Raw genomic sequence first — 72089 nt, 5'->3', positions numbered from 1 at the left:
AATTAGTTTCTGACTCTCACAACAGGTTAAAGAACTTGCAGCTTCTGTTTGAACTCAGCAGAGCCATTTGCATTTAGACCTGAGTTTGGGTTTCCCTCCAGGTGTCAATTACAGCCTTTCTCTCACCAATACAATAGATCTGTTGGAAATGGGGCCAGGTCTTCTACATCTGGGTCCTGCCAGGTATTTTAAAAAGGTCTGTTGTATTCCAACTCTGTGAAAATCAAGCACAAAGTCTTTGCTTTGGCTACTGTAAACATGTTACAGAATAAGAAGGCATAGATTTCAGAGACAAATTTAATTCAGACATTGCTTGCCAGTGACTCATACCATACCTCCACCAAACTGATAGATCGCTAATATTTTCCAACAAGCAAAAAAAAACCATTCTTCACAAGATGGTGATTAAGAATATATGGAAATAAATATTAGGATAAGACTTCTAAATATCCATGGCAGTGGCAAAATGACTGGCTTCATAGGTCAGGGATCCAGGCTAATGCTCCGTGGAAACAAAATCTCACCAGAGCAAAAGGTGATATTTAGATTAATTTGATAAAAATCTAGAATTGAAAACTCACAGTTTTGGTGATCGTGACAGTATCACTGAATATTGTACAAGACCATCTAGTTCACCAATGCCCTGCAGGGAGTGAAATCTAGCAGCCTGATCTGGTCTGACCTAAACAGGATTCCAGACCAAAGTAAAAACAGAAATTGCTGGAAAAGCTTGGCAGGTCTGGCAGCATCAGGAGGGATCATTCAACCGGAAACCTTAACTCGGATTTCTCTCATTTCTCTTCACAAATAATTTGACCATACAATTGTCCCTCCTGTCCTCTGATGAACACAGTAATCTATCCTGTACAAAGTGCCGTTTCTTCATGTGAGCAAGGCAGACAATTCAATCATTGGTGAACTGTCAGTCAGGTAAGGACAGAACACGAGATCAGAGAGAGTCACAGATGGAGTAGGACTAAGTGTGTGCTGTTGGAGGCGAGTGCTGAGGGAGCGTCGCACCGTTAAGGCAGGTGTTGTGTTAAAAGTTCAAGAGTACTGTTCAACTAGAATGCCATTTCTTAGGTCCTGGCAGTCATATCAACAACCAATTCACCCATTCATGATAGCACGGATCATGGGATCTTGCTTTGTTGATCAGCGCATTAAGAAATTCTCAATAAAGATGGCGTTCAAGTCTCTACATCATTTGGAAGTTGCAATTTTTTTCACTTGTACAATAAATCATTCACAATAATCTGTGGCTCGCTTTATGGAGATGCATTTAATCAAAAACTTGGCAGGTGCATGAACTCATACAGTGACTGCTTTCAGTAGAAAATCAGACAAAACAGAATGGTAGTGGGAGGTGAAGAGCCATAGGCATTGAGTAAATCACTCACACAATGGAAAAACAAAATAAGCAAAGTATTTGGGCTCCTTTGGTTCAACTTACTAATGGCTCCCTTTTTTGGATGAGACCATTTTTTGGTTTAAAACTTCAAGCACATCCCCAAAGTCTAGATCCAGGTCCTGCTGCTTTTCTGGCTTTTCAATGTATTGCATCAATAATGAAAGCAAGGCCAAATTGGAAGGTCGGTGGCTAAACAAAATGGCCCCAGCTACAATCCTCCCTGCAAAGCATTTACACCTCACCTGATGGCACCAGACCTGCCATAAACCCACATGTTTGAGATGATCACATAAAACATGTCACAAGCTATGACCTTCAGAACATAACTGGACTGTCTAAGGCTACTCCCATATCTTGTGAAGCATCAGGGCAGCATTCACACAGAGTCCTAGAAACCACAACAGACTCCATCTCACGTGCTCTAACTGGTTAGAGAGAGAATGCCAATCAAAACGAGGACGGATTGTCACTATATTTTGAAATGGAACAGCAATGGTGGTGTCCAAACACATGGGAAAAAGATTCCATCTTTTTGAATCCAGTGCAGGCAGGTCATTCATCGCCCCATCTATGCATAAATAGGTCATGGACTGAGGTGGATAGACAAGGAAGAGACAGAACCTTCAGAGAACAAATGCTCAGTAAAAATTTCCCTTGAGATCATACTTCAGAAACACACTGCAATTTCATGGTGATCCTAAATGTGGCCAGTCCAAGCAAGTGCCCAGTGTTTAACCTTCGCCCGTTCAGAAACTTTGGCTGATTCTAATTCCCATGACTAACGCATTGAGAAACAACTAATGCATCTCCAGGAACACACAATAACAGAGAGGGCAAGGCATAAGTTCTCCTTTCTGTCGAAGTTTCAGCTTCACTGTCATCTCTGCGTTCTTCAAACCCCAACAGGGACATCACGGTCCTAGGATTTCTGCATTATAATGTGAAATTTACCTGAAATACAAAGGAAATAAAGTAATAGAAACTGCGTACTAAGCAGAGCAGGGAATGAAAACGAGGTCGGTGGGAGTAAGGATTTGAAGTCGCAGTTTTAGGAAGCATGATATCAATCAATGGCAGAACACACTCAAGTGGCCTGCTCATGCTCCCTTTCTCATGTTTATGTAAATCAGGGCAGGGCAGAGAGTGAGAGCACTAGACACAGACAGAAAGCACACAAGATAGACACTGGATGCAGAAAATGAGTGGGAAGCAACATGGGGCCATACTGGTTTGGTGGATAGTGACATGGTTCGCCTACTCTGCATGAGGCCTCACGGTCAAACACAAATGATGGCTGGTACTAGCTCACACCTGAATGTGTCTGGGATGGATAGTGTGAAAAAGTTAATCTGAAGGAGCTGGCTGGGCATGAGGTGAACAAAATGGATGATGAGTATTAGCTAAATATTCACTGCAATCCTCAGGAGCAAAGAACAGGCGGCTGAAGGAAATAAGAAAATGTCTGATTATAGTAGGTAAGAGCACCACCTAGTGTTGCTGGAGGTTCCTGCCACAGTCTCCAGCTCCTGCAGGTTTTACACACCACTTCCCAAAATTACTTCAGAACCAGTGGCCCACAGGTGCTCAGTTTGTGCTAGCCTGTAACCTGGAATTACCCTGTTTAAACAACTCTCTATTTTCTTTTTTAAATGCTATGTTATTCCTATTGTGAAGGACTCTCTGCCTTTCTGACTGCAGTCTGTGAGAGGAGTGGGCTTCCTGCTGATTTTACAGTCACTGTTGCCATAGCTTCCTACGTGGACAAGGTCAAACCACTTACTGACAATGTGACTTATCTACCAACTATGAAAAGGCACTTTTACCATAGCACCATCAACCCTGGCTTACTTTGTCAGCAAGGAGTCTTCAGTCTACGGCTGTGGCAACACAGAGGGGTTCAACTGAAATATGGAGTTCACAATGTAGGCAGAATCACAGACACAGCCCCTTGTCCTGTCATCGTGTGGGGGAAATCACAGACACACACCCCTCCCATCCTCGTGTAGGGGAATCACAGACACACCCTTATCCCGTCATAACGTAGGGGAAATTAGACGCAGCCTAATGCCCTATCACCGTTTATGGAAATCACAGGCCCTGCCTCTATGTGGGGGAAATGACAGACTAAAGTTGTGTCAGTGTGGGTAAACTGCAGACACAGACCAATGCCCCAATACAGCAGTGTTCTGAGAACAGGTTTTCAGTGAGGTTGTATGGAAGGAAATGGTGGGATAGGAACATTAATCAGTGCAACCTCTCCCCTCCACTCGTATCCCACTTACATGCTGGCATTACTGAAACCTCTGCAGTAACTGTGCTGTCGATGCCCAGGTTGGATAAAGCTCCTCTTACGAGTCCACAGGTGAATGCTAGGAACTTAAAAAAGAAACACAGGCATTCTGAATATAATTAAACAGATGCACAGTTGTCTAATTACATTCCACCCTCCCTACAATAATTTTCTCTGTTGTTTTTGAAATCATTATTGTTTTGCATATTAATGTTGCACCACAAAGTACACATTCATTTAATCTTTTTTCACAATGGAGGAAGTATTGGCTAGTTCACTGCGACAAATCCAAAACCTTCGTTAAAGTTATATTACAATAAAGTGTGTTTTTTAATGTTACTGATGAAACCTGGTGTGAATTGCTTTTGTTGTAGACAGCAGTCAATCAGCAGTGGTTTAATTGGGATTTTATAATTTTGTGACAATTTGTGGAGCAGTGAGACACAATTATTGGCATAGTCTTGCTGGGGAAGTCATAAGTTTTATGGTCACATTTACATAAGTGGAAGGGTAATCAACAACTACAAACCATATTTTCTCCTTCACACTTTTAATAACCAGAAGGAACACCTATCACAGGGGCCGATACCTTTGGTGCTTCCTCCAAGTACTGCTTCCCACTGGAGACTGGAGTGAGAAGGCGAAAACGATTGTCCTGAAGTACATAGGTTCCCTGAAAGAAACAAAGCACAATTGAATCATGAGATAACAACCTAGTGGTGTTATCATTGGACTGTTAATCTAAAGATCCAGGTAATATCCTGGGAACACTGATTCACATCACTCCATGGTAGATAGTGGAATTTGAATTCAACAATAATTTGGAATTCAAAGTCAAATGATGACCTTGAGTTGACTGTCAGGAAAAAAACATCAAGTTCACTAATGTCCTTTAGGGAAGGAAACTTCCATCCTTATCTGGTCTGGCTTACATGCGACTCCAGACCCACAACAATGTGGTTGACTCTTAACTGCCCTCTGGGCAATTAGGGATGGCCAATAAATGCTGGCCTGGCCAACTATGGCCACATCTGTGAAAGAACAGATCATCATTCCTGATGAAGGGCTTTTGCCTGAAACATCGATTTTCCTGCTCCTTGGATGTTGCTTGACCTGCTCTGCTTTTATACACCACTCTAATCTAGATACTTAAAAAAAAATCACCACCCAGTTCATTTCACCCAATGCCTTGGTAAAAAGGCCAAAATTCCTCCTCACCCCTTTCATTTAGAAATTGCCTCACTCCCAAAAGAACTAAACCCTCCCTTTATAAAATGCTTATTCCTCAATAGGAGTGTGACACACCCCCATATAAACACTTTTCTACGACAACCCAATTCCATCTTGATAACCTTCCTTCTCCAGCTAATGTCAAAATAAAAACTTTGTATGAGGCTCCACTCACCTGATGGTTTGTTCGTAGGTTGTCAATCTGTTTCCTGAAGAGGTTGGTCCAAAACTCCTTACAGATAAATTTCATAATGTCCAGCTCATCTTTGAAGGATGGTGTCTCTTTGGTGAACCTACAACAACAATGTGCATGCAGGTAACAGTGCACATTGGAATCCTCTTTACCATAGCGACAATACTGAAGCAACACCAGGTTATAGTCCATCAGGTTTAGTTGGAGGCACGAGCTTTCGAAGCGCTGCTTCAACCTGTTGGACTATAACCTGATGTTGTATGATTTTTAACTTTGTCCACACCAGTCCAACACTGGCTCCTCTAAATCATGGATACTGAAGCAGCTCATGTAAATTTGCAGCAAGACCTAGATCACACCCAAGCTTGGGCTGAGAAGTGCCTATCACGCTTTGAAGTTCAATGGCATTACCTCCACTGAACTGTGCACTATAAATATCCAGGGGGTTACCACAGACTAGAACAATTATACATAAATACAGTAGCTAAATGAGCAGGTCAAAGGCTGGCAGTTCTATTGCAAGTAACTCACTTTGCTAACTCCTTAATGCTATCTGTTATATACAGTGCACAAATCAAGAGTGCGATGGAATAGTCCCCACTTGCCTGGATTACTGCAGCTCCATCAACACTCAAGAACCACCATCCAGGAGAAAGCATCTCACTTGTTTGGCAACTCATCCACTATCTTCCACATCACTGCCAATACACAACGATAACACCAGGTACCATCTAGAAGATGCACTACAGTAACCTCACAAACAGCAGTGTGGGTGCTCCTACACCTCAAGGACTGCAGTGGTTCAAGAAAGTAGTCACCACCATCTACTCCATGTCTTGGGAAATAAATGCTGACTTAACCAGTGACATTCACATCCCATGAGAGAATAACTGAAATGGCAGCCAAGTCACATAAGGATATAGGAGCTAAACTTGGTCAACTAAGTTGGTTCTAAGGCATGTCTTCAGTGAGATCAGGTAGAAATAGTTAAGTTTTAAGAGGTAATCCCCCAAGTTTAGAGTTCACACAACTGATGGCGTGATTGTCACTGATGATGGGATAAAGATGGGGGCTAAAGAAGTCACCATTACACGGAGTACAGAGAACCCAGGCAACTGTTGGACTGATTGAGCCACATGTGAATTATGTCCCAGGGATCCGACAACACCCATCTGAAGTAACAGCTGTTCTGATTGGCTTCATGGAAATTACTGAATGTTCAACTGTAACTCTGCTGCAGAATATCAGCAGACTCAGCATTAAACCTGGAAATCATCCTGTTCTGGTGACTCAATCGCTGACACTGGGTGATCAGTCGTGTTTTCGGGTTCATGCTGAAAATTTTTTATCTGGAGGAGTTTGGATACAAGTTTTGTCTACATAGTTATTTTGTAGATCAGAAGTGCTCATTGCTGGAAAGATTTGCTGCTATGACAGAAAGAGATACCCCATAAAACAGAGTCAAGGTTTGAAGGTAGCAAAATGGGAAAGACAAGATGGAGCTGGTAACACAAATCTGCAGAGAATCATCATATACAACAGCAACAGGAATTGTGCCATGCTTGCTGACTGCCAACAAGATATAAAATGGCTTGGTTAAGGCCATAAACTTTGAGTCATATTTATCAGAAAACAAAATGACTGGAAACAAATGTCACAACAAAAAAAAAATCACATTAAAATCATGTTCAATTCAAGACACCGGCCTTTCGGCCCACCAAATCTGTGCCAAATCCGATTCTTCTTCAGACCTGCTACTTACTGCCCATGTGCAGCTTGTAGTGCACGGTGTGCCTCCCATTCACGTGTCTATCAAGGTATGCCTTAAACATTGCTAACGTGTCTCTGCTTCCACCACCGCCACTGGCAGGGCACCCACCCTGTTCTGTTCATTCTTTGCATCAAAACACCTTACTAAGGTCAATGCCAGAGTTTGTTGTGAGGTCGAACCTCCTAAAACCATGGTTAGGTAGCAAAGGCGAATCGTACCAGCAACGACGAACAAGAGGAACATTCTCTGCATCAGTGAATCTGAGGCAGGTCTGATCAAAATACACTGCATAGCAGGGAGACAGGATGGTCTTACCAGGTCATTTCAGAATAACTAATCATTGTCTCTGCTGCACTGTAATGTAACATCAGCAAATACTTGAGGCACGTGGTCACTAACCTCTCGATTAAACCTTGTCCTGCCCGAAAACCCATCCCTTCCAATGTGGAAATGGATTTCCCATGTTCCTGTTGGCAGAAACAATGGAGTTTAACAAATGCAGCACAACCTCAGCTCTACTTTAGTCACATACAGTGTCATATGTTTCAGAAAAAAAATGATTAAAATCTTCTATATAAATCCATATCAGCCTTGAACTTATTAAAAAGATCTCATTCAGATGAACTAACCTTTTCAACTCAAGCAACTACAGACCAGATCTATACAACTGGTCTTCATAGCTGAACTATTTTAGCAGAGATACTATGCGGGTGAAAGCATACTACACGCCCTCCAAGAGGACTATCTCCTTGATGAGGTGTGGTGCCCAAGCAGCTGAGATGCTCAAAACTGAAAACTCTGGGAATACCTACTTCCACAGTAAAAGATCTGTAAGAATCAATCAGAATAAAAGCATTTTTACAGGTCACCATAGGGTCAGAAACCTTGTTATGGAGAAGAGTTTGCAATATATGCTTAGTTTATCATAATTTTATATATAGGGCTTATTTTAGTATATGTATAGGTAAATGTAAGGGTTTATTTATGATACATTTGAAGTACATCAAGAATAGATTAATTTTAAGATAACTTTTAATACATTTAGGTTTTAGTTAAGTGTATTATCAAGTTTATTTATGGCTATATGGAGTTATTTGTAGTTTGTGTTAGTATATCTGGATTGCATTTATAGTACATTTGGATTTTTTTAAAAATGCATCAATCTTAACGTATTTAGGCTACATTCAGGGTTGAATTAGGTCTTATTCATTTTTAAGTAAATTAAGAGTGTGTCTATGGTCTATTTTATGGTGTAGAGTTTATTGAGGTGATATACAGGGTCATGAGTGTGGTGCTGGAAAACCACAGCCGGTCAGGCATATCTGAGGATACTCAGGAGGCACTTTGTCAGATGTGGTACGGTAGCTCAGTGGTTAGCACTGCTACCTCACAGCGCCAGAAATCTGGGTTTGATTCCAGCCTCAGGCAACTGTGTGAAGTTTGCACGGGCTCCCCTTGTCTATGTGGGTTTCCTCCAGGTGCTCCGGTTTCCTCCCACTATCCAAAGATGTGCAGGTTAGGTGAACTGGCCATGCTAAATTGCCCAAAGCGTTCAGTGATACGGAGGTTAGGTGCATTCTTCAGTGGGAAATGTAGAGCGATGGGGGGAATGGGTCTGGGTGGGTTACACTTCAGAGGGTTGGTGCAGACTTGCTGGGTCGAAGGGCCTGTTTCCACACTGTAGAGATTCTGGTATATTTGTATAATATTTAGGACCTAATTGTGCCTAATTCAGGGGGTACATCCCCATATCAGGGTTTATTTAGTGGACATTATATTTGGGTGATATCCAGTCTCCCCTCTCCCCAGTGCAGGGTATATTTGAGTGATATGCAGTCTCTACCCCCACCCCCCGGGTATATTTGGGGGGACACACCCCCCCCGGACCCGGGTATATTTGGGGGGGACACACCCCCCCCGGACCCGGGTATATTTGGGGGGGGACACACCCCCCCCGGACCCGGGTATATTTGGGGGGGGACACCCCCCGGACCCGGGTATATTTGGGGGGGGACACCCCCCGGACCCGGGTATATTTGGGGGGGGGGACACCCCCCCCCGGGGCCCGGGTATATTTGGGGGGGGGACACCCCCCCCGGACCCGGGTATATTTGGGGGACACCCCCCCCGGACCCGGGTATATTTGGGGGGGGACACCCCCCGGACCCGGGTATATTTGGGGGGGACACACCCCGGGGCCCGGGTATATTTGGGGGGGGACACCCCCCCCGGACCCGGGTATATTTGGGGGGGACACACCCCCCCCGGACCCGGGTATATTTGGGGGGGGACACACCCCCCCCGGACCCGGGTATATTTGGGGGGGGACACACCCCCCCCGGACCCGGGTATATTTGGGGGGGGACACCCCCCGGACCCGGGTATATTTGGGGGGGGACACCCCCCGGACCCGGGTATATTTGGGGGGGGACACACCCCCCCCCGGGGCCCGGGTATATTTGGGGGGGGGGACACCCCCCCCGGACCCGGGTATATTTGGGGGGGGACACCCCCCGGACCCGGGTATATTTGGGGGGGGACACCCCCCGGACCCGGGTATATTTGGGGGACACACCCCCCCCTCTCTCTGCCCCCCCCCGGGCCCGGGGTTACCGTGTCTCCGCTCTCGGGCTCTGAGTAAACCTGCGCCACCATCTCCAGGTGCAGCAACTCGAACAGAACCGCGTCTCCCATCATCACCTCCACCTCCACACCGAGGCTCGGGGCCTAGTGCGGGATCGGGCCCGGGATCGGCCTCGGCTGATCAACTGAGGGGCGGGGCTGACCCGCGGGGGCGGGGGCGGGGCTGACCCGCGGGGATGGGGCGGGGCTGACCCGCGGGGGGGCGGGGGCGGGGCTGACCCGCGGTGGGGAGGGGGCGGGGCTGACCCGCGGTGGGGAGGGGGCGGGGCTGACCCGCGGTGGGGAGTGGGCGGGGCTGACCCGCGGTGGGGAGGGGGCGGGGCTGACCCGCGGTGGGGAGGGGGCGGGGCTGACCCGCGGTGGGGAGGGGGCGGGGCTGACCCGCAGTGGGGAGGGGGCGGGGCTGACCCGCGGTGGGGAGGGGGCGGGGCTGACCCGCGGGGGGTGTCTCGAGGTGGGGGTCGGTCTCTTGGTGGCCGCGGCTTCCTTTCCCGGAGTGAGCGCAGCGCCCCGTCCATCTCTTTCCCCCCCCACCGGGGACATACACATCCCGGGAGGGGGGCGGAGGTCAGCCCCTAACCCCGTGGGGAGGGGGAGGTGGGTGTGGGGTGAATCAGGGCCCTCCCGGGGGGTGGGGGGGGATTACTGTCCGGGATCACATTCAGGCAGCGGCTCATGGTCGGCCACCCGCCCATAAATCCACAAAATATATCAATAATATAAATTATTCAAATATCTCTCCCCCCCCTGAATAAACCCAAATAAATCACTAAATAACCCCCAATAACACCGTGTCAAATGGTGGGATTTGAATGTTTGTAAGTATTCAGGAATTAGAGAGTGTCAGGATGGCCATGACCTTCATGGTCACTGCCTGGAGACATCTCAGAGCCAGGGCCTTCAGGGAAGGAAAGGGCTGTCTCCATGTGACTCCAGTCCCACAGCAATGGGGTGGGACTCTCACCTGTCCTCTGGGCAATTAGGGAGGGGCAACAAATGCTGCCCCCATCCAGTGGACAGATAAAGACAAAAAAAATCAAAAATTAACCCACTCCAAGTGAACCTCAAAATTAAAAATGAACTTCTCATAAATATTTCCCTAAATTACACGGTATCAGGGAGAGTTGGCAAGGTGGATACAGAACTGGCTTAGTCACGGGAAAAAGGGTGGCAGTGGAAGGATGCTTTTTGGAATGGAGGGTCGTGACTCATGGTGTTCCACTGGGATCAATGCTGGAACCTCTGCTGTTTGTGGTCTACATAACTGATTTGGAGGAAAATGTAGCAGGTCTAATTAGTAAGTTTGCGGATGATACAACGATTGGTGGAGTTACAGAAAGTGAGGGAGGTTGTCAGAGAATACAGCAGGATATAGATTAGTTGGACGCATGGGCAGAAAATGGCAGATGGGGGTTAATCTAGACAAATGTGAGGTGATGCATTTTGGAAGCTCAAGTACAGTTGGAAATTATACAGTGAATGGCAGAGACCTTAGGAGTATTGATATGCAGAGGGACCTGGGTGTAAGGTAGTTTTTAAAAAATGCTTATGGCATGTTTCCATTCATTGGAAGGGCCATTGAATATATTGATGGACAAGTTATGTTGCAGCTTTATAGAATGTTAGTTGTGCCACAGTTAGAATATTGCATACAATTCTGGTCACCACACTACGAAAAGGATGTGGATGCTTTGGAGAAGGTACAAAAAAAGGTTTACCAGGATGTTGCCAGGTATGGGAGACTTTAGCTATGAAGAAACGTTGGGTAGACTGGGTTTATTTTCACTGAGATGCAAGAGATGGAAGGGGATCCAATAGAAGTTTATAAGATTATGCAGTCCTCACTTTCTCCTAGTTTATAAGATTACGAATGGCATAGATAGAGTGGAAAGTATGAGGCTTTTTCCCAGAGTGGAGGGGTCAATTACGAAGAGACACAGGTTAAAGTGTGAGGAGGGGGAGTAAGTTTAAAAGAGATGTGCAAGGCAAGTTTTCCACACAAAAGGTGGTGAGTGCCTGGAATGCGCTGCCAGAGCAGGTGGTGGAAGTAGACACAATAGCAGCATTCAAGAAGCATCTGGCCGAATACATGAATAGGAAGGGAATAGAGGCATGTGGGTCCTGTAAGTGCAGACAGTTTCAGTATAAAGGGCAAAATATGATGGTACAGGCTTGGAGGGCAGATGGGCCTGTTCCTATGCTGTCGCGTTCTTTGTTCTTTGTATAACCCTCCATCAAAGCTTCTTCGAAATAAATAAATCACTTAAATAATAAATTTATAATAAAAATGCACCCTTATCATATCCTCCCCAAAATAAACCCTTAAGCTTCAAATTCAAAATAAACTTCTTAAATAATTCTCACATGAAATAACTGCACTCATAAAACCCAATTTAAATAGCACATCTAATTCATTCTTTGTTTCTCTTCATACGTTCCCTATTTTCTGTTCCTCTAGAACGTGATCTGCTTTCAGATATTTCTTCCAGTGTGATAAAAAAAATGTGAATTTTTACAGCATCTTTTACCATTTTCGAACCTATCATTTTACAGCCAGCGGATTACTTTTGAAATGCAAGCACTGTTATAGGAAATGCAATGGGCAATTTATGTGTAGCAAGGTCCCACAAATAAAAATGTAATAAACTATCAGATGATTTATGTGTTTGTTAAGGGATAAATATTTCCCACACATTTGCAAAACCTGATAGTACTCGTTTGAGTGTTGCTGTGGGATCAAGTGAGAACAGGGCTCTATTTAATGCCTCATTCCAGGATCCAATCCTCTGAGAGAGCAATACTGTCTAAGTCCCAATCAAAGGAAAATACTGCGCATGCTGTAAATTTGAACTAAAATTTTACAATGAAAGTGCTGGAGAATCTCAGCAGACTGGATAAGTCTATGGAGAGAAGTAAAGGTAAGTTTTCAATTTAATGTAACTTATTTTTAGAACCGAAAGGAGTTGGAATTTCTTTTGTGTTGCAGCAAGAGGGGGAGGAGGAGTGATTTGAACAAATGATGAGTGTGACCAGAACAAAATATCAAGGTAGAGCTCATGGTGGTAAAGGAGTGATCGAGATTTAAAATTAGTGTAAATGAGAGGTGTGATAGGACAAGATGAGTCCATTCTGCTAAGAGCAAAGCCAAAAAGACTCAAACAAACAAGATGGGTGTGTGTGGATGAGAGTGGGGTGGGTGAATATAATAAAAATTGTGGACTGAGATGAAATGATCTCATGGACTGAAATCAAAAAAATGCTAGAAATCACAGTGGGTCAGGCAGCATCCATGGAGAGAAAAAGAGAGCAAGATAACGTTTTGAGTCGAGATTACTCTTCTTCACAGCTGTAGCGGTACATCCAGTAATGGTCTCATATTTTGGAATTCAACGTTGAGTCCTAGAGGCTGTAAAGTTCTGGATGTAGGTTTTGCTCGCTGAGCTGCAAGGTTCAGTTTCAAACATTTTGTCATCATAATAGTCAACATCATTAATGATCCTTTGGATGAAACACTGGTGATATGGTACCTAGTATGAAGATGTTACCAGTATGGTGGTGAAATGTCTGAAACCAAACCTTCCAGCTCAGTGAGCAAACCTACATCCCAAACCTCAACCTGAGCTACAAATCTTCTCAAAACTCGCTAAGGCTATAAAGTTCCTAAATGTAAAGCAGGCTGTTATCGGTTGATCTTGCATTGTGTTTCTTTGAAGCACTGCAGCAGTCCCAGGTTAGAAATGTTAGCATGAATTCAAGCTGGTTTATTTAACTGGTAAGCAACTGGAAGGTTTGAGTTGGAGCCATTCTTACAAACAGAACAGAGGTGTTCTGCAAAGTGGTCTCCAGTCTACAATGTAGAGGAGACTGCACTGAGGGCAGCAAATACAGTGGATTAGATTGAATGAAGTACGTGTAAAATGCTAGGTCTAGATTAGAGTGGTGCTGGAAAAGCACAGCAGGTCAAGCAGCATCCGAGGAGCAGGAAAATCGACATTTTGGGCAAAAGCCCTTCATCAGGAATGAAGACAGGGTCTCCACCTTCCTGATGAAGGGCTTTTGCCTGAAATGTCGATTTTTCTGCTCCTCGGATGCTGCCTGACCTGCTGTTCTTTTCCAGCACCACTCTAATCCAGACTCTGATTTCCAGCATCTGCAGTCCTCATTTCTGCCCACATGTAAAATGCAGTTTTGCCTGGTTAGTGTGTTTGGGCCCTTGGGAGAGCATGAAGAGACTGGTAAATAGGCAAGTGTTACACTTTCTGTGGCTGCATAGGAAAATGCCATGAAGGAGTGAGCAAGAGTTAGGTGTGATGAGGGAGTAGACCAGGGTGTTGTGGAGCTCCTGTGGAATGGACGGTTAAAGGAAGATTTATTTGATGGTGACATCCCACAGAAATGGTTATAGAAATAGCAGAGGACAATCCTTTGAATGTGGAGTGGAAAGTGAGGATAAGAGGAGGTCAGTTTTTGTTCTGAGAGGGAGGGGAATGGGTAAGGGCAGAGGTGCTGAAGGTGAGTCAGACATGATTGGGGGTCGTGTCAAACACAGTGATGGGGAGTATCCTTGGTTGAGGAAGGATGCCCACTGCAAGGTGATAGCATCAGACCAGATGCAACAGAGATTCCCTCAATACTGCCAACTGGTACTTCAGCTTCAATATTGTGTATGATATCAAAGATCCATTGGGCAGAATAATCATAAAATAAGATTCGTACATTAAGTTTGAGAGATGCATATTTCAATCCAAGATAAGGACCTTGAAGTTAAATAAAACCAACTATGTAATGTGTGAGGAGAGAATCATGGATCCCTTGAGTGTGGAAGCAGGCCATCTAGCCCATTGAGTCCACACTGACCCTCCAAAGTGTATACCACCCTCTATTGTTTCACTGTAATCCACCTAGCCTATGCATCCCTGGACATTATGGGCAACTTCCCATTACCAATCTATCTAACCTGCATATCTTTAACGTTTGGGAGGAAAGCAGAACACCCAGAGGAAACCCATGCAGACATGGGGAGAATGTACAAATTCCACACAGTCACCCAAGGGTGGGATTGAACCTGGGTCACTGGTGCAGTGAGGCAGCAGTGATAAGTACAGCACTACCCAAGGTTGTTCAGGAGAGGAGAATAAATGGTGTGGAGCAAGTGACAGCAAGTGAAAGAAAGATTTTAAAATAAATAATGCAGAGATAAAATTCTGAAGGAAAAGTGACCATTTGTGGCTGGCTAAAATTAAAGCTAGTATCAGATTAAATTAGCAGGTGTGTAAGAATAATAAAGTTTGGTGTCTGCAGCACAGGAATAAACCTTAATACAATTGGACAGGGAAAGCAGAGTTCCTTCAGTGTGAGTCTGTGGTCTCCAAATGTTAACGGTGGGAGATTCAATGGACCGAAGGGCCTGCTGGATGCTGTAGGACACCGAGATAGTTTGTTCAGGATGGAGGAAGGGCCTCGTTAGGGCAGCCCCTGTCTGCAGCTGCACAGGGAAAGGGGGTGGAGCTACTCCATCCATGGCCATCGGCGCTCGACTCCTCTCCCTGACCAGCAGGGCGGCGTTCGATTGGTGAGGGCTGGAGTGGGCGGATGGGCAGGCAGAGCCGCCAATAGGAAGCGGAGACTGGGAAAGGGGAAACGTGATTGGTGGTCACCGGAGAGGGCGGGGCCTGGAAGTGAAGCGGCGAAAATGAGGTGAAGGGGGAGAGTGGGGGAAGGGGGCAAAGGGGGGAGGAGGGGTTGAGGGGGGGAGGTGGGTGGGGAGTGCATTGGAGGGGGAGGGGAAATGGGGGCCCTTGTGGATAAACTACAAAATGCTAATTTGCAAGTCAGTAGGTTAGGGTGTTCCTGCTGGAGGGCTCCTGCCCCCTGGATGGAGGGGGAGGGGGGGGTAGGGAGATGGGGGATGGGGGGGTAGGGAGATGGGGGATGGGGGGTAGGGGATGAGGGGGTGGGGGGGAATGGGGGGATGAGGGGGTGGGGGGATGAGGGGGTAGGGGAGGAGATGTCGACTCTCCTGCTCCTCAGATGCTGCCTGACCTGCTGTGCTTTTCCAGCACTGCTCTGATCCAGAATCTGGTTTCCAGCATCTGCAGTCCTTGCTTTTACCCAGGGAAGGCAAATGGTTTGTTGGTCTTTATTTCGGAGGGAATGGAGTATGTCAATATGGAGGGCTTGCTAAAGCTGTACAAGGACACAGCTGAGATATTGAAGTTTTTGTGCCTCTTTATCTGAGGAATGGTATCCTAACACTGGAGGCAGTGCAGAGAAGGTTCACTCTGTTGATTCCAGGTGTGGAGGGACTTTCTTATGAGGAGGGGTTGTGTAAGTTTGACCTGTTTTCATTGGCATTTAGAAGAATAAGAGGTGGCCTTATTGATTGATAGACAATTCTTCGGGTGCTCGACGGGATAGGTGCTCGGTGTGATTGCAGTTGTTAGACTGCATGTATCAGATTGGAACAGCACTAAGAGGAGATTGAAAAATGGGGACAATGAGCTTGACTTTAGTGAATTGGTGGATAGGAATCTCCAATTCAAAGGGCAAAATAAAATGTAACAATTCTAAAATAGTATTTATAAATTGAAACATACTGTAACCAGCATCTAACTCCCAGTGCTGGCAATGCGTTTCTCTGTTTCCTCAGATTGAATATTGATGGATTGTTGGTGTATTTCCCTTATGATTTCATCTATCCTGAGCAGTATTCCTACATGTTGGAGCTGAAAAGGATTCTTGATGCTAAGGTACTTTGTTACAAAATGGTCAGATCTTAATCCTCAGCTGTAATGAAATGACAGATTGGAGGCTGTGAGGACACAATGGGAAGGGGGACAAGGTCAGAGATTGTCAAATAGAGCTAACGCACCCATCTATGTCCCTTGGGATCTCTAGATGTGCTCCATATAACTTTCTAATCAACCTGTTGAGAGATGTTATTACATACTCTGGAGCAGATGGGACCTAAACCCAGGCCTCCTAGTTCAGAGGTAAGGACTGTACACCACAGCCCAAATACTCCAAATGTGCTTCATGATCTTATAACTAATTTAAACACAGCACAACCCGATATTAATCAATTGTTACGACACAAGGTAAATCATCCCGCTAATTTAAACCTGTAACATAAAAATGATTTAACCTGTGCTGTAATCTGTTAAAATTCGAGAGGCTAAGAACTGTCCGAAAAGTCACTACTTAAAGTACACAAAGTTTAAGAATGTTATTTTTTAAGTCTAACATAGAATATTAATGAACTACTATTTACAACTCCTTTCTCTAACAAATCTTTTACTTTCCCTTCTACAATACTGGTCCGATAAAACTACCAATTAAGATTTACCAAAACATTCAAATCTCAAAACCTGCCAGCTGTCGAATCTTGTCTTTGTATCTTCCTCTGTCTTATTTTCTTCTTCTTAGAGATTTCTGTTTCACAGGTCATTAATAGATCAAGGTACCTTTAAGAGAGCACATTAAAATGTTGTAAGGTCAGTACCAAACTCAATAGTTCTTTTTTGATCGTGGAGTATTTCCTCTGGTGGATGTTGAGCTTCTTCAAAAAGTAACCAACTGACAGTTCAATCCCATCCTCATCTTCCTGTAGCAGTACAGCTCCAACTCACTAGCATCAATGGCGACTTTAAAAGGTTTTGAAAAGTTTGGTGCACCTAAAACTGGTGTAGTGGTTAATATTGATTTAAAATGGTCAATTGCCTCCTGGCATTGTTCTGTCCACCAAAACTTTGTTCTTCAACAAATTGGTGAATGGTGCTACTTCATTACTGAAGTTTGGAACAAACCTTTGATAGAATCTGCCAAGTCCTAGGAATTGAAGCACCTCTTCCTTTGAGGTTCGTTGTGGAAATTCCTCAATGGCCTTCGTCTTTGTGTTCTGTGGGGGTCAATCTCCCATGACCAAAGTTATGTCCCAAGAACGTCACCACTGCTTTCACAAATTCACTTTTGTTGAAGTTTATTGCCAGTTTTGCTTGTCGTAGTCATTCAAAGAGCTTAGCCAACTATAGCACGTCATCTTTCCAGGACTTACTAAAGATCATTACATTGTCCAATAGACTGCACAATTTTATTAACCCAGCCACAACTCTGTTCATGAGTCTTTGGAATGTGGTGGCTGTGTTCTAAATTGATATAGCCCATTTGGGGTTACAAATGCAGAAATTTCTTTCACTGTCTCTGATAAAGTTACCTGCCATAACCACACAGTAAGTTCAACTTGGTGATGTAACTGGCTTGTCCGACTTTCTTGATACAGTCCCCCAATCTAGGAATTGGATATGAGTCCGATTTTGTAATGGTGTTGACTTTCTGATAATTCACGCAGAATTGAGAGTCCCCTCTGGTTTGGGAACTAGGACAATTGGGGAACTCCACTCACTCTGACTTGGTTCACTTATGTCCTCTAGGAGAAAGTGAGGACTGCAGATGCTGGAGATCAGAGCTGAAAAATGTGTCACTGGAAATGCGCAGCATCAAAGGAGCAGGAGAATCGACGTTTCGGGCATAAGCCCTTCTTCTTCTTTTCAGCAACACATTTTTCAGCTCCTCAATGATATCCTCGTCAAGCATGGCCTCCACCTCCATCTGGACCTGACTTTGAAAGGATTAAGCCAATAGGGGTGTTGTTTTATCAGAGCAGAAACATCCGATAACATTGATTCTCCGGCTCCTCAGATGCTGCCTGACCTGCTCTGCTCTCTACTCATTCTATACTGTGCCCTCTTTAGGTGCTGTTTAGCTAACTCACTTATCTGATTTACTCTCCCTCACCCCCAATACATAACCCAAGTGTGAGACCTCCAAATTTGGTCTTATCAATTTCTCTTTAATTAATTTCAAAGGGCCTCTCACTTCGTGTCCAAATATTAACTCAGAGAGAGTAAACGGAGTAGATTTGTTTGGGGCATCTCTAATGACACACAATATGAATGGGATACCTTTATCCCAAGCATTCTGATAATCCTAGGAGAAAGTGAGGACTGCAGATGCTGGAGTATCAGAGCTTAAAAATGTGTTGCTGGAAAAGCCCAGCAGGCCAGGCAGCATCAAAGGAACAGGAGAATCGACATTTCGGGCATAAACTCTGTTTTCCTGAAAGAAGGGCTTATGCCCGAAACGTCGATTCTCCTGTTCCTTTGATGCTGTCTGGCCTGCTGTGCTTTTCCAGCAACACATTTTTAAATTCGGGTAATCCTGACAGTACGCTCTTAACATGGTCTTCATGGTCTGATACCATCTTTCTAAAGCTCCCTGGGATTCAGGATGATACACACTGGATATAAAGTGCTGTATATCTAAGCGATCCATAACCTCCTTAAACAGCCTAGTAGTAAAACTTGACTCTTGGTCTGACTGAATCTCTCTGGGTAGCCCATACCATGTGAAAAAAGCAACTTACTCCTCTACCATTCTTTTTGCCTTAATACTCTGGTAGACACATCCATTATGGTGAACAAGTCGTGGTTCCCACTTTTAGTTCTTGGGAGGGGACCTACACAATTAATCATAACCTGCATGAAAGGTTCTTCAAATGCAGGAATTGGAAATAAAAGTGCTGGTTTTATTACCGCCTATAGCTTATCTGCTATTTGGCATGTATGACACTTACAGCAAAAGTTAACCATATCCTTGTGCATTCCAGGCCAATAAAAATGTTTTTGTACCTTAGCCTGAGTCTTTTGTACCCCTAGGTGACCTCCTATAGGTAGATCATGTGCTACCTGTAACAACACCTGTCTGTATGCTACCGGCAACATAACCTGGTGCACTTCGGCCCATTTCTCCTCAGCACTAACCTTCCATGGTCTCCATTTCAGTCATGGATCCTGCCAAATCATTCCCAAGAATAAACTGAATTCCTGGAACTGACATTCTATCAATCACTACCACTTCCCCAGACTTGAGTTGGCACTCCAACCTGATCTTACATAGGGGAATGCTAAATTTTGCTCTGTCTATCCCACAAGTTATCACACTGTCGGGTAATAGATCAGAAAGAGCACATATTCATTTGTCTCTTACTAGCAGCGACTGGTTAGATCCTGTATCTCTCAAAAGTATAATGTCTTGTCCTTCTCCCCCCTGTTCTTTCTGAGTAAACTTGACCCACAGAGACGAATGCTTTGTCGAGATCAGGCACTAACTCCATACCCAGCCCCTGCCACTCTTCGACTTTTCCTGGGGTCTCCTTAGCTACCTTCACTAATGCCACTGGCTTAGCTTCTTTTCCCACAGTGCCTTTCTTTAACGATCAGCACTGTAACTTTGTGTCCCACCTTCTGGCAGTGAAAACACCTTTTCCCAGTGCCCTTCTGAAACCACCAGCACTGTAATTTTCTATGACCCACTCCACCAGCACTGAAAATACATAAGGCCTTTCACCCTCCTGGGCTCCTTTAACATATGGTAAATTCTTACCAGTGTTCTCTACTCATTCTTTCATAGTGTAGGATCTCTCTTTATCCCAACTTCTCTCCCTCACAGGACGAAAGTCTGGTTGGAAGCTTGTCTTATGCACCAACATGTATTCGTCTGCCAATTCCGCTGCTCTTACTTCCTGAACTTTCTGTTCCATGTGAATGCTTACCAACTCTGGAAGTGAGTTTTTAAAATTCCTCCAGCAGAATAATCTCTCGTGGAGCCTCAAAGGACTTATCTATTTTTAAAGCATGCACCCACCAATGACTATGGATGTAGGTTTGCTCGCTAAGCTGGAAGGTTTGATTTCAGATGTTTCGTCACCATACTCTGCAACATCATCAGTGAGCCTCCATATGAAGAACTGGTGGTATGGCCGGCTTTTTATTTATGTGTTTAGTTTTCCTTGGGTCGGTGATGTCAGTTCCTGTGGTGATGTCATTTCCTGTTCCTTTTCTCAGTGGGTGGTAGATGGGATCCAAGTCAATGTATTTGTTGATATCAAACTTACATCAAGGACCTCAACCTGAGCTACAAATCTTCTCAAAAGTCACAAAAATGGCTATGTTTAATTCTTCGAACTCAATGTAAGTCTGCCCTTGTTCTTTCTTTATATTTCTGAACCGCTGTCTAAATGCTTCTGGTACCACTTCGTAAGCAATTAAAACAGCCTGTTTGACCTCTCCATAACCTCTTGACCCCTCATCTGACAGCACGGCAAATACCTCACTAGCTCTGCCTACCAGTTTAGTCTGAGCTAGCATCACCCAAAAATCCTCAGCCAATTTTCAAATGAAATAAAGAAGGCTTCAACATCTTTCTCATCACAAGGTGGCAGAGTTTTGTCATATTTGTATATATCGCTACCTTCTCTTTTAAACTCCATCCTGTGAACCACAAGTTACTGAAATTAAACAAATTGCCTTACTTACATTTTATTTAAAAAAATCTAGGACACTGAGCGAGTTTTGACAAGATTTGTAGCTCAGGTTGAGGTTTTGGATGTAGGTTTGCTCGCTGAGCTGGAAGGTTCATTTCAAGACATTTTGTTATCTTGCTAGGACATGGACTAAACCATTCTTTCCCCCCCCCCCCCCTCTAATTTAAACCTGTATGATGTGACTTAATCTGTTAAAATTTGAGAGGCCAAGAACTATCCCAAAAGTCACTATTTAAAGCAGAAAAACTTTACGAATATTATTCTTTAAGTCTAACAGTCAATAATTAATTTACACCTCCTTTTTGTAACTTACCTTTTACTTTCTCTTTTATAAAATTGGTCCGATAAACACCCCCCCCCCCCCACCCCAATTAAGATTTACCAAAAATTTCAAATTTTAAAACCAGCCAGTCGAATTTTCTCGTATCTTCCTCTGTCTTATTTTCTTCTTCTTGGAGATTTCCGTTTCATGGGTCATTGATAGGTAAAGGTACCTTTTAAGAGAGCTATTCTCTGGGCAGTCTGCAGATGTCAGTGGCTTGGCAATTCTTCCCCAACTGTTCAATTTGTTTAATATTTATAAGCCAAAGCATTGGATTGTTTCATTGGTGTTAATATTGTCTAAATATTAAATTCAAACTTGATTGGAGTTTAGTATCTTGGGACGTAATTTAAACTGATTGGCCTAATTTGAATTTGTTTTTGTCTCAGCAATCCAAGTACTGCTAGTTGCTGGACCAAATGTGACGTTGTAAATTTTCCAGTACTCTATATGCCTCTATAAGTCCTTGATAGCTTTCAACTCTCTTAAAGGTACGGTACCCCTTATACCTTTATAACACAGTCACTATTGTTTTGGCAAAAATAGTTGAGGGAAAATATTGGCTGACTGGATCGATACTTTTATCATTTTGAACCTGCCATGAGACCTATAACAATTGGGAAGCCACTTCATATCTGATCAAAAGGTTTTGCCATTCATTTGAATCATGCTTCTTCTGTACCTTAACTCTATAAACCAGCTTTTTTTTTTCTTTTGATACCCATCCTTAACTATCAATCTCAACTCTCAACATATTATTTGATCATTATCAGCTTTTGTGGGAGGGGCTGCCAAATATCCAGCAGTCTTTGGGTGAAAGTTGCTGTCTCCTATTTCCAACTAACCTGCAGGATCCTCTAGTCACTTTTAAAGCCACAATCAGACAACTCCTCAATCTCCTAAACCCAAGAGAATTCAAGTAAAGTCTGACCTCATAATTCAACCCTCTAAACTCAGCAACACTCACTGGAATATTATCCTTCGACTGGACATGAACTGCATACCTTTCGTAAAACTAAAAGTGGAATGTAGAAATATAGAAAATAGGAGCACGAGTATGCTGTTTGGCCACTAACGCCGTGCCATTCAGTAATCATGATTATATGTCATCTATCTTGAAGGTAATACCCCCCCATATCCCTTGTCACCCCTAACTTCTTCAAATCTATTTCTTTGTTTCTTAAAGTATTCAGTGGCCTAGCCTTCATAAGCTTTGGTGGTAGAAAATCTCCCAGGTTCACTATTGTTTGAGTGGAGACCGTCTCTTCTCATACTCCATCCAAAGCAGCCTACCTTGGATTCTGAGACCATGTGTCCTTGTTCTGGAACTCCACCTCTCTAGCCAGTGAAAAACATTACCCCTGCGCCCTGTCTGTCCTGCCCTCTCAGAGTTTGGTACAATTCAATGAGACCTCCTTTCATTGTCCTCAGCCTAAGTGAATACAGGCTCAGTCGACCCACTCTCTCCTTGTATGAGAAACTAACCATCTTCAAGGAATCAGTCTGGTGAGCGTTCATTGCTCTCCTGTGGCAGTTATATATTTTGTTGAGTAATGAGACCAGAACTGCACACACTTCTCCAGGTATGGTCTCACCAAGGCCTTGTACATCTGCAGTCAGATTTCTCTGCTCCTGTCATCAACTTTTTGTGGAGTAACCGCCAGCATACTGCCTGCCTTCCTAAATTCCTGCAACACCTGCATGCCAGCTTTCAATGACCAGTTTACAAGAATACTCAGGTCCTTTTGAACATCAGTCTTTCCCAGCCTATTCCATTTAAATAATACTCTGCCATTCTGTTTTTCCTCAATGAGCATCATCACATTCAATCACGTGATTAGATTCCCTACAGTGTGGAAACAGGCCCTTCAGTCCAACAAGTCCTCACCTACCCTCTGAAGAGTAACCCATCCAGACCTATTTCCCTCTAACTAATGCACATAACACCAAGGGCAATTTCCCATGGCCAATTCACCTGACCTGCACATCTTTGGACTGCAGAAGGAAACCGGCGCATCTGGAGCAAACCCACACAGACACGGGGAGAATGTGCAGACTCCACACAGACAGTTACCCGAGGCTGGAATCAAACCTGAGTCCCTGGTGCTGTGAGGCAGCAGTACTAACCACTGAGTCACTGTGCTGCTACATCTGCCATTCACACTTTGCACACTCCTCACCACTCTCAGTCTCACCTAGTTTGATAATGTCAGCAAACTGTGAAATATTACATTTGATTTCTGTATCCAGATGGATATTGGGAATAACGAGCAGAGCATTGATCCCTGCGATACCCCACTCGTCGCTGTCTTATTCCTACTCTCTATGAACAAATTTCAATCCACGCCCAGATAATTATCACCAATCGCACATGCCTTAATTTTGATTTGATTATTACTGTCCTATGTAACAAGATACAGTGAAAAGTGTTGTCTTGTGTGCTTTACAGCCACATTGCATCATACAAGTGCATCAGGGGAACAAAACAAGGTCCAGGACACAATGTTGCACGTGGCAAAAAGGCAGCGAGAGAAATTAACATTAAAGGGATCCGTTCAAAACTCCGATAACAGTGGGGAAGAACCTGTTTGTGACTGTTTGTTTTTATTGTTTATGCAATAACCTGTTATGTTGAACTTTATTAAAAGCTTTCTGGAAATCAGTATACCATATCTAATGGTTCTCCCTCATCTATTCTAAGTAACCTCTTAAGTAAGACCAGTAGGTTTGTCAAATTCGACTTTCTCTCAATAGGTATAATATGCTGCGGGGGGGATTGTTAACGCATTCTTTATTATAAAGACATTTCCTATGGTATGTTCAAAAGCACAAGGCTGTACAGAATGGTGAAAGGAATTGAACACAAGGATGAGGCTTTTTGAGTCAGGATTTGTTTTTTATGTTTGGCTGCTTATATTTGCTGATCATGTCTTGTTGTTTCAAACTTGGTGTCACTTCCTGTATCTTAGGGACATGGGGTTTTGGAAATGCCGTCAGGCACAGGGAAGACTGTGTCACTGCTTTCACTGCTTGTGGCCTATCAGATGGTGAGAATGCTGCTTACTTCTCTGGGGTGCGTTGGGTTAGGGTTGGAAAGGGGTGGGGGATGAGTCAGGGAGGGGAAAGGTTAAGCTTCATTTCAACATGTATTTCTATTAAATTAATGTAAAGCTGGAATGAATGAGTCACAGAGTCATAGAGATGTACAAAATAGAAACAGATCCTTCGATCCAACCTGACTGCGCCGACCAGAAATTAATCTGGTCCCATTTGCCAGCATTTGGTCTATATCCCTTTATTTCCTTCCTATTCATGTACCTATCCAGGTGCCTTTTAAATTTGTAATTGTATCTGCCTCCACCATCACCTCTGGCAGCTTGTTCCATATAACAGCACCCTCTGCAGGTTGCCCATCAGGTCTCTTTTACAAATTACCCCTCTCACCTTTAACCTATGCCCTCTAGTTTTGGACCCCCTACTCCGGAAAAAAAGACCGTGACTGTTCATCCTATCTATGCCCCTCATGATTTTATCAACCTCAATAACGCCTTGACCTCTGATGCTCCTGGAAAAATAGTTCCCGGCTATTCAACCTCTTCCTTTAGCTCAAACCCTCCAATCCCAGCAACATCCTTGTAAATCTTTTCTGAATCCTTTCAGGTTTAACAACATCTTTCCTAAAGCAAGGAGTCTAAAATTGAGTGCAGTATTCTAAAAGTGGCCTCATTAATGTCTTGTACAGCTGCAACATGACACCCTGACTCCTCCTCTCAATGGACTGAGTAATGAAGGCAAATGTGCGAAATGCCTTCTCTACCCTGTCTACTTGTAACTCCACTTTCAAGAAACTATGCACCTGCACCCCTAGGTCTCTTTGTTCAGCAACACTCCCTCACATTTAACTACAATAAACTCCATCTGCGATCCTTGGCCCATTGCGACCCATGATGGGTCACCGGCTTCCAGTCCAAAAAACAATTTTCTACCACAACCCTCTGTCTCCAACCTTCAAGTCAATTTTGTATCCAATCGGATAGCTCCTTTTGGATTCTATGTGATCTAACCTTGACAACCAGTCTATAATGCAAAACCTTGTTAAATGTTTTGCTGAAGTCCAAATAAACAACATCTACCGCTCTGCCATTGTCAATCTTCTTTGTCACTTCTTCAAAAACTCGATGAAGTTAGTGAGACACGATTTCTCCCACACAAAACTATGTTGACTGTCCCTAATCAGTCCTTGTCTTTCCAAATGCATGTCCATCCTATCCCTCAGAATTCCCTCCCTCAACTTACCCACCACTGACATCAGGCTCACCAGTCTGTGGTTCCCTGGCTTTTCCTTACCACTTTTCTTAAATACCACCATCATGTTCGCCACCCAAATGTTTGAATATACCCAATACAATTTCATTAGCCTCTTTATTCTGTTTGTAAGAACAATATTTTTGGTGACAGAGAGGCATCTTTGAACTCCCTGAACTTCTATATAGTAACATTTCACATGCAAAGCAATCACGTGCACGTGGCTATGGGTGCTTGCGGACTGAGTCATGGGTGGGTGCAGACCAAGTTGTGTTTGTGGGTGGTCAGTGTGTGGGAGCTGTATGGCTAAAGGGTATGGATGGTTTGAGAGAGGAAGTGTTGTGTACATTAATACTGAAACATGCCGTGCCACCAGTTCTTGGGAAACAATATTAACCCTTTCACGCTACTGAAGTTCAACTGCAGATATCACCTATAGTCCTTCTCAGCTCAACTGACTGGACAATTTGCTCTGGCTGAAGGTGCCTCAATACAGGCTGGTATCTAGACATTGTTAGAAATTGATGTATCTATGCTCTGTCTCACCCTGTGGATGGGGTCAGTTCAATTCACTAATACATCTCTTTCTGTATCCATTATGTTTCTGTATGTGAGAGAGGCCCTCTCTCTGCACCTCTAAACATTCTCACCTTTTTGCCTTTCTCTTCCCATCTAGACATATCCAACAGAAGTGACTAAACTCATCTACTGCTCTCGAACAGTTCCTGAGATCGAGAAGGTGGGTGCAATTTGTGAAATCCCTATTTTTGTTTTAACAATCTCTGTATACACTGCAAACCAGGATTAAAATTATCTTTCATTGATGGATCTGCCTCATCCTTATCACTTGCTCCTCTCTATCCCAGGGGCACAGAGACCAAGGTTAGTTCCTCCAACAGTTTACGGCTGTGTTATTTTCATTGTATTTATGAAGTTGATTCTATTTCCAGCATTTAAGTTTTGATGATCTTGGACACCCAAGATCTTTGTTCAAAATATATAGTAACTAGGAAGGGGTAGAGAATGTCCCAAAAGTGGCCAAATCACAAAGAGAAAGTGAATCACAATTGTGGGTGGAGTAGGGGAGGGAACTGATGAGAAATGTCACCACTCTGCTAAGTGGAACTGAAAACATTGGACAGAAATTGATCTTCCAATCACAAGCTGTTTCTCCTCATGTTTGCTGCTGATAGGTTAACAAGTCAATCCATCAGCAACAGTTGTGTGTGTGTGTGTGTGTGTGTGTGTGTGTGTGTGTGTGTGGGGGGGGGGGGGGGGGGGGGGGGGGGGGGGGCGGGATTTGATGCAGCTAGGTCAGGATAGGAGGCTGCCAAGTGAGGCAGATGGGCAGGGGAGGGTGCCAGGACATCAGCAGGGTGTGTGTTAGTGTTAGTGGCATGTGTTTAGGGAATAGGGTGGGGTGGGAACAAAGGTGTGTGGTTAGCAAGCCAGCCGGGCAAGGTGGCTGATTTATCAGAGTGGGGCAGTGAGTCTGCCTGGTGATCTGGGGGAGGGTAGCCGGAGCTACATGAGTGAGTCTGACAGTTTGGTGGAGTAGGAGGATCTGCCGTACTTAGCTATAGGGGTGGCAGACAGTTTACTGGATGAGGCGAGAAGCTGCAACTAGAGAGGGGAGAGGGATAAAGTGTGTGGGAGAGTTGGAGGGGAGGGAGACTCTCAGCTAAGGAATGCCTTACTGACTGGGAACCAAAATAGCGTCAACACACAGGTAGTAAGTTCAGTGCAAATAAATGTGCTGCTTATGAAGTGTGTGCCAGTTATTGAAAAAAAACCTTCTATTGCTGATGGTTATTGTCTTGTGTCAATTTAAATGTGGTGGTGTTTTCATTTAAGTTGATTCGAGGATTTTTATTTATTGAGAATATTGATTGTTCCAATTCTTCAGTGAATTAAAATCCTGCACCTCAACACAAATACACAATAATCTTACAGTGTGACCTCAGCAATGAATGAAGGAGTTGGCAAGTGTGAGGATGTGGCTGCAAAAAGTTCAATAAGTAACCCTCTTGATCTTGGGTGGTGGGCAAAGGAAGAAACGTTATGTTGACTCTTGCCAGGATGTGCATCAAAAGATCTGTGGACAGTCTGTGTTGTCAACATGTAAAAACCTTAATTTTGAGCACTGCAGTTTGCTGTGTTCATTTATAAAGAATGATATTTCTGAACATTGCAATCCTGTTTATTAAAAAAAACTCTCACTCTGTGTATTCCTCCATCCTCTCCTCTCTCTCTCTTTTGCTCACTTTCCCTCTCTCTCTGCCCTCTCCCACTCTTCTCTCTCTTCCCCCTCTCTGTCTGTCTGTCTGTCTGTCTCTCCCCCACACACACACACACACACACACTTCTACACCCTGTTCTCTCTTAACCTCCCACCCCCATCTTCTCAGGTCATTGAGGAGCTGCGGAAGCTGATCGATTATTACGAGAAACTGTCTGGCAACAAAATTGAATTCTTGGCTCTGGCTCTGAGCTCCAGGAAGAATCTCTGCATCCACCCAGAGGTTAGTTTTGCTGAACAGTGCTCTGTGTGATTGCTGAAGAAGCAAATGTTTACATGCACTTTGGATCTCCTTCATCTTTGTGCTCTGAACTGACAGGTCAATCTCCACAAGGTGATAGGGTAGTGAGCTTTCCATTGCTCAAACTCCTCCAATATCTGTCTTGCTGGTCATGTAGACTGAGGTCTGAGGAGGGAATAAGCTCTTCTGCTAGAAGTACAAATTTCAGTGAATAATAATCTCTCTAAAGTTGCAATTCACAACTCTTGTTAAAAGTCAAAAAACTGTGACTTCAATCTCAATTTTGGGATTTTGGTGTAGAATTAAGACTGACCATCAAACTGTTGTAGAGTCAGTGCTCGCGTGTGTTGTTCTGTTGTCAGGTCAATGCTGAGGGACTGCCACACTGTCAATGGGTGCTGTCAAAAGAGCCTTGCACCTTACAGATATTATGGACTTTTGGTACTGTGCACTGGTCATAGAGGGAGTGATTGTTCAAGGTGATGGATTTGTCACAGTTCAATTGGACTGCTTTGTCCTGAATGGTGTCAAGCTTCTTGAGTGTAGTTGGAACTGTGTCAGCCAGGCAAGTGGGGAGTATTCCATCATATTCCTGACTTGCACCTTATAGATGTTGGACCAGCATTTGGGGAGACAGCAAGTGAGTTATTCACTGCAGGATTTCTAGTCAGTGATCTGCTTTTCATAGACTCTTAGAAATCACTCAATCCCTACAGTGTGGAAACAGGCCATTCAGCCCAGCAAGTCCACATCAACCCTCTGAAGAGTATCCCACCCAGACCCATTCCCCTTCCCTATTATTCTACGTTTCCCCTGACTAATGCACCTAACCTACACATCCCTGAACATTGTGGGCAACTTAACATGGCCAATTCACCTAACCTGCACATTTTTGGACTGTGGGAGGAAACTGGAGTAGACATGGAGAATGTGCAAACTCCACACAGACAGTCGCCTGAGGCTGGAATAAACCTGGGTCCCTGGTGCTTTGGGGCAGCGGTGCTAATGACTGAGCCACCATGCCACCCACAAATGTGTTCTGAGAAAATTTGCTGTAGAATTGCAACTCTTCTCTACTTTTCAAAATAAATGATGCAGTTCTTCTGTAGTTTGACATTTAATTGCTTTTATATGACTGGTCTAGTTCAGTTAATGGTATACCCAAGATGTTGATACTGAGGGATTCAGTAATGGTAATGCCATTGAATGCCAAGACCACAACTAAATTCTCTGTCGCCAGAGATGGACTTATTATCAATCGTAGCTTTCAAGTTGATAAGGTAGGATATCATTTTGACTGGGACAACACATCCATCCTAGAACAAGCTGAAAATAGGGACACGCACAAGAATTCCTAGGAGCATAGCATTCCAACTGGAACTCTACCAACAAGCACATTGACCTGGATCCCATTTACCCCCTGAGAAAAAGAACGGAAATGACATTGCCATAGGAAATGACGTCACCAACCCAAAGAAACCCAAACATATAAATATAAAGCAGGAAACATCAGCAATGGTTTGTTTGGAGGCTCGCTGAAGATGTTACCTAGTATGGTGATGAAACGTCTGAAAATGAACCTTCCAGCTCAGCAAGCAAACCTACATCCAATTTTCAAGCTGTGGAGCAATGGCACTAGTTGGGTGAAATGTTCCTAGAAAACCTGTTGTAGGATTGCAACTTTTCTCTACTTTTTAAAATAAATAATGAAGCTCTTCTGTAGTTTAATTTTTATCTTGCTATTTACAGGTTAGTTCTCAGAGGTTTGGAAAGGAAGTTGATGGAAAGTGTCGTAGCCTGACTGCATCACACATCAGAATGCAGCACTCCAGCAATCCCACTGTGCCCATCTGCCAGTTCTATGAGGTACATGATAGCAGCTAAGATCTGTAAAGTCTAAATTAAAATCCCTGCCTAGTAACTGAACAGTCAGGTTCTTTACACTTGATGTCTTCACACCATTGCAAGCTTGGTTTGCTTAGTGTGTGCATTTTTGGACAGACCAGACTGCCTTTGCTGTTGTGAATGTTTATTCCACATCCAATCTCTACATCCTTGCTGCATCCTCTCTTGGTTCCCCACATTCACTTGAAAATTATTGTTTCTTATATGATGAAAGTTTATAACATATTGTTATTTTCAACTTGAGTTCAAATGTAGAGGTAAATGGGTTTTTGGGTTTTAGGTCTGCAAAGGTAGCTTTTTTTTTGTGAAGGGTCAGAAACATTGGATCAAAACAACATTTCTAAGAAATCGTGTGACTTAAGCTAAACAATTGGGCAAGTACCTAGCCAGTCACTGGTAATGATTTACTAAGTTAAATTTTTCAACCCAGAGAAAAATAAGCCAAAAGCAAGTTCAGTCTAGAAGGAAAGATTCTTGCCAGTAGATCTGCTGTTTAGCAGCCCTAAAGAAGTCAAAGTAACAGGAAAAAGCCCTGAAGTTTCTTTTCTTAGAGTTCCGTGAGAAATGTGCCTGAGTGTCTCGGGGAGAGATAGGGACAGTCACTTTTGATGAATGTGCAGAAAGTTACTCAAGGGAAATGCTTGTGATCTCAATAGCTGAGTAAGACATTTTAAAAAATAAAGTTAGAATTGATACTTTACTGGGTTTAGTATCTGTCAAGCATATTGCAAAGAAAAATGTTGAATCTTCCTTTTTGTCATTTATAATAACATTTTACCGAATTGTCCTCTACTTTTTTTCCCCTCGAGCATTATAAACTTCTGTTCTTTTGTTAAAAGTAAATTGGCAGCCTAATGTGAGTTACATGCAGTGGATTAACTATGAGGTAACCAAGTTGCAAGATTATAACGTATGATCTGTCAAGCCAGATTTCACTGTAGGATCTGACTTGTCTAGGTTTGCCACCATCTCATATCAAAACTGAAGAAAGCTTCCCTCCCTTTCCTCACACTCACACTCTCCCCTCTCTCCTCACACACTCTCCTCACACCCTTGGCTCCCCTCCCTTCATCTCCCTTTCCCCCCTTTGTCTTATTTTGTTCATGAAATATAAACAGCATGGGCCAAGACTAAAAATTATTGAGAAAGTGATGACTGTTTGGGTAGGAATTCTGGGATTCCAGTAACATTGAAGGAGAACCAGTCCGGATGGTGCGTAGTTTGGAAGGAAGCTTGCATTTGGTAATGTTTTTATGCATCTGTTGAAGTCATACGTTAAACGTTGCTGCCTCTAAAGCCCTTCATATTCCTTCCAATTTGTCCCCATCTCTGGCCTTCCTCTGTCTCTCTCCATCCTACCCTTCGTAAATCTTCTCTCCTCTCTACAACCTGCAGTCTATTTTTTAAAAACTCAAGTTTGCCAGTGTTTGTGCTCTTCTTTTATTTAATTGATACCTCCAGCTTGTGAACATCAGTCACTATGTTAGCTTTCTCACTGAGTGATTGATTCTGAAGTATTTGTTTGTGTATTTTCTGACAGGAGTTTGATCTCCATGGGAAACAAGTGCCACTAACTTCTGGAATTTATAACCTGGATGACTTGAAAGCTTATGGGAAGCAGAAAGGATGGTGTCCCTATTTCCTGGCCAGATATTCTGTAAGTGCCTTCCACCTTTCCCTTTGGCAAATGACAGGGTTTGGGTATCCAGTTCTCTTCAAAGTAAGGCATTGGCTCTGTACTGCACCTTTGACCTTGCACTGTTTACTGAACAAGCTTCAGGGTGCAATGATGGATTTTTCCTCTAGAAAGTATTCTAGCTTAGAGAGTGTTGGAGAAACTCAGCAGGTCTGGCAGTACCTATTGAGAGCAAACCAGAGTTAACATTTTGAGTCCAGTCACCCTTTATCAGAACTGATCCTGATCTCCTTCACAATGGGAAAAGTGAGGTCTGCAGATGCTGGAGGTCAGAGCTGAAAATGTGTTGCTGGTTAAAGCGCAGCAGGTCAGGCAGCATCCAAGGAACAGGAAATTCGACGTTTCGGGCATAAGCCCTTCATATGCCCGAAACGTCGAATTTCCTGTTCCTTGGATGCTGCCTGACCTGCTGCGCTTTAATCAGCAACACATTTTCAGCTCCTCCACAATGCGCATATTCCCAATACAAGGGAAGGATCTAAGCCAGACTACCTGGAATATTGTGCTTCAGCTCCAATCTTTCCTGAGTTTGCTGAGGTGATGATTGAGTGATGGGGTCATTTGCAGGCTTGGCTAAGGGCATAGAGAAAATATCTGCCAATACTGTCCTGATTGTTCTGTAATGACCCCCAGCCATGGGGATCTGTATGGACATGTGGATGTGTATGTGGATGAGTGATTATCTGCAAGAGAGTGAATATACGTACACTTGTCTTTATGTGTGCAAGTGACAAATGTGACTGGGTTTGGTAAGTTTGGATCAGAACAGAATTAGGCTTGAACAGGACATTGCTATGGTAGAGTAGGTCACTAGGACTAACTAACAAGTGATGTCTCCGTCAAAGTTCCAGAGATTGAGCGGTTCTCTGTTGAATGGTGTCCAAACCAGATGTTGCCTTCAGAATGGGTGGACAAATATTTTAGGATCATATGTTATTTAACTGCTTTTAATCCTCAAATGCATCAGCTTTGTGATACTTCTATCAGATTCTACATGCAAACATCATTGTGTATAGTTACCACTACCTGCTGGACCCCAAGATCGCAGACCTGGTCTCCAAGGAGCTGTCTCGGAAATCAGTGGTGGTATTTGATGAGGCTCACAATATTGGTATGTTGTTATACTGCAGTTCTCAATATGTTATAATAAGATATATAATTGTAATTATTTTTATTTAATGTGATTCTTTTCATTTCAGTTGACAACAGTTTCTGTGTAACCTGTTTCTAGGTCAGGTGCAGAATACCTTAGCAAATCATGTCCCCATTTCACTAAGTTCAGAACTTGGCCTTATTAATCATATCGATCATGGGTGTCTTGAGTAACTGGGGTAAAATTTTGTGCTCTGAACTTGGAATGAGTGTATCCCTCGTTTATTTTATAAAGATAAAATGCTCTTGCAGCAACAAATCGTGGGAGGTCTCCTGTCTGACCAGAGCTGGATTCCATCCCAGAATTGTAGATCTAGACCATTGATTGCTCAATTCTACAACTTTGATTGTCCTGTTCTTTTTTAAAACATGTCCATATATTTGAAAACAAAACTATTTTTAATGTCATTTCTACAAATGCTTTGCAGACAATGTATGCATTGACTCAATGAGTGTGAACATTACTCGACGCATGTTAGACCAATGTCAGAACAACATTGAAACAATACAAAAAACCATCCAACAGTAAGTAATTCAGTCAGTATTTTGATCAATTTTCTTCATGGCTCATTCTGTCACAGTGACTTGGCCTAGAATAGATTAAACCAGATATACAAACAATAAAACCAAATAATGTGGATGCTAGAAATCAGAAACAATATCAGGAAATTCTGAAAGTACTTGGGTTTATAGAGAGAGAAAAATGCTTAATATTTAAGGTCAATGGCTTTTTGTCTTCTGAAAGGCCATCAACCTAAAATATTATCTCTTTCTCTTTCCACAATTGTTGCCAGACCTAGGAACAAGATGGACTGGAAAAATGTTGTTTTTCCACTTAGCTGCTCATGATGAAGAACAGCAATATATTGACAAGATGGAGTAAACTCTGAGCAGTAGCATGAGACTCATCAGGACAGGGCCAGATTGCAGAGTTCGCATTTAGGCAGATGCCAAGCGATTTTTATTTGTACCCAGAGAACAGTGAGAATGTGCAACATGTTTCCACATTGAATGATTGGTGTGATTAGCATAGATACATTTATGGGTAAAATGGATAGATGTGAGAAAGAAAGCAACAGAAAGTGAGGTTAAGCCGATATTTATAATCAGTCTATTTGGATATGTTATGAAATACTTATGGAGCTGGCAGGGCTTGAACCTGGGCTTCTTGGTTCAGAGATAAGCTTACTACCTCTGTACACAGTAACAAAGAAAATTAACAACACAGGAACAGGCCCTTCGGCTGCCCAAGCCTGCGCCAATCCATATCCTCTATGTAAACCTGCCTATTTTCAAAGAATCTATATCCCTCTGCTCCCTGCCCATTCATGTATCTGTCTCGATACATCTTAAATGACACTATTGTGCCCACCTCTACCACCTCCACCGGCAACGCGTTCCAGGCACCCAAACCAAAGTCCTTTCCAGCTGTAACATGACCTGCCAACTCTTGTACTCAATGTTCCATCTGATAAAGGAAAGCATACGGTATGCCTTCTTGATCACTCTGTTGACCTGTGTTGCCACCTTCAGAATACATTGGACCTGAGCACCCAGATCTCTCTGTACAAGAATTTTGCCCAGGGCTTTTCCATTTACCATATAGTTCACTCTTGAATTGGATATTCCAAAATGCATTACCTCACATTTGCCAGGATTGAACTCCATCTGCCATTTCTCCGAACAACTCTCCAATCTATCTATATTCTGATACATTCCCTGACAGTCCCCTTCACTATTTGCTACTCCACCAATCTTAGTTTCATCTGCAAGCTTGCTAATCAGACCACCTATACCTTCCTCCAGATCATTTGTATATCACAAACAACAGTGGTCCCAACCTGGATCCCTATGGAACACCATTGGTCACAGTTCTCCATTTTGAGAAACTCCCTTCTACTACTACTCTCTGTCTTCTGCTGCCCAACCAGATCTCTAGCCATCTAGCTAGTACACTCTGGACCCCATGCAACTTCACTTTCTCCATCAGCCTACCATGTGGAACCTTATCAAATACTTTACTGAAGTCCACGTATGACATCTACAGCCCTTCCCCTCATCAATCAACAGTGTCACTTCATCAAAAAACCTTCAAGGTTGGCTTAAATAAGGAAAGTGTGAGAAGGCTCAGGTGATTCATCAACATTAACATGAATCATTTGGACTGAAAGGCCTGTTATCGATCTGTAAATTTCAGCATTTCTACAGGCTCGCTGATAGAGTGGTTGCTGCTGTGTAAATACTGTTGGTCTGATGTCTGAGTGACAAAAACCATCCTGCCAATTACTATGACCCTCAGGGAAAGTTTCTGTTCAGATTAGGAAATTTACTCAAGTGGATTTCTCAGCATGAGTTTAAAAATAATCAAAATGGAGATGTGTTTTCTCACATATTAGACGTTCACTCAATGGTTGTTAATCCTCTCGCCAACAACTGTTTTTCTCTCCAGTATAAAGGAAACAGATGCTGCCAAACTGAAAGAAGAATACAGACAATTAGTGGAGGGGCTGAAAGAAGCTCACATTGCCAGAGAAACAGATGTCTATTTAGCCAATCCTGTATTGCCAGATGAAATTCTACAAGGTACAGTAAATGACAGCAATTGCAAAATGTTCATGAACTCCTATGCACTTACACTCAAACTGTTCTTTCGACTATGGTAAGCTGCAGAGTACTGCACCCTGATGGAAATTCAGTTTATTTTCGCCAATTTATCTCCAATTTCCTCTCTCTTCTCCAAAAGGTATGTCCTGGGCATTTGCGAATGTAACTATACTATACCCATTGACTTTGAACCGCAGCTTCCTCAATGTTAGCTGTTTCAGACTTGAATTCCCTTTGCATTCTGTCTACCCACATCACATAATGATTGATTTGTTTCATGGTCCTGTCGCCTCTGTTGTTCATCCTTGACGCACCCTGCCTCCTCACCTGGATTCAGGAAAATGGAGCTGAGCATTAATCACTTGTTCTTTTGTTGTGAATCCAGAGTCTGTTCCTGGTAATATTCGCACGGCTGAGCATTTTGTTGGGTTTATGAAGCGCTTTGTGGAGTATCTGAAGTCCCGCTTACGAGTACACCATGTGGTTGCTGAGAACCCACCCTCTTTCTTGAAAGATGTTTTTGATAAAGTCTGCATTGAACGCAAACCTCTCAGGTACAGAATCTTGGACTAATCTAGTTTATCCGTTTCTTCATCACTCCTGATGGTACTGAGGAACACTGGTCCATGGCCATTGACACTTTATCCATGTGCCCATTCTTCAAATGAACCTGAATATTAACGAATTGCTGTCAAGCTGAGGGTATCACCTTGCAAGGTTGACATTTACTGCCCAGTCCAAGTTACCCTAAAATCTTTGATACATGCCTTGGAAAGCCTCTTCAGAGGCTACTTAAGCATCAACCATGAGGGTAGGGATTCTAGTCATAGGCCAGACAAAGACAGCAGGTTTCCTTCTGTAAAGGACTTCAGGTTTTGTCAAAACTCTGATAAACATATGGTCACTTCTACTGATGTTAGCTTCCAGTATTCTGTGTGCAAATTATTGGATCATCGTAGGGCCACAAACCAAGTGTTAGACCAGGAACTGTGGTGAATAGGGCTGATAACTTCCAACTGGGGTGGGTAACCAGGACCAACCTCTGTCCCCTCCTGAGTTATGGTCTGCTAAATTTGAGGACATTGAGAATTGAACCGAGGGGCTTGGCTTCTATTCATTCGTGGCATGAGTTTCACTAGCAAGGCCTGGCATTAATTGCCCATCTCCAATTGCCATTAAGAATCAACCACATTGTCATAAGTCGGTGTTTACGTTTTGGGCCAGACCAGATAAAGATGACAGATCTCCTTCCCTGAAGGGCATTCATGATTTCCCTGGGTTTTTACAGCAATCAACAGTGATTACATGGTCATCGTTAGACTGGCTTACATTATTCCAGAAATTTTACTGAGTTCAAAGTTCACCATTTGCCATGGTCAGGTTCAAATGCCTTCAATGTTAGCTGGGCATTCTGGATTGCTGGTCCACTAACTTTACCTTTGTACCACCACCTTCCCTTCAATGTGTTGAAGGTGAAACTCAACCAGAGCTACCCTTAACTGTGTAGTTTGTGATTGTGGTTTCTTCAATGGCTATTTGACATATTGGCATTTGCAACTTAGTTTTGAATGCAGTCAGAATGATGATATTGTTATCTGTGTCCTATGTACGTGTATCCCTCTCTCCCTCTCTCTCTGTCTCTCTCCAGGTTCTGTTCAGAGAGGTTGCGGTCTTTGCTGCAAACGCTGGAAATTGCCGATCTCAGCAACTTTTCACCGATTATACTTGTCTCAAACTTTGCTACATTGGTCAGCACTTATGCCAAAGGTAGTGATTCTTGTACTGGAAATGTCACTTAGTGCTTTATCGTTGCATTTGTACTTCAGAGACATCACAAGGCTTTTGAGTCTCTGATTTGTGCTAATTAGCAAGTCACAGAAGGACTGTAGTTGACCTCAGTGCCTCCGAACAATAGGCAGTTCCTGGCCTCAGATGCTGGCCGGATATCAGCTGGACAATAATTGGGTAGGCTGAGGCCAGCCTGGGATTCCCCTTCTCCCTGACACAGTCAAGTAGACCGTTAACGTTTACAATGTTATCAACAATCACGTGAAGCATTGAAGAAATGCATCTGTGATAAGGTTGTTGCAGTACCTTTGGTGAGTGAAGCTGAGGAAATCTTCAGATTTCTGACTCCCGCACCAGGCAGTTAAATTAGATTCTAGACTGTCGATGAGCTCTACTGTGCTTCTTTGTGTTGGTCTTCATGTGATCTCATAAACCAGATTTTGAAATGATAGATGTTTGGGCTGGCTGCAGACCAGTATACTTGGGATCATCTTCCAGTAATCTGAACAGTGTTGAATAATGGAATTTGTGCTTATTTAGGGAGTCTCAAGGCCTTGACCTTCATCAGACTGTGTCCAAATTGCCCAGAGTTTGGGGTATGTTCCTACAGGAAGTGTGTGTGATCTCCAGTTTACTGCTAATGTGTTTGCCTCAGTCTGAGGCAAATGCCGAAACATTCAGTTGGTCAGAACACTTCTGGGTAGTGGATAAAGGTTGGGTTAATATTTCTGTCAGTGATGACTTGATAGTTTACTTCCATCTATTCACTGAGGTTCTCTGACTTACTAGGTGTTTCCAGAATTCTCTGGATTTCTGGGAAACGGTTCAAACACTGTGCTGATGTTTCACTCCCTTTAAATTTCAAAGGAAACTGAACACTCGAGTAAATTAACAACTGGCAGCTATAGATCTGTTTCCAACATCTTCAGGTGAGGAGGGGAGGAAATTGATGAAGAAGTGATCCTATCAGGAGCAGACATCAATAATTGGAGATTACACCTTAAAATATTGGATTGTTCTACAAAGAGCTGGCAAGACTGGATGCGCTAAATAGCCTCCTGTTATGCTATAATGGTTGTAAGGCTCTATGAACTCTTTTTCCAGTTAATTTAGATACTGACCTTTCAGAATCTCAACAACCTGCCCTGGGAAGAGGTTTCCTGTCAGTCTTTCTTTGTGAATTGCCTATAGAAGATGCCCAAAGAGAGTATGAGGTGGTTCATGTTGGTGCTGTTCTTCTGAGTGTGTGGTGGGATGATTACCTTCTGACCTGCCAGAGATTCTCTGCCCCAGCAGTGTCCTGATGAGTGAGATGGACAAGTGTCTGCAGGAAGTCTTTGCAGAACCTAGGCCCCTATATGGTGTCTGACACAACATGATTTACTCAGCTCCCTCCAAGTCAAGGATACGGAAGGAAATGGTTCAGTTGGTTTTACTCCTGTTTCATATTCCTAATATAGGAAATGGTATCAGTAAATCATAAGATGCAAAACGTGGATGATTGTGCAGCCCTTCATGTGGGCAATTTGCTGTTTGACATTTCAGCACTTCCTAAAACGTTCTCATGGTATTTTTGTTTACTAACCAAGGTTTTACCATCATCATGGAACCTTTTGATGACAAAACGCCAACAATTATTAATCCAATACTTCACTTCAGGTAGGCCGAAATCTGCACAAATTATATTGGTTAACGGAGAAAGTTTTTGTTATATTTTGGAATTACATTGAGGGTTTTCCTTTCATTTTACCAACTGTCTAGTCTAGTATGGTCCAGGGTGCAGAGTGAAGATTTGCTCTGTCCTACCACAGTTTTAGCTTTTCATTTTATCCCTAAATCAGGTTGCTAATTTAATGGCCTGTGGGTGTTCGCTCCTGAGAAATTTAAAACCTGTCCAGAGATGTTTAGCTCAATCATAAAGATCCTTCCAGTCAATAGGGATTGAAATTTCCTTTTATCTGTAACCAAGCACAGTTTTATTTCCGTTTAGCAATGGCCAGTAGGTCAAAGGATTAGAATTCATTTTATGCCACAAAGTAGCTTCTGAATGATGTCACTGTCTACCATTGGTTATTAAATGTTTTACAGCCATTATGAAGATCAGAGTATGACCAAGGGAGCAGATAATTGAAGACACAATGTCTGATTAGATCCAATTGTAATCTGACACTGACTGTGACCATGTAGGATGTCTGGTGCTAGCAATGTTTTATCAAGTCAAACTGAATCTTATTTATTTAATCACATCTAACTAAACTAATTAATATAATCTGTCTAATCTAGTCAATCTAAAATGACTTCTATCCAGATGTGTTCCATCCATCACAGTTGTACTTGCTTGCTGATGCAGATCTATATTGGCTTCCTTCCTTTTCTGTGTCTAGATTGGAGTCTAAAGTTTGCAATACTTACTGACCTCAAATTCACTTCTGTGTTTCCTGCATTATTGAGATGCTGTAGGGAGTGCTTGAGTAGCAGCGATGAAGGGATAGGCCAGTACCATGACATCAGACCTTAGACTACCCACCAGTGACACCAGACAAGGTCCTACATTGATCGTTTCTTCACGTTTCCTGAATGGCTTCGATAATAAATGTGCATGCTAGTGTGAAATAAAGTAGTACAGAGCAAACAGGGTTTAAATTCCATTTGTGAAATTAAATTTCTGCTTGTGTAGAGTCAGTCTAAATGGTAGTTGACATTGAAAATTCAGGCGAAAGTGAGGACTGCAAATGCTGGAGATCAGAGTCAAGATTAGAGTGGTGCTGGAAAAGCACAGCAGGTCAAGCAGCATCCAAGGAGCAGGAAAATCAACGTTTCAGGCAAAAGCCCTTCATCAGGAAGGGCTTTTGCCTGAAACGTTGATTTTCCTGCTCCTCAGATGCTGCTTGACCTGCTGTGCTTTTCCAGCACCACTCTAATCTTGAAAATTAAGGGCCTGGTCTGATTGTTCAGAGCAGTGCTTTTGTAGTAGAACTGATCTTTTTATTTGTGGTTAGAACTTCAATAAGTGCATTAATGGAATGAGCTGCCAGAGGAAGTACTGGAGGAGGGGACAATTACAGTGAATGTGTATACGAATAGGGAGAGTTTAGAGGGACATGGGCCAAATGCTGGCAAGTGAGACTGTCGTTTTGGAATATCTGGTTGGCCTGAATAAGTTGGACCAAAGGGTCTGTTTTGTGATGTATGACTGTATTGGAAGGCCATAACATTTTGTGATGATGCCACTTATTGGTCAGAGGTCTGTAACTGCAGTGTGACCTACAGCTGTTCACATACAGAATTTCCCTTTGATAAGATATTCGCATTAAGAAAATTCAATTTCAAATGTTGATTTAAAAATAATATTTGAAATTATGGAATAAAATTATACACATTTCATAACTTTGAAGAATATTTTAGATAAACTTGAACAAGGTAAGTTGGAGAATTCTTTTGTTGAAGGAGATGATCATTTTACAAGGTGCCGTTCCATCAGTATAGCTCTTTGATATATTAAGGCTTCATTGAAAACCAGTCCAGATAAGAATGGTTTAATGAAATTCTATACAAATAAAATTTGTGTTTATTTGAAGTATACTCCTAAAATTATGCTTTTGAAATCTTTTCATAAGCTGCATGGACCCATCCATTGCCATCAAGCCTGTGTTTGAGCGATTTCAGTCTGTGATTATCACCTCAGGGGTAAGTTGCACAATTTTTTTTATGTAATTTTGTCTCTGTGGCTTGGTGATATCCACATCCCCTGTTTACATTTCTACTTTGTACAGACTTATCATTAAGGATATGTTGTGTATCGAGATTGTGGCAGTTGGTTTCACTTAAAACAGCTTGTTTCAGTATTACGTGATACACTTGCTTCAGTTAATCCGTATCACTGTTCCCACTCTCATCCCAATCATTTTATCATTCTCTGCCTGATATATATCTGCTTACAGGTCTCATTAATCTAAGGGAGGGTAAAATCAATAATTCTGAGTATTGATGTTTCTCATAATTACAAAGTATTAATAGCACAGAGATTGCCCACTCAGCCTAACTGGTCAATTTTGGTCTTTCTGCTCTACCTAAGCCTTTTCTCTGTCTGTCTCTCGCTCGCTCGCTCACTCGCTCTCTCTCTCTCGCTCGCTCGCTCGCTCACTCGCTCTCTATACATCTAACTCTATCAAGATAGCTCATACCTCCCTCATATAAGCTCGATGTAACACAGACAATGTGCACATTATCAACACAATGATGTCATTAGAAAAAAAACATAGAAAAATACAGCGCAGTACAGGCCCTTCAGCCCTCGATGTTGCGCCGATCCAAGCCCACCTAACCTACACGAGCCCATTATCCTCCGTATGCCTATCCAATGCCCGTTTAAATGCCCATAAAGAGGGAGAGTCCACCACTGTTACTGGCAGGGCATTCCATGAACTCACGACTCGCTGAGTAAAGAATCTACCCCTAACATCTGTCCTATACCTACCACCCCTTAATTTAAAGCTATGCCCCCTTGTAATATCTGACTCCATACGTGGAAAAAGGTTCTCATGGTCAACCCTATCTAAACCCCTAATCATCTTGTACACCTCTATCAAGTCACCCCTAAACCTTCTTTTCTCCAATGAAACAGCCCAAGTGCCTCAGCCTTTCCTCATACGATCTTCCTACCATACCAGGCAACACCCTGGTAAACCTCCTCTGCACCCGTTCTAGTGCCTCCACATCCTTCCTATAGTATGGCGACCAAAACTGCACACAATACTCCAGATGAGGCCGCACCAGAGTCTTATACAACTGCAACATGACCTCAGGACTCCGGAACTCAATTCCTCTACCAATAAAATGCAACTCTCTATAATTACAGTGTACATAATATATACTGTTTTCCAAAGATTGTCCTCATATAGTCATAGAGCCTACAGCATGGAAAAAGGCCCTTCTGTCCATCAAGCCTGCACCAGTCAGTAGCAACCACCTAACTATTCTAATTCCATTTTTCAACACTTGGTCCATAGCCCTGTATGCCTTGGCATTACAAATGCACATCTAAATACTTCTCAGATGTCTTTAAAGTATTCATAACCCTTTTCAGATCTCTCTGTCCTTTGTGTTTCTTCCGACCACATTCCTTACTCCTCCCAATCCTGGTGCATTACTAATGTCAGTTACACCATCAGAAGCCAATCCCAATCTTTTAACATAGAAACATAGGAGCAGGAGCAGGCCATTCGACCCTTCGAACCTGATCTGCCATTCATCATGTTTAGTTGCTCTATCCTGACTCTTCGGCATCATTAGGTTCAACTAGCAGCCACTCTTCCTTTTGTTCAAGGAAGTATCATTTTGTCTTTTTGCTTTCCACCTGAAACCTCCTCCTGGTTTGAAGTAATACATTGTGTTTTTTTTTGTTGTGTTTTTGCCAGACATTGTCTCCACTTGACATGTACCCAAAGATTCTCGATTTCAGACCTGTTATCATGGCAACTTTTACCATGACCTTGTCAAGGACCTGCCTTTGTCCCCTGGTGAGTCTCCCTGTATCAAACTATCATTAAGCTCATGTAAGTCACACCATTCCTTTATAAAGCTTTATTTTCTGTTGTTATTTTCAGGGCTAGGGTCTCCAGTTTCTATCAGCAATGAGATCAGATGCCAGATGATTTTGTGGACAAAATTTCTAAATCTTTTTCCACATTATTTTAAAAAAGAACTCACCAAGTGCAATGCCACAAGCAACAAATTAGTTTTCTCTGAGTATTTAAATCCCACTGTCAGAAGCATAGACCAGGATGACCCCAGCATAGTTCTGCCAGTTATTCCATGACTCAGTGCCATACCAGCTAGTGTGAGCATGTCTAATGTGGCATGAGGCTTCTACACATTGTCAGTTTAAACAAGGCATTGATATCCCTGCCTCTCTCAGCTGTTTGATGTCATCCCTCTCCCATCCAAATATATTCTGAGTGATTCCAGGGTAAACGTAGCTCTTCCGGGTTACACTTTGGTATTCTCCCGCTGTGTGAGGACTTGTGATAATGCTGCTCCTTTAACAAGGTTATGTTGTCTTTGGGCTTTTTTTTAAGAGAGACCATAAAGACGGAGGTTCCAGTATGTCTGGATTTATCTACTTTAAGAAACTTTTAAGTTTTAAAAAAACACTTGCACAATGAAAGGGGAGTGGTCAGTTCTCCCACCTCAGCTTCCTCTGGTTTGGTTTGTGCTGGTTTTAGCAAACTGTTCTGTTTCGCAGCAACTGCTCCAGTTTTAGCTGGGAAGCTGCTGGACCCAAAGAAACAGCTCCATGTTAATCCTCTCGCTCGCTCTCTCTCTGTCTCTGTCTGTCTGTCTCTCTCTCTCTCTGTGTGTCTCTCTCTCTCTCTCTCTCTCTCGCTCGCTCGCTCTCTCTGTCTCTGACTCTCTCTGACGTCTCTCATGTAAGAACCTATGTTTGAGTTTACCTGTTTTGCTAAGGGGGTGTTTATGGGGATGTTGCAGGTATTTGGACCAGCATAATTTACGTTGCTAGAGTCAGTTGATTTTTCAGATAAGGCCAGTTGCATCACTCCTGGTACATACACTCGCACCTGCTTAAACGTTTAGAAAAGTTAGGGTCTGGGCTACCTTCTTGAACTGTTTTGAGGTGGTCTAGCCTGGTCCATAAGAGAATTAATTCCTAGCTTTTCACTTCACACCTTGACTCTGTGCTGTCTTACCCTGCTGCTCTATATGCGCATTCAAGAGTGCATTGTATAATTACTTAAATAGAAGTAATGTATCTGGTCACAGGGAAGATGCAGGAGTAAAAATGCTTAGAGAGACAGTATAGACACAATGGGCTGGATGGCCTCTTTCTAAACCGTAACAATTCTGTGGTTCTTGAAAGTGATGGAGTTATCTTCTAACCACTTTGTCTAAATCTGTGTTTGTCCCTTTTATCTGGAATCTTTACGGTTATTTTGCTCCTCCTGTTTAAGCATTCTTGCTACGGTTAAGTATCACTCCTCAGCTGCTTGTATTCTTTTCAGATTGTGGGACGAGGCAATGACCAGGTGACGATCAGCTCCAAGTTTGAAACGAGAGAGGATATCGGTGAGTGAGTGGACGATCCCACTATGAGCAGATGCATCTCTCTTAGGCCTGGTTACAGCAGTCAAGAGCCCCTCCCAGTCCCAATTGAAACCTAGACAGTTGAATAATCACCCTTACGTCTGGGTTTACATCAAATATTTGTCCAAGGCAGAAGTAGGGATTTCAACGTTGATTATCTGAATTTCGGATTATCCGAACAAGATCTCAAGGTCCCAATGCTTGGGTAAAATGTTATCCGAACACTTGATTATCCGAACCTAATACTCCCTGCCCGTGTCTTTCGGATACTCGAGGTTGCCCTGATTACAGAATGTAATGAATCTCTTTGCCAGTCAGGTGTGTGAAATCTTACCATTCAAATAATAATGTGCCCTTTTGTTTTTCTGGCCAAAATGGGCAACCTCGCACTTATTCACATTAAACTCCATCTGTCAGATGCTGGCCCGTTCTCCTAGCGCCTCAATGTCCATCTGTGAATTTTGCTATGTTACATTCTGTTCCTATCTGCAGATAATTTATATAGCATGTAAATATTTGAGATACAAGAACTGAATCCTGTGGCACACCACTAGTTACAGTTGCCATCCAGAGAAGGACCCATTTGTTCTGACCACCTGCTTTCTCTCAGTCAGTCAACCTTCTATTCAAGTCAATATTCTATCCTTGACCCCCAGGATCTAACCTTCTGGATTGGCCTTTTATGCAGCACATTGTCAAATGCCTTCTGAAAGTTTAGATATACCACATCCACCAGATTTCCATTATCTGCCATGCTGGTTACATCTTAAACTCTAGCAAGTTTGTCAAGCACAACCTGCCCTTCATAACATTGTGTTGACTGGTGAATTGAGCTTTGTTTTCCCAAGTGTTCAGTTATCACTTCTTTTATGATTGACTCCAGCAACTCCCTCACTTCAGAGATCAAACTCACTGCTCTGTAGTTTCCCACTTATTGTTTATCTCCTTCTTTGAACAGTGATGTCACATTATTGTGGTAAAAACAATGACTGCAGATGCTGGGAACCAGATTCTGGATTAGAGGTGCTGGAAAAGCACAGCAGTTCAGGCAGCATCGGAGTAGCAGTAAAACCGACGTTTCGGACAAAAGCCCTTCATCAGGAATGCAGGCAGAGTGCCTGAGGGTGGAGCCCTGCAGCTTCTCTGTCAGTATTCCTGATGAAGGGCTTTTGCCCGAAACGTCGGTTTTACTGCTACTCGGACGCTGCCTGAACTGCTGTGCTTTTCCAGCACCTCTAATCCAGTGTCACATTACTGTGGAGGCCAAGTCATTGTGTATATTTAAGACGGAGATAGATAGGTTTTTTATTGTCAAGGGGATCAAGGGGTATAGAGAGAATGGGGTTGAAAAACCTATTAGCCAGACTTGATGGGCTGAATGGCTTAATTTCTCTTCCTATGTCTTATGGTCTTATTAGTATGTTTTGAGTCTACTGGTACTTTTCCAGAATCCAGGGGATTTTGGAAAAATGTAACTCATACATCTGGTATTTCTGCTGCCACTTCCTTAAATGCTGTAGGGTGCAGACCATCAGCCCCTTGAACTTAGCAGCTTTTAATCCCATCAGTTTAATTAACACCTTCTCTCTAGTCATAGTCATTTCACCAAATTCCTGTAGTAACTACAGTTTTGAGAAGAAATGATTATCTTTCACTGAAAACAGAGACAAAATATGAGTTTAGTGCCTCTGCCTTTTCTGATTTTCCCATATGACCTCATCATTTTCATTCTCTAAAGGACCAACATTTATTTTTCCTGTTTTCTTCCTTTTTATACACTTAGAGAAGCTTTTGGTGTCAGTACCTGGGTTTTCTGTAAGTTTCCTATCGTAGTTTCTCTTTGCTCTTTTGATTTTGTTTTCCATAACACTTTGCTAATATCTAAAGTTCTCCCAATCCTTGAGAGTGGTACTACCTTTTGCCGTATGCTATGCCCTACATTTTTTGCCCTTGATGTGATCCTTGACTTCCTTGTTAAGCCATGGATGATTTTTCACCTTTCTACAATTCCTCTTCCTCTTAGGAATATACTTTGATTGGAAGGTATTTAATATCTCCCCAAGCATTTGCCACAGTTCTTCAACTGTCCTGCCATTTAATATTTTGGCTCAGTCCACTTGGACCAATTCCTTCCTCAGGCATGTGTGATTACCTTTACCCAACACTAAAACTCTTGACTGGGACTCTGTCTTCACTCTTTCAATCTGAATTTGAAACACCACCATGTTGTGGTCACTCCTTCCAAGAGGATCCTTAACTATAAGACCATTTATCAATCCTTTCTAGTTACATAATAGGAAAACTAAAGTAGCCAGTTCTCTGATTGGCTGCCTGACATGTTGCTGTAAGAAACAGACCTGCGTACACTGAATGACCCTTTCTTTGAGGCTACCCTTGCCAAAGCGATTAATCCAATCAATGTGTATGTTCCAATCACCCATAATTACTGTTGTACCCTTCTCACAAGCCCTCATTATTTCCTGGTTTATAATGTGCCCTACATTGGAAGTACTGTTCAGGGATTTGTAAGTTACTCCTACCAAGGGGTTCCTTCTCTTGCTTTTTATTTCTCCCCAAAAAGAAACTGAGAAAATGTGGAGGTTGTAAAACCTTGGGTAATGAGTCCAAGTAAGAGGCAGTGAGTGTGCAGGGCGCAGGGTTCAAGCAACTGCAAATCTACTGTTGCACCCATTCACTCAGTCTTTCCACTGAATCTGTTGTCCCTTTGAACTTTCTCCTGATGTGTCCAAAACCTCTGTCTTACCATTGGAACAGAAATAGACTATTCAATCCCTCCAACCAGTTCTCCTGCCCCTGCACACTCACTACCTTTTGCTCTGACTCACTTCTCTTGAGGTTTGACAACCTCCACACTTTCTCAGTTGCTGAGATTGGTTACAAGCCAATTGCTATTCTCCACTTTTCGTAATGAGGACATTCACCTTTTGCTGGGGTTCCTCAGTAATTGCAACCTTTGATAATAACTGAGTTCTCTCTCTTGGCTCCAGCTGTGATTCGTAACTATGGTAACCTGTTGCTGGAGATGTCGGCCATTGTCCCAGATGGAATTGTGTCTTTCTTCACTAGTTACCATTACATGGAGAATATCGTAGCCTCCTGGTATGAACAGGTAAATGACGGGCTTTTCCTTCAGACTCCCTCAACCTTCACAGCAACTGCTGATTCAGGACGTGACAAGTTCCAACAAGGACAGGTCTCCTGGCTCAAGAAGATTTGTTTTTAATATTCCTCTTTGTAACTTGATAGCATGCCCCAGCTCAGTAACTGTTATGTGCAGCCACTGACAGGCATATCTCTGTTCCAACTTGTGGTCTATCCTGAGTTATCCGATCTGTTGACAGTGGCTTTGACTTGTGTGAGTAACCAAAATTAGGGACAGTAGACACAGTTCATTGTGTGGTATTCATTACAATAAGATGCATGTATCTATGTCAGACTGCCTGCCTATGCATGCATATGTACATTTGCACTGGCCTGCACATGATTGGATGTATGTGTGGGTATTTGTGTTCTTCCTCCTGTATCTGTCTAGTTGCATGTTTGTGTTTTGTTGTTTGTCCTTTGCTTCCCTTTTTTGCCCTTCTTTCTCCTTTCCATGTCAACCTCCCCTTCCTGCCTGATCTGTTTATACAAGCTTGGGCTTTTGCCCGAAAGGTCGATTTCGCTGCTCTTGGATGCTGCCTGAACCGCTGTGCTCTTCCAGCACCCACTAATCCATGATCTGTTTATACTCTGAGCTGACTAATTACCTACTCCCAGATACCAAATTCAATACAAGGAAAACAACCTTTAATCAAAAATGGAAAAAGTTAGAGACGTCACAGGGTTTAAGTAAGTACAGAGGTGGATGGGGGAGCAGCAGAAGAAGAGAAGTTCTGTGATAGCGTGGAAGCAGGAGCGATTCATTAAGTGCTGGGATGAAGGTGCATGGCAAAATGGGATGGTGTTGGTAAAAGTAAAGGAACAAAATATATTCTGAGAATAGGGCTTCCGAGCCCATGGGTTATGACCTACTCCCCCTTCCAATGGGATTGCCAGCTCCAATGAAGCAATGATTGTTGTGGGGTTCCAAGCAAGTGTGAACAGTGGGGCCCCTTTAATTGCTGAAACTTTTTTAAAAAATGGTTGGCGAATGCTAACTGTCTGATCTTGCAGACTGAAATCCTGTCCTAAAGATCCAGTAGGAAGACAGGGTCCTTTTACTTATAAACACCGTGCATTAAACTGCTTTACCCCTCACTGCTATCTCAGGGTTCTCTCTCAAGTTGTCAAGAGCGTTGCGTCTGAGCATTTTGTCCAGGCCGCAGTAAACTGCCTAATTGAAAAATAATTTCTTGTTCCACAAGTTTTCACTTGAGTGGACAAGGAGAGGATAGGACTGAATTCAAATAAAAACTAAGTTTATCCTTTTACATCTCGAACTTGTCCCATTCACCAGGTCCTCAAAGCAAAATGCTAACTTTGATTCTTTCTCCACAGACACTGCCTGGCAAGCTCAGTATTTCCAGCATTGTCTGTTTTTGTGCCCAATAAGATCACCTGTACCAGGAATGACATTTCTTTCTTGCTTTATGGGCTAAGAAAACTTTTTTTTTTCCCTTTTTTTCCTTTTAGGGAATTCTTGAAAATATTCAACGTAACAAACTTATATTTATTGAAACTCAGGATGCTGCAGAGACCAGTGTGGCCCTGGAGAAATACCAGGAGGTAAGTGAAACCAAAGTAGGGTTGTATTACCCAAGGCAATACTGAGAATTCTGGTATTATCAGTATTGATAACTGACTGTTAATCTGTTGATACAGCAATGGTCAAGGGAGTCAATGTAACCTTGACCTCAAGAGCACACTGTCAATTCTGGTTTATACGCACCTAGACAGGTCAACAGGATGTTTACCTTAACATCTGACTGACATGATGGTCTCCTCCATCACTGTGGCACGCCCTCGGTGCTGACCCTCTAACTGTGCCGCGGTCCCTCAGCTCTGTCCTGGGATGTGAGTCTGGTTTATACTTGAGTAATTTGTGCAGTGAACAATGTTCCCACGTATGCAGCAATCTGCATGAACCTACAGAGGCCATGTTGAACATGGCCACGATCAAGTGAAAGTGTGACTGATCAAAAATATTTCAAGGGCCTGACAGAGTGAGATTTTTGTGCACTGCACACAGTGAGCAAAAATGTTCCACTGAACACTTAACCACAGAAATTAGGAGGTGTCGTTTTCAACCCACAGTCTGTGTTTTTTTTGGGGGAAAGTGGATTCTGATTGCTATCCAGAGACAGAAAATAGTTTGAGTACACATGGGTGTCTGATGAGGGCAGGTTGGGCACTGGATTAATGCCCTCCACTGGGTAGTTGACTGGGCTCCCACTGGGAGACTTGTCACTTGGCTAATGATTACCTCCCAGCATGGAATCAGTCCCTTCAGATAAGGGAGTGAATTAAGGACCAGAAAGCAATCTGGAGGGAGTGCAGAGAAGATCACCAGGTTGGAGCAGTTTAGGTATGAAGAGAGGCTGGATCAAATTGGGTATTTTCTTTGGAGCAGAGAAGGCTGAGAGGGGACCAGACTGAGGTTCATAAACAGGGTGGATAGAAAACAGCTATTCCCCTTAGTTGAAGATCAATAATAAGAGAAATAATTTTAAGGTGAAAGACTGGAGATTTTAAGGGGATTTGAGGAAAACATTTTTTTCACTGACAAGATGGTGAAATTCTGGAGTGCACTACCTGTGAGGGTAGTTGAGGCAGGAAAACCTCTCAATCTTTAAAAAGTACTTGGATGGGCACTTGAAATATCATAATGTTCAAAGCTATGGGCCCAGTGCTGGAAAGTGGGGATAGTGTAGGTAGGGCACTGCAGACTTGATGAACTGAAGAGCCTATTCTGTGCTGAGTGACTGTATATTCCACAGTTGTGCTACAATTCCCTCCCAACAGCTACTGCTCAGTGATGTTTCTGTTTCTGTTTCATTGGCAGGCATGTGAGAATGGACGAGGCGCCATCCTACTGTCAGTCGCTAGAGGAAAGGTCTCCGAGGGGATAGATTTTGGTCAGTGTCATGATTAATTTTTGTCACTTTGCTATGAGAGGTGTAATTGCAATGTGAATCGCTGCTTCATGAATGTGGTGCCTGTTTGTTAAATTGTTCAACACATTGGCATGTAAAATTCAGGGAGTAGCAGAATCAGCCTACCAATTTCCATACCATCAGATTTACACGTCAGTTCCTTTGTGTTATTGAGAATGAAACGTGGATGCAGTCAGATGGAATGCTGATCGAGTGCTCATTCCTGATCACCAATGAAGCTTTAATGCAGGTCCTGTACAGTCACAGTCTACCTGATGATGCAATGTTTCACCAGGACAGATAATTCTACAGAGATACTATTGCTGCAGTGGGACTTTATCAAGCAATTCACCTTGGCATTAGGAAAGTTGATTGTGTATTTGATGCAGTGAAATAATGTCACTTTTAGATGTTGGAAAATGCCAGTCTGACATCTGATTGGTCTGAGTATCTGTTAAGAATAACTGAGGAAGAGTCCTCTTCATATCTGTACAGTTGGATCAGAAACTTTGATAATTAAGTCAGCACCAATCCTTTGCTATAAAGTCCATAACCGATCCCACTGCTCCATTCATCCAAGATTTTGACAAACATTTGATTTCCTGCCACAAGAGATAATTGCTCCTGCCATTGTCAGTTTCTGTCAGGAAGACAATATCAGCACTCGGTGTGTGGAGTACTGCAAACCTGGCACTCATACTCCCCAGTTTATGATGAACAGTCACTACTGCCTTCTTGCTGCACCTCTTATCTCACTGCACTACCCCCCTCGCTGTCTCAGTTGGCTTCCCACTCCCTTCCATCACCATTCCCCTTGATGCTTTCCTCATTATCTCGCTTGACTCTCCCCTCAATGCCTTTACCACTCCCCTTCCCTATCAACCTTGACCCTTCCCTTGCTGCCTTGCTCCCTACTTCAGTTATTCATTGCTGCACTTAACGAAACACGTTCCTTTAATGAAGAAGTGATGTTGTGAAACTTGAAAATGTTCAGAAAAGATTTACAAGGAGGTTGCCAGGGTTGGAGGATTTAAGCTACAGGGAGAGGTTGAATAAGCTAGGACTGTTTTCCCTGAATTCTCAGATGTTGAGGGGTGACCTTCTAGAGGTTTATAAAATCATGAGGGACATGGATAGGATAAATAGACACTGAGGTGGGGGAGTCCAGAACTAGAGGGCATAGGTTTAGAGTGAGAGGGGAAAGATACAAAAGAGACCTAAGGGGTAACTTTTTCACGCAGAAGGTGATACATATATGGAATGAGCTGCCAGAGGAAGTGGTGGAGGCTGCTGCAATTACAACATTTAAAAGGCATTTGGATGGGTATCTGAATAGGAAGGTTTTGGAGGGATAGGGGCCAGGTGCTGGCAGGTGTGACTAGATTGGGTCGGGATATCTGGTCAGCACGGACGAGTTGGACCGAAGGGTCTGTTTCCATGCTGCACATCTCTATGACTCTAAATGAGTTTTGAACGAACGGCATCTACAGCATTACAGTTGTTCAGTTTCAGTGCTTTTTTTGATGTGGACACTCCCTGCGATATTGCACAGTGACTGCACATCACAGAATGCCCTCCTACAGTTATGGTGCAGTGTTATAGCAAAGATGCACTGATTTCAGCCTCCACATTTCCTGTTGTAAAGGATTAACCAGCTACTAAACCAAGGTGTAACTAACCCCTTTCTGCACACTCTGACAGTTTTAAATTGATAATCTCTCATTGAATCAATAGCCAGTGGAAATATTTAGTCTACTGAAACATTTTGTAGTTTTTAAAGATCATTATTAAATCTTTTCTGAGCCTTCTGTGCTCCTGTGTAAACAGTATCAGTATCTCCAGCCTCTCCTTCATTGAGAGTTGTGTCTTCAGCTGCCTGAGTTTTTCGCTCTGGAATTCCCTCCCTGAAACTGTTGCACCTCTCTCTCTTTGCTTTTAGGATGCTCCTTAAAATCAGCTTTTAGTCACAAGAACAAAAGAGAGAGGCGCGGGAGATGTCCATTAAGCCCTTCAAACTTGCTTCACCATTCAGTGGGACTGTGACTGATCATATACTTCAACAATATCCTTCTGCACTGTCCCTGTATCACTTGATGTTTTTAATTTGTAGAAATCTGTCAGCCTATCAGCTTGGGACGTATTCAAAGACTGAGCTTCCATTTCCTTTAGGCAGAGAATGTGGAAGATTCACGGCCCTCTGGGTGAAGAAATTCCTCTCCATCTCAGTCATCAGTGGCTGGTCCAACACCCCTAGTCCAGAGGAACCGCCCTCCCTGTGTCCAGCCTCTGGTTCCCCTTTAAGTATTTTGTCTGTATGAATGAGATCACCTCTCATTCTTCTAAACTCCAGAGAATATTGGGCGCAATCTATTTATCTTTCCTCATGGGGGAATCCCTGCTTCCTTGGAATCAGACTGGTGAAACTTTGCTCTGTGGCAGGTATAACTCTCCTTAATTAAAGAAATAAAACTGCACACAGTACTCTACGTCTGCTCTCTACAATTACAGTAAGGGACTTTTACTCCTATGCCCAAGGCCTCTTGTAATAAAGGCCAAAATATCACTACGTACTGTACCTGCATGTTAATGTTCAGTGATACATTACAAAGGCATCAAAGGTCCTTTTGAACTTCAACACCTCTTAATCCCTTAACCTTTAGGATATACTTTGACAAAGTGGATAACCTCACATTTCTACATATTATATTGCATCTGGCAATTTTTTTTACCCTCTCACATGACCTGAAGCAGCATGTCAAATGAGGCACATTGGATGTGTGTGTGTCTGTGTGTGTAAGAGAGAGATGTACCAATTGACCTGTAATTGATTCCTTGATCTGCAGAATTTCTTTTGATTTTGTTACTAGTTGCGCAAGTTGCCAGATGTTTTTCACATGCTTTTCTTCTGTTCTGCCATCCCAGTCAATTAACTTCAGCTCACAGCGGCACAGTGACTCAGTGTTAGCACTGTTGCCTCACAGCACCAAGGACCTGGGTTCGATTCTCGCCTCAGGTGACAGGGTCTGTGTGGAGTCTGCACATTCTCCCTGTGTCTGCATGGGTTTCCTCTAGGCGCTCCAGTTTCCTCCCACAATCCAAAGATGTGCAAGTCAGGTGAATTGGCCATTCTAAATTGCCTATAGTGTTAGGTGCATTAGTCAAGGGTAAATATAGGGTAGGGGATTAGGTCTAGGTGGGTCTCTCTTCAGAGAATCGGTGTGAACTTGATGGACCAAAGGGCCAGTTTCCTCACTGTAGGCAATCTAATCTAATCTAATCATTCCAGTGTTTCAGCTCGTGTTCATTGATATATACTACCTCTATATTTTCTGACAGTCCATCATTACGGAAGAGCTGTGATTATGTTTGGTGTTCCTTATGTCTACACTCAGAGCAGGATTCTAAAGGTAGGTATCCTCTGTCCAGGGTGATTTCTGTTTGTGGTGTTGGGTGATGTGACTGATAACCTGATAAACATTGGGAGACTCAAGTGCATAGTCAGCACCAGCAACACAGACAGAATCAATGTATGGGAAAAAAAGGACCTTTCAGAGGTGCTGATAAACAAACCACTGAGAACACCAGTGATTGTTTGTATCTTATTACTTTTAATTTAGGTGGTGAATATTTTTTATTATCAATTAGAGCACACAGAGTCAGCTCCAAACAGATGATTAGATACAGAGTAAAGCTTCCTTTATTCTCTCCCAATAAGTCATCCTAGAACAGGGACTGCACAAAGTTAGATACAGAGTAAAGTTCCCTCTGCACTGTCCCACTTAAACTCTCATAGAGCAGGGACAGCACAGGGTTAGATACAGAGTAAAGCTCCCTCTGCACTGTCCCCCTTAAACTCCCCCAGGGCAGGGACAGCACAGGGTTAGATACAGAGTAAAGCTCCCTCTCTACAGTCGCCATCAAACACTCCCAGGACAAGGACAGCAGAAAGAAGTGTATATCTGGATGAGGAGAAAGAAGGCATCAATAGGTCTTCAGTCACCTGTGATAGGATTAGGGTTAGCACATCGATTATTTGGCTGCATGGGTACAGACAGTTACCACATTTTTACAAAGAACTGTAAAAGCACAGATTTTCATAAGTGTTTGTGATTTCTAACATATATACATTAATAATTGAATGTTAAAGGTTCCTGTGCTGTTTTGTTTTTGCTGGTATTTGGAAGTGATGTTAATTTTCAGTTTTTTTTAATATTCATTAACGAGGACGTGGGCATCACTGGTGAGGCCAGTCTTTGTTACCCATCGCTGATTACATTTGAGAATGTAGAGGCGAGTTAAAATAGGGTCACATTGGAAAATAGTTTTTGAAATATTGCCATTATCATCTGCTGTGCTTTGCACCTAATTCAGTGAAGTGATGTTCTGTTGTTAGTGCGGACTTCGTTCTATATGACAGGGTCTAACTGTACTGAAGGCTGAAATGCTGAGGCCACTAATTTGATTTGATACAGCATGGGTTGGCCCTCAGTTTTAAGGGTAATAGAAGGTAAACAAGGAAGAAAACTAATGTTTGCACCTACATGAAGTCTAATAATTCCACCCAGCTGAAGTGGCCTAAAAGCATTTTCATCTCATTACAGGCCACAAAAAGTGCTATAATTACATGATTCTTAGTCATAAAAAAAAACTATCAGAGTCTTTCTGTTTTTAACCATGCTCAGCCCTGCACCAGCAGTCACCTAGCTATGTGTTTCAGCAGGAATGGCAGAAAGATGGGTCGCTTCGATCTCCACTGTTTGCAGTTTGTGTACTCGGGGTGTCCATGATCGATTTCAGTGGCCCTGTGGTCACGATTGGAAATGTTATTCAGGATTTCTGCTCCTTGTCTCAATGTGATGTCACGTGTATGCTGTGCACCAGCCTGCTTAGACCAGTTACTGAAGTAGAAATCGAGAAAGTGGTGCTGGAAAAGCACAGCAGGTCAGGCAGCATCCGAGGAACAGAAGATTTGATATTTTAGGCATAAGGACTCTCACTTTCTTCCAAATATTGAAGTATCTTAGAGGCCAGTTTAAGCCATTCAGCCCCTTCAAGCCTGCTGCACCATTTAGTAAGATTATAGCTGGCCTGGCTGTGGCCTCAACTGTCTCCCTCACTGACACCTCAGTCACCTGTCCTGCCTTATTTCCCAAGAGTAGGTCAAGTTCTGCACCTTCTCTAGTAGGTACATCCACATACTGAATCAGAAAATTTTCTTGTGCACACTTAACAAATTCCTCTCCATCTAAAGCCTTTACACTATGGCAGTCCCAATCTACCATTACCACTCTATTATTCTTACAGATAGCTGAGACCTCCTTACAAATTTGTTTCTCAATTTCCCTCTGACTATTAGGGGGTCTATAATACAATCCATTTAATAAGATTATAGCTGGTTTGGCTGTGGCCTTAACTGTCACTGTTTACCTGTCACAGATTATTCTTGAGTCCCTTATTAGTCAAGAATCTGTCTGTATCTAGCTTTAAAAATGTTCAATAAACCTATTCACACCTTCTGATAAATATTTCTCCTTGCCTCCATTTTTTGATTATTTATTTTAAATGGTAATCTCTTATTTTTAATGCAAAAACAAAATGTTCCAGATGCTGGAAATCTGAAAGAAACAAATTAATGGGGAAACTCAATTTGTCAGGCAGTATCAATAGGGCCTGGAGGAGGTGACCGGAGTTGAGGGAGGGTTATAGTGGCTAGAGGTGGTGACAGGAGATAAGGGAGGGTTGTAGTGGCTCGAGGAGGTGACCAGAGGTAAGGGAGGGTTATAGTGGCTAGAGGAGGTGACAGGAGATGAGGGAGGGTTATAGTGGCTAGAGGTGGTGACAGGAGATGAGGGAGGGTTATAGTGGCTGGAAAAGGTCACAAGAGATGCTGAAAGTAGAGAAGATGTTGGACAAAGCAAAGGGCACGATCTGGAAGTGAGTTCTATTATGCAAAAACAAATTTAAGAACTGTCTTGATATTTCTGAACTTCATTGATGGAGTCTCTGTAATCTACAGGCACGTTTAGAATACATCCGGGATCAGTTCCAAATCCGAGAGAATGATTTCCTGACTTTTGATGCCATGAGGCATGCTGCTCAATGTGTAGGAAGAGTCATTCGTGGAAAAACTGATTACGGGCTCATGATTTTTGCAGACAAGGTAATTTGAAACCAGTCTTAGTAAATATGCAATTTGCCTGTGATTACTGATCAAACTGAATTAAACATGGACTGTGTGTCTTTTTCAGGAGCATTGTTTGTTCAGCTGCAAGATAATCTATTTCTGTGCTGTTTAAATCCAAGTGACCCGGGAGGTTTATAACTTAGGGTTTAAGCGGCCTTATTATTGTATAAGATCAAGCAGCAAAGTGTTCAGAATGATCCCTCATATCAACATTTTTGTTCTAGTTGGATGTCACCAGCAAAGCTGGTATTAATTGTTCATTCCCAATTATCCATGAGAAGGCAGTGGTGTACTGCCACCTTGAACTGCTGCTGTCCATATGGGAAAGGTATCTCTACAAACAGACAGCATCATAAATCCATGGTCATAGTGTGAGTTGATTTGAATAAATGCAGATTAAGTTGCTTAGCTTAGGGTTATTCAGAGTTTGGCTTGTGCTAAGTATCAGAGACTGCATGGTGGAGAATAGCCTCAGATTGTGAAACCACAATAAGAACCTTTATTTCACAACCTTGAACTCCTCCCACAAGAATTTGTGGATTTGTTATGCTATTTGCCTCTACAAGCGGTTGCTATGCAGCTCGCTGACCATGTACAACACTGCCATCCTTATCAGCTCCCAAATATCCCAAGCTATTAATGGTAACAGAACTGAGCACCTCAGCTTCTCATCTGGAATTTAAGTACAGATGCTTTGTCAGAGTTCAGAGCAGATCTTTCCAAACATCCAGACACAGAAACATTAACCAGTTAAAGTAAGTAGAAATGCACTGTGGGGACTGTAGGTTGCAGAGAACCATAAGGCTGCACTCCAGCATTCTCCATTTTTCTTCTTTCCTCCCCCTCTCGACCCATGAACTAGTTTCTGTGTGCTGTGGACCATGTGTATGCTGCACTTTGGGTCACATGTGGGCTGTATAACAAATTGCTTGCATACTCTGCCATGCACCATGTCCACGCTGTACTGAGAGAAATGTGTACCATACTGCAGGCTGCATGCACACTACTGAGGGTAACATAAGCTATACTACAGGTAGCATTCATACAGTACTGAGGGTAACAGGCTACGTGCATACTGTATCACAGGCTGTGGGTAATGTACACTACTGCAGGCCACATGCATACTGTACTGAGGCTAAATATAGTAATGTGGCCACATGTACTAAACAGCGAGTGACCGTGCTGTGTTTTGGCCCCCATCTCAAAGACTGTCCACTGGGTTAAGGGCCATGTGCCCTCCCTGGGTCCATCGCATTATCACTGATTCAAAGTGCTTTCTCTGGGCAGCGCTTTGCTCGAGCTGATAAGCGGGGGAAGCTGCCTCGCTGGATTCAGGAACACATCACAGACAGTAACCTCAATCTCACCGTGGATGAAGCAGTGCAAATAGCCAAGCACTTCCTGCGACAGATGGCACAGCCTTTCCAACAGGTCAGCTACAGAATTGACATTGGCTCCTGCTTACTCTTCCACTTTCCTGTCTGTCTATCTCATTCTCTCTGACTGTCTGTATCCTGCTTTTGCACTCTCTCATAGAGTCATAGAGATGGACAGCACGGAAACAGACCCTTCAGTCCAACCCGTCCATGCCAACCAGATATCCCAACCCAATCTAGTCCCACCTGCCAGTACCCGGCCCATATCTCTCCAAATCCTTCCTATTCATATGCCCATCCAAATGCCTCTTAAATGTTGCAATTGTACCAGCCTCCACCACTTCCTCTGGCAGCTCATTCCATACACGTATCACCCTCTGTGTGAAAACGTTGCCCCTTAGGTCTCTTTTATATCTTTCCCCTCTCACTCTAAACCTATGCCCTCTAGTTCTGGACTCCCCGACCCCAGGGAAAAGACTTTGTCTATTTATCCTATCCATGCCCCTCTAGAAGGTCACCCCTCAGCCTCTGACGCTCCAGGGAAAACAGCCCCAGCCTGTTCAGCCTCTCCCTATAGCTCAGATCCTCCAACCCTGGCAACATCCTTGTAAATCTTTTCAAGTTTCACAACATCTTTCTGATAGGATGGAAACCAGAATTGCACACAATATTCCAACAGTGGCCTAACCAATGCCCTGTACAGCCGCAACATGACCTCCAAACTCCTGTACTCAATACTCTGACCAATAAAGGAAAGCTTACCAAACGCCTTCTTCACTATCCTATCTACCTGTGACCCCACTTTCAAGGAGCTATGAACCTGCACTCCAAGGTCTCTTTGTTCAGCAACTCTCCCTAGGACATTACCATTAAATGTATAAGTCCTGCTAAGATTTGCTTTCCCAAAATGCAGCACCTCACATTTATCTGAATTAAACTTCATCTGCACTTCTCAGCCCATTGGCCCATCTGGTCCAGATCCTGTTGTAATCTGAGGTAACCCTCTTTGCTGTCCACTAGATCTCCAATTTTGGTGTCATCTGCAAACTTACCAACTTTACCTCTTATGCTCGCATCCAAATCATTTATGTAAATGACATAAAGTCGAGGACCCAGCACCGATCCTTGTGGCACTCCACTGGTCACAGGCCTCCAGTCTGAAAAACAACCCTCCACCACCACCACGTCTTCTACCTTTGAGCCAGTTCTGCATCCAAATGGCTAGTTCTCCCTGTATTCCCTGAAATCTAAGCTTGCTAATCAGTCTCCCATGGGGAACCTTGTCGAACACCTTACTGAAATCCAAATAGATCACATCTACCGCTCTGCCCTCATCAATCTTCTTTGTCACTTCAAAAACTCAATCAAGTTTGTGAGACATGATTTCCCACGCACAAGGCCATGTTGACTATCCATAATCAGTCCTTGCCTTTCCAAATACATGTACATCCTGTCCCTTAGAATTCCCTCCAACAACTTGCCCACCACCGAGGTCAGGCTCACCGGTCTATAGTTCCCTGGCTTGTCTTTGCCGCCCTTCTTAAACAGTGGCACTGCATTTGCCAACCTCCAGTCTTCTGGCACCTCACCTGTGACTATCGATGATACAAAAATCTCAGCAAGAGGCCCAGCAATCACTTCTCTAGCTTCCCACAGAGTTCTCGAGTACACCTGATCAGGTCCTGGGGATTTATCCGCTTTTAACCGTTTCAAGACATCTAGCACTTCCTCCTCTGTCATCTCGATAGTTTGCAAGATGTCACCATCTATTTCCCTACAGTCTATGCCTTCCATATCCTTTTCTACAGTACATACTGATGCAAAATATTTATTTAGTATCTCCCCCATTTTCTGTGGCTCCACACAAAGGCTGCCTTGCTGATCTTTGAGGGGCCCTATTCTCTCCCTAGTTACCCTTTTGTCCTTAATGTATTTGTAAAAACCTTTTGTATTTTCCCTAATTCTATTTGCCAAAGTTATCTCATGTCCCCGTTTTGCCCTCCTGATTTCCCTCTTAAGTATATTCCTACTTTCTTTATACTCTTCTAAGGATTCACTTGATTTATCCTGTCTATACCTGACATATGCTTCCTTCTTGTTCTTAACCAAACCCTCAATTTCTTTAGTCATCCAGCATTCCCTATACTTACCAGCCTTCACTTTCATCCTGACAGGAATATACTTTCTCTGGATTCTTGTTATCTATTTCTGAAGGCTTCCCGTTTTCCAGCCGTCCCTTTACCTGCGAACATCTGCGTCCAATCAGCTTTCGAAAGTTCTTGCCTAATACCATCAAAATTGGCCTTTCTCCAATTTAGAACTTCAACTTTTAGATCTGGTCTATCCTTTTCCATCACGACTTTAAAACGAATAGAATTATGGTCGCTGGCCCCAAAGTGCTCCCCCACTGACACCTCATATTTCCTTTTGTTCTTTGCTGACACATAGGTTCTTTCGTTCACTGTTCTGTTTTTTCTTCTCTCTCTCATTAATTCCTGTTCTATTTCTCCCACAGATTTTTTTCTTTCCTACCTTCTCTCCTCTGTCTCTCTTGTTCAGTTTTCTCCATCGATATCTCTTTCCCCAACTCCAGTGCTTCCACCATATGCTTTCTCCTCTGTCCCCCAGTCTCCTCTTGTACTTCATTTAAATATCATCCAGAGCACTTGAAGGATACATGTCAGCCAGGATACTTGGGAGAACTTCAATACTTTTCCTGTGTTAGCTGCTGAGAAACTGTCAGTGTGGTCCTAAAAAGTATTTTATTTATGATTTGTTTAACATTTTCTGTTTTTCCTGATTCTAACCCCAGGAAGATCAGTTGGGATTGTCACTGCTCTCACTAGATCAGCTCGAATCCGAGGAGATACTAAGCAGAATCCAGCAGATTTCTCACCAAGTGTGAAGGGAGGATGGGCAGCACCTGTTTGAATACCAACACAGAGCCTTCCACTGCAGTATTTGCATCAGTTCGATCTCCTGTTTGTGAGTGGTGACTCCCTACATTCTGCAAGAAACAGAATTTGAACGGTGGCTTGATGCTGTTAGTAGTGGGAGCGGAAAGGAAGGGTCAATCTGTAACCTCCCGCGGGTACTGACCAATGGGAGATTTTCCTGTATCCAAGTATTGATTGTAAAATATTAGCAACTGACCTCACAGTTGATAAACAATATTTTGTACTAATCATTGAACCTGCGTGTTTTTTTCACATTGCCTCAAGCTTTGACATTGATCACTGATGTACAGGGGTAAGGAGACTGGTTTTACACAGAGCAAGAGATCATGATGATGACAAATTGAAAAGGTATTAATGCAGTGCGGCTCTGTCAGCGCGTCAGTGCTGAGGGAGTGCTGCACTGTTGGAGGGTCAGTGCTGAGGGAGTGCTGCACTGTCAAAGGCTCAGTGCTGAGGGAGTGCCGCAGTGCCGGAGGGTCAGTGCTGAGGGAGTGCCGCAGTGCTGGAGGGTCAGTGCTGAGGGAGTGCCGCAGTGCCGGAGGGTCAGTGCTGAGGGAGTGCCGCAGTGCCGGAGGGTCAGTGCTGAGGGAGTGCCGCAGTGTCGGAGGGTCAGTGCTGAGCAGGATGATACTGTGGATTGCACTTGGAAGAAGAGCAGGAAATTTCTTCTTGAGACTCTAAGCTAATCATTGATCCTTAACCTACTCAATATAAAGAAAATGCAAGTAAATTGCTTTTTCAGTTGGAGTGTTTGGGATGTTCAGTGGTGAGAATGGAGGAGATAAAAGGCTGAGTGTTATGCCCGCAGTTCAAGTATGTAAAGTGGCAGAAGATAGGGAGGGGATTCTTGGGGGCTTTGTGATCCCTATCCAGATTGATAACGTTTAGAGAGTTAATATCCCAGTGATCAGTGCAAAGAATTACACAACACGATTTCACAATGTAAAACTTGTGTAGCAAAATAAGCTAAAATCAACATTAACTAATTATTACTTGGGCAATTTATACCCTAAACTTCAGAAAAGGTACATGGCATTAACTTAATAACACAACTGAAATCTCCACGTGGCATTTATAAATTTATATCTAATTTATACTTGGGTATAAATTACCCAAGTAATATTTAGTTGATGTACAAGGGTGTATCTTCTGGTATCCTTTAAAAGAAAGTCCCTCCACCTGATTCTCTGAGCAGGATGGAATTCCAGTAGCAAGGCACCTTGCAGTGACTCCGGTATGTCTGATTCTCTCATATGTCTCGTCTACTCAAATATGACATCCATTCTGACCACCACTCTACTTTGTGGCTGACCTCCCACCAGGGTCTTTCTTCTGCTTGGCATGGCAGCTCCTGCTTAGTGAATATCTTCCCCAAACCCTTCTGCCTAAAGAGCTGGGGGAGCCTAGGCACAGCAAAACCACCTCTGATCTTTTTATTAAGCTGTCAAAATTTCCCTCTTCCTTCCAACAAGAAGTTTTGACTTTGGCCTCTGTCGACATGTCAACCAGGTTTCTGTACATTTTGTATAAGGTTCAATGCCACTTTCTAAACTTTCTATTTTATTAAGAATTAAAGGAGACAGTTTAAAATATAACTGTTTTATAAAATAACACATGTTCTTAACAACTGAGACCAAGAAGAGCACTGATGATCCAATGGGAATGATCCCTGTGGGTTGCTGAGGAGAGGAAATGGGAAGACCTATCTGGTGCTCATGCCAGGCTGGAGACGGCAGAGTCACATCTTTGACCACACATTCTGGGAATTTCTGGGAGGTGGCATTGGTCCTTGACTTTGAGATTGTTGCCATTCCTTTCTCTGGTTCCTCTTCTTGTCTTTTGTCAATGGATGTTCTTAAAGAATTGTGACTTGTGTGACAGTGGTGCTCCTTTAACAAGGTTATGCTGTCCTTGGCTTTCTTTTCAGAGAGGTTGTAATAGCAGTGATTTCAAAAATTCCAGTTTTGAAGAGTTTTGGGTCCAATTTGATTGTAGCTAACAGACACTGCCTCAGGCAAAACATTTTCAAATTTAAAAAAATCACTTGTACAAAGGAATGGGAGTGGCCAGTTCTCCCAGCTCAGTTTGCCTCAGGTTTGGTTTGGTTTGATTTTTAACAAGTTGCCTTGTGAAGCTGCTGGACCCTAAGAAGCAGCTCCATGCTGATCCTCCCTCTCTCTGACGTAGCTCCTGTAAGAACCTGTGTTTGATTTTTCCATTTTTTACCAAAGGGTGTTGCAAGTATTTTGAACAGTGTCATTAAGTTGGGATAATCTGTTGGGTTTTCAGATAGGTTAAGTTATTCGACATTCTGTTTGGTTTTGTTTGTGTTTCAGTCAATAATCTTGTAAATCAATTCTGTTTTTAAAGCTAAGTGGTTTGACCAGCTGCATCGCTCCTGGAATATCTGCTAAACACCTGCTTAAAAAACTAACAAATTAGGATGTGGGCTACTTTCTTGAAATGTTTTGAGGGGTCTAACCTGGCCTGGTCCATGACAGATTTGAGGGCTCTTTGCAGGATTTGTTCTATGTTTCCAAATTGGGATTGTGATTGTGATTGCTGGACTCGAGGGCAGCAAGTGGTAAGTGTTAGTGTATTTTGTTCTGGTTGATTTTTGGATGGCTTAAACGGTGCTTGGGATTGCAATGGCTCTTTCAGTTACTAAGAGTTTTCTGGGTGGGGTGAGGGAGCAGAATGAAGTGACCTTGGGGGTTTGATGGAAGGTGATTAATGCCAAGCTGCTAGAATTAGCAGACGATATGGAATTGGAGCTGTCTCATTCTGTAAGAAAAGGAGAGATAATTACAACAGTAGCTTAGCATTTAAATATGCAGGAAAAGCCATCAAAATCTTTAGAGATGGCTATAATTCAATTGAAAATGCAGCAGTTTGAGTTAGAGGCAAAAGACAAGGAAAGGGCAACAGAAACGAAACCATTTGAATTACGATTAAAAGCAGAGGAAAGGAAGAAAGGAAATTTGAATTTCAGAAATTAGCACTTAGACAGGAAGGTCAGCTTAACAGGATGGAGATGAAGATAAACCTAGTGAGGATGAGCAAACCCATGGGAGTCAAAGGCCTGGTGAGAAACTGTTAAAGTATATTGAAGCATTGCCTCAATTCGATGAGAAGGACGTGGAAGCCTTTTTCATCTCATTTGAAAAGGCAGTTAATCGAATGTGGTGGCCAGTTACTGTATGGGTTTTGTTAATCCAAACAAAACTTGTAGATAGTGTTAGTGAGGTACTCTCATCATCACTATCAGAGGGGGGAGGGGGGGGTGGTATCTGGGGTGTATGAGGAGGTGAAGAAAGCCATTTCTGTGTATATGAGTTTGTATGGAAAATGTTTCAGGAATCTAAGGAGGGATCCTGGTCAAACCTACATGGAGTTTGAAAGGATTAAACAAAGTCATTTTGGTAGGTGGATACAGGCATTAAAAATATAGCAAATCTATGACGCTCTTAGACAGACGATTATTTTCAAGGAGTTCAAAAAAATCACTTCCTGAAGTAGTGAGAACTCATGGAAGAGCAGAGAGTTAAAACTGCAAGATTAGCAGCTGAAATGGCTGATGATTATGAGTTGGCCCATAAGTCAAAGGTTAACTTCCAAAATCAATTTCAGTCTGTGAGGGCTAGAAATTGGGAAAAAGAAACATCCTCACTTGGAAAGGGAAAGGTACATCTCGGTGAAGATCATAAGGATAACTTAGCACAGGGTAAAAGGGAAACCCTTGAAGCTCTGGCTTTTTCACTGCAATAAAGTAGGCCACGTGAAATCAGTGTTGGTGGGTTAGGAAAAGCACTGGGAAGCCAGATGTAGGAAACCAGGATAAGCCAGTGAATTTTGTTGGAGTGGTAGAAAGTTGCACCAGAATGTACAAGCTGGTCGGAGGTTTGTAAAGAAGGAAGTGCCAGATCATCTTAAACCATATACCTGCAAAGGTAAAGTTTACTCGCATAGCCCGGGAGCAGCAGGTAAAGAGGTTACAATATTAAGAGATACAGGATCCTCTCAATCTTTGATGTTGAAAGCTGAGATATTTATCGGACTATCGCCCGAAAAGGTACTAGTAATAGGAATTCACGGTGAGATAAAAAGTGCTCAATTATGTAACGAGAGGTTAGCATGTCCAGAGAAGAGTGGAAAAGTTGTGCTGGGAGTACTAGACAAACTCTCAGCTCCAGGAATATAATTTGCCCTTGCTAATGATATAGCTGATTCTCTGGTAGGAGTGCTGCCAGTGCTGTACAGATAAGAAAGTTGAAGTGGAGTTAGCAGACACCCTGTTTGATCAGATGGTTGGCACAAGCCAGGAGCAGATAGATGACACAGCAGACGTCTTTAACTCAGATAAATTAACTGAGTTACAACAGAAAGATAAAAACTGAAAACTGAAAGCAATTGTTATCAAAAGACATACATGGAAAAAAGAATCCAAATGTATCCCTGAATGTTACGAGTAGTGTACGAAGGTGTTACGGGTAGTGCACGAGCTACCACGAGGGGGGCGTATAGGAGTGAGGAAAACACAAGCTAAAATACAAAAACATTTTTACTGATGTGGACTGCATAAGGATGTAGTTGAATTTTGCCAGACGTGTCATACATGTCAGGTAACCACAGATAGTAATAAAACCTGCACCTTCAATACCTATTCCTGCATTTGAGGAACCTTTTACAAGAGTCTTCATTGATTTTGTAGGAGCCTACCTAAAACATAAAGTGGGAATCAGTATTTGTTAACAATAATGGATGTGTCCACTTGATTTCCAGAGGCCATTTCAATAATTAGTATCACGACTAAAAGGATTGTAGAGGAATTACTCAATTCTTTCAGAGATACAATCAGATCAAGGGTCAAACTTCATATCGAAATTATTCAAGTAAGTTATGGACAGCTTCAAATCTACTGTGTTCCATCCAGAGTCACAGGCAATGCTAGAAAGGTGGAATCATACATTAAAGATCATGTTGAAAGATTATAGTCAAGAGTATCCAGATGATTTGTACTTCTATCAATCAGAGATACACCAAATGAATTGACCAAATTTAGTCCGTTTAAATTAGGTTTTGGACATCAAGTGAGAGGACTGCTAAAATTGATTAAGGAGACATTGTAAGTCACAATCCAAAGGCAACATGTTTAAACTATGTGTCACATTTTAGGGATCAATTAAATAGCATGGGAGAGTTGGCTAGACAGCATTTATATATAGAGTCATAGAGATGTGCAGCACAGAAACAGACCCGTCGGTCCAACTTGTCCATGCCAACCAGATATCCCAACCCAATCTAGTCCCACCTGCCAGCACCTGGCTTGTATCCCCCCAAACCCTTCCTATTCATATACCCATCCAAATGCCTCTTAAATGTTGCCATTGTACCAGCCTCCACCACATCCTCTGGCAGCTCATTCCATACACATACCACCCTCTGCATGAAAAAGTTGCCCCATAGACCTCTTGTATATCTTCCCTCTCTCACCCTAAACCTATGCCCTTGAGTTCTGAACACGCCCACTCCAGGGAAAAGACTTTGTCCATTTATCCTATCCATGCCCCTAAATGATTTTATAAACTTCTATGAGGTCGCCCCTCAGCCTCTGATGCTCGAGGGAAAACAGCCCTAGCCTATTCAACCTCTCCCTATAGCTCAAATCCTCTAACCCTGCCAACATCCTTCTAAACTTTTTCTGAACCCTTTCAGGTTTCACATCTTCCCGATAGGAAGGAGACCAGAATTGCATACAATATTCCAACAGTGACCCAAACAATGTCCTGTTCAGCCACAATGTGACCTCCCAACTCCTGTACTCAATGCTCTGACCAATAGAGGAAAGCATACCAAATGCCTTCTTCACAATCCAACGTACCTGCAACTTCACTTTCAAGGAGCTATGAACCTGCACTCCAAGGTCTCTTTGTTCAGCAAAACTCCCTAGGATCTTACCATTAAGTGTATAAGTCCTGCTAAGGATTGCTTTCCCAAAATGCAGCACCTCTCATTTATCTAAATTAAACTCCATCTGCCACTTCTCAGCCCATTGGTCCATCCGATCAAGATCCCATTATATTCTGTGGTAACCTTTTTCTCTGTCCACGACACCTCCAATTTTGGTGTCATCAGCAATCCAACTATAACTCTTATGTTAGCATCCAAATCATTTATATAAATGATGAAATGTAGTGGACCCACTACCGGTCCTTTTGGCACTCCACTGGTCACAGGCCTCCAGTCTGAAAAACAACCCTCCACCACCACCCTCTGTCTTCTACCTTTTGGCCAGTTCTGTATCCAAATGGCTAGTTCTCCCTGTATTCCATGAGATCTAGCCTTGCTAACCCGTCTCCCATGCGGAATCTTGTCGAACGCCTTACTGAAGTCCATATAGATCACATCTACAGCTCTGCCCTCCTCAATCCTCTTTGGTACTTCTTCAAAAAACTCAATCAATGTCACAGCATGCAATGAAACAGGAAGCAGACAAGAAATCAAAAACTAACAATTTTGCTGTCAGAGATAAGATATTAGTGTTACTTACAGAGATAGGTGAACCTTTAAAAACAAGATTAGTGGACCTTATCAAGTTGAGGGGAAATTGAGGTGAACTATTTGATAAGGACCCCAGACAGAAAGAAATCTGTGTCACAGAGTGTCATGTGAATATGCTCAAAAGATATTTTGACAGGGAAGGAAAGACAAAGGAGACCATGTTTTGTTCACAACATGAAGTTCAAAGGATTCTGAATTGGACATTCTTCAAATTAAATTGGACAATGTGGAAGTTGTCAAAAATTGGAATAAATTATTGAGTTACCTTCCAAAGGAAAATCAAAATGCCCTGAAAGTTGTTACTATAATATGGGGAGATATGTGGAAATAAGCTAGGAAATATAACCTAATTACGCATGATGTACATGTAGGAGATGCTTTTTCTGAGTAAGCAACATCCTTATAGACATTAACCCTCTCAAATTGGCACAGGTTCAAAAGGAGATGACATAATCAAAGTGAGTTATAGTGACTGGAGCTCACCCGTAGTCATGGTGCCAAAGCCAGATGGTACCCAATAGTTATGGGTGGACCATCACAAAGTCAATGCCGTTACAAAGACTGAACCATATCCAATTCCGTGTTTGGCCAACTGTGTTCGAAAGGTGGGACTAGCAGCTTCTAGTTCAGAATTGGTCTTGCTCAGGGGATACCAACTAGTACCTCTGAAATAGGAAAGACAATTTTGGCTGTGATGCTGAATGGATTGTATCAGTTTAAATTCAAGCCATTTTGTATGAAAAGTGTGCCAGCATGTAAAAGTATCACAGCATACAATGAAACAGGAAGAAGACAAGAAATCAAACATGCACATAAGGTCATTTCCAGACTACCCAATTGTGGCATATATATAGATGACCTGGTAATTTTTAGTCACGCATGGAAGGAGCATTTGCAACATCTATCCAAATTGTTTAATTGTTCGGGAGGCAGAATGGTGATAAACGTGACTAATAGTTAATTTCAAAGCCCAAGTCATCTTTGTAAGCCATGTTATTACACATGGACGAATGGCCCCATGGGATGCATAGACAAAAAGAACAGTATTGTGATCCCTGGGATTGTGTGGATTTTATCAAAAACTTGTACCAAATTTTAGCAGTGTGGCTGCTCCACTCACTGAATTGCTACAGAATGGCAAGACATTTCAGTGGACAACACACTGTCTGAAGGCACTTGTCAGTCTGAAAGCTGTATTAACCACTGCCCCAGTATTAGCCTCACCTAATTACACAAAATCATTCAAGGTGGCTATTGATGCGAGTGATGTGGGTGTTGGTGCTGTGCTCTTACAGGAAGACGATGAGAGAATTGAAAGATCTATCGGGTATTTCCCAGAAAATTCAACATTAATCAGCAGAAATATTTAATAGTTGAGAAGGAGACTGAGCTTGATGTTGGCATTACAACATTGCAATGCATCTGAGACAATCATATATACTAACCATAACCCATGGAGGTTTGTGGAGAATTCTAGACTGTTTAGATGAAGCTTGTTGCAGCCATTCAATATGAAAATTGTACATGTGGTAGACGAGAAACAATAATTGCCAACACGTTAGATTAGATTCCCTACAGTATGGAAACAGGCCATTTGGCCAACCAAGTCCACACCAATCCTCTGGACAGTACCCACCCCCCCTACAATTACCCCTGACTAATGCACCTAACACTACAGGCAATTTAGCATGGCCAATTCACCTGGCCTGCATATCTTTGGATTGTGGGAGGAAACCCACAGAGACAATGTGTAAACTCTACACAGACAGCAGCCAAAGACAGGAATTGAACTCAGGACCCTCATGCTGTGAGGCAGCAATGCTAACCACTGAGCCACCATGCTGCATTGTCAAGACTCAAATGAGAAACAGAGGTGTTCAGTGGCAGGAGTAAAGCCGACTGAAAGTGTGCAGTTGTGCATGTTTGCGTGTTTAGTGTCAATGTAATGTATATGTGTGTTGCAGACTACTAACAGTTTAAGACAAAGGGTTTTTAAAATGAAACCATCTTTGGATAGTGATGGTTCATTTTTTTTTTAAGAGAGGAGTGTGACGAAGCTGGTCCTTTAACAAGGTTATTTTGTCCTTTTTTTCAGAGTAGTCATAAATGCAACGATTCTGAAAAACCTAAGTTTAAAGGGTTTTAGGGCCAACTTAATTATAGCTGACAGATACTGCCTCGGGAAAAAGGTTTTCATGTTTAAAAAAAAAACACTTGTACAATGAAAAGCTCAGCTTTTCTCTGACTTGTTTTAGTTTTTAGCAAGTTGTGCTGTGAAACTGCTGGACCCAAAGACGCAGCTCCATGCTGATCCTCCCTCTCTCTGACATCTCTCCTGTAAGAACTTGTGTTTGATTTTACCGTTTTTGCCAAGGGGTTTTTATGGGGATGGTTGCAAGTATTTGGAATAATGTAATTAAGTTGGGATGACCTGTTGGGTTTTTGATAGGTTGTTGTTCTGTATCTGTTCTCTTCTGTTTGTGTTTCATTCAGTAATCTTGTAAATAAATTGTTTTGTTTAAAATTAAGTGGTTTTGACCATCTGCATCACTCCTGGAATATCTGCCTAACACCTGCTTAAAACAACTAGCAAAGTTAGAGTGTGGACTACTTTCTTGAAATGTTTTGACAGGTCTGGTCTAGTCCATAACACTTCATTCAGAAAGGACGTCCAAGCCGTATTTGAACACTCCATCCTCTCCACCATAACAAGGTGACAATCCACAGATCGGTGGGAGTCTTGGAGGCATTTTATGAATATGGCTTTGATAATCTATCCCCAGAAATGCACACAAAGATATTAAAGAGAGGAAGAGAAGAGAGATAAACCATTTGAAACTGAAAGAAGAGTGAAAATTGGAAACCAAATCATCGAAACTTTACAGTTCAGGGTCAACATGGGAAGTGACACATTAATAAAGTACTGAGGGAAGAGATGAGAAAAGGGGTTGAATCTGAGTGTGATTCAAACAAAAAAAGAGTTCCATATATTCCACTGAAATTTCTAACGTCTTAATCAATTCTGTTAAAAGTCACAGACCTAAAATGTTAACTCTGTACCTCTCACCAGAAATACTATCGGATCCATTGAGTACTTTCTGCTTCTGTTTTACTCGATTTGACATTGCTGTTTGTAGAAACTTTTTGAGCACAACTTACACAAAATACTTTGGAAGCACTAGCTTTCGGAGCCCTTTCTAACCACCTGATGAAGGAGCGTCGCTCCGAAAGCTAGTGTTTCCAATTAAACCTGTTGGACTATAACCTGGTGTTGTGTGATTTTTAACTTTGTTCACTCCAGTCCAATAGCAGCACTTCCAAATCACAAAATACTTTAAATGTCCTGAGGTCAAAAATGCTGAAAAATGCCGAACAGTAAGATAATTTTAAAGTGTAATAATGAAAGTAATGTAATATCTGAGTAATATTCTGTTTTGTCTGGTTTGGTTCTGCCTGTGTGGCATCATCTCCTTCCCACCAGGTGGTGCTATTTCCCCTTCAGTCTCTAAATGCAGCAGCAGCAGCATCGCTGCCAAATGATCCAGGGAGTCATGACATTACCCCCACCCTCAGAGCCTGATGCCTGAATCTGAGTTATGCTGCCTGTATAGAGCACCCATATAGATATAAAACTGAGCCTGCAGCTTAAACTTTCTTACCACTTCCAAACAGGCACCACCCTAAATAGATTAAACATGAAAATGAGTTGAAACCAGCAGGAACGTACAAGGGATTTAGAAATCTCTCCCCTCCTCCATCCATTTAGAAGCTGCTTTCACCACCAGCACTTTCCATCCTCACTGTGATCACAGTCTCTCCCTCTCTTTCTTCCCCATTTTTCAGCACCGCACCAACCCCCACAGCTTTCTAACAAGCCTGTTATACATTCTCCCTCAGCACTGACCCTCTGACAGTGTGACACTGTCTCAGCACTGACTCTCCAACAGCACAGCATTCCCTCAGCACTGACCCTCCGACAGTGCGGCACTCCCTCAGTACTGACCCTCTGACAGTGTGGCACTCCCTCAGCACTGACCCTCTGACAGTGCAGCACTCCCTCAGTACTGACCCTCTAACAGTGTGGCACTCCCTCAGCACTAACCCTATGACAGTGCAGCACTCCCTCAGCACTGACCCTCCGACAGTGCGGCACTCTCTCAGTACTGACCCTCTGACAGTGCGGCATTCCCTCAGCACTGACCCTCCGACAGTGCGGCGCTCCATTAGCACTGACCCTCCGACAGTGCGGCGCTCCGTCAGTACTGATCCTCTGACAGTATAGCACTCCCTTGGCACTGACCCTCTGACAGCGTGGCATTCCCTCAGCACTGACCCTCCGACAGTGTGGCACTCCCTCAGCACTGACCCTCCGACAGTGCGGCACTCCCTCAGTACTGACCCTCTGACAGTGTGGCATTGCCTCAGCACTGACCCTCTGACAGTGCGGCATTCCCTCAGCACTGACCCTCCGACAGTGCGGCGCTCCGTTAGCACTGACCCTCCGTCGGTGCAGCGCTCCGTCAGCACTGACCCTCTGACAGTATAGCACTCCCTTGGCACTGACCCTCCAACAGCGTGGCACTCT

At 42.9% G+C, this 72089-nt stretch overlaps 2 protein-coding genes across 4 annotated transcripts; one reads left to right on the top strand and one right to left on the bottom strand.

Annotated features, from left to right (window-relative positions):
• Positions 1-1263: 1263 nt before the first annotated feature.
• Positions 1264-9696, bottom strand: LOC132836686 (trafficking protein particle complex subunit 6b-like). The gene is made up of 6 exons (XM_060856084.1): positions 9509-9696; positions 7295-7362; positions 5107-5224; positions 4291-4374; positions 3694-3787; positions 1264-2362 (listed from the first exon to the last, which is right to left on the bottom strand). The coding sequence occupies exons 1-6, from the start codon at positions 9590-9592 to the stop codon at positions 2331-2333; spliced, it is 480 nt and encodes a 159-aa protein (XP_060712067.1). The 5' UTR covers positions 9593-9696; the 3' UTR covers positions 1264-2330.
• A 5497-nt stretch (positions 9697-15193) lies between these two features.
• ercc2 (excision repair cross-complementation group 2) lies at positions 15194-61170 on the top strand. Of its 3 annotated transcripts, none has more exons than XM_060856276.1 (23): positions 15194-15235; positions 16188-16287; positions 24210-24287; positions 26222-26284; positions 27954-28067; positions 29835-29951; positions 31531-31647; positions 32674-32797; positions 33267-33363; positions 35288-35421; positions 35828-35996; positions 37091-37209; positions 38820-38889; positions 40848-40917; positions 42648-42749; positions 44250-44313; positions 47340-47461; positions 48967-49059; positions 50336-50408; positions 53763-53833; positions 56443-56586; positions 57898-58041; positions 60799-61170. In XM_060856276.1, exons 1-23 carry the CDS (start codon positions 15231-15233, stop codon positions 60889-60891), a joined length of 2283 nt encoding a protein of 760 aa, XP_060712259.1. In that variant the 5' UTR covers positions 15194-15230; the 3' UTR covers positions 60892-61170. The 3 variants fall into 3 exon arrangements, with proteins under 3 accessions (XP_060712259.1, XP_060712261.1, XP_060712260.1); XM_060856277.1 differs by lacking the exon at positions 15194-15235 and adding an exon at positions 15567-15865; XM_060856278.1 differs by lacking the exon at positions 42648-42749.
• Positions 61171-72089: the final 10919 nt, after the last annotated feature.

This window comes from Hemiscyllium ocellatum, chromosome 47, assembly GCF_020745735.1.
Source record: "Hemiscyllium ocellatum isolate sHemOce1 chromosome 47, sHemOce1.pat.X.cur, whole genome shotgun sequence".
Classification (NCBI taxonomy): domain Eukaryota; kingdom Metazoa; phylum Chordata; class Chondrichthyes; order Orectolobiformes; family Hemiscylliidae; genus Hemiscyllium; species Hemiscyllium ocellatum.
This window is presented reverse-complemented; position numbering and strand designations above follow the sequence as displayed.

Excerpts from the sequence above, each read along its gene's own strand:
- LOC132836686 (XM_060856084.1), bottom strand. The coding sequence starts at position 9,592 with ATGATGGGAGACGCGGTTCTGTTCGAGTTGCTGCACCTGGAGATGGTG. Across the intron at positions 7,363-9,508 it reads AGCCCGAGAGCGGAGACACG|GAACATGGGAAATCCATTTC; the intron begins GTAACCCCGGGC and ends TTCTGCCAACAG. Across the intron at positions 3,788-4,290 it reads ACTTGGAGGAAGCACCAAAG|TTCCTAGCATTCACCTGTGG; the intron begins GTATCGGCCCCT and ends TTCTTTTTTAAG.
- ercc2 (XM_060856276.1), top strand. Across the intron at positions 33,364-35,287 it reads ATACAAAAAACCATCCAACA|TATAAAGGAAACAGATGCTG; the intron begins GTAAGTAATTCA and ends TTTTCTCTCCAG. Across the intron at positions 50,409-53,762 it reads CTCCGAGGGGATAGATTTTG|TCCATCATTACGGAAGAGCT; the intron begins GTCAGTGTCATG and ends ATTTTCTGACAG.